Here is a 70917-nt window from a genome sequence, read left to right as displayed (position 1 = left end):
ATCTATTGTAATGCTTTAGAAGAGGGGAAATGAGTGTTTGCAGCTTTTCTAAGCACTGTAAATCTAATCTGTGATTTATTTTCCCTTGTAGTTGATGGGGGCTGGGGACCGTGGTCTCCTTGGGCAACTTGTTCTGCAACATGTGGAGGAGGAATCAAAAGTCGTTCCCGTGAGTGCAACAGTCCTCATCCTCAGTATGGCGGCAAGAAGTGCATTGGAGAGGCTACCGACAGCGACAGCTGCAACAAGGAAGACTGCCCTGTCGGTGAGTTCAACGTAGCATTTTTTTCAATTACCATAACAGGTTTCAGGTTTGCAAACAACAGAAAATTTCTTCAGATCATAACTTTGGTTTAAGCAAAACTGTCTCACTTTGCTGGAGATATGGCATTTGATTTATTAGAACTATGTGGTGACTAGAAATTCAGGTGGTGTCACAAAGATACTACCAAACTGCCAGGAATTATTAACAAAGTCTGTTATGACTACTACAAAAAAGACAAAAGACATATGTTTGGAGATTTATTTTCAAAATGTCACATTGTGCTGCGTTTGTTTCCACCCATCTCTTTTCCCTGACAGATGGATGCCTGTCCAACCCTTGCTTTGGAGGGGTTGACTGCAGCAGCTCAGCAGACGGCTCCTGGGAATGCGGCCCCTGTCCTGCTGGTTTTCGTGGAAATGGTACTCATTGCGAAGACATTAATGAGGTAAAACCCACAGACCCTCTTTAGTACTCAATGGGTTTCTATAATTCCTTTATTTGAGTTCTTTTTTTCATTTTGCCAATGTATTTTTTACCTTTCTAGTGTGACATGGTGTCTGATGTTTGTTACAAAGTGGGTGGAACACAGCGCTGCATCAACACTGACCCGGGTTTCCACTGTCTGCCCTGCCCAAAGCGCTACAAAGGCACACAGCCCTTTGGAATGGGTGTTGAGGCAGCCAGGAAAAACAAACAAGTGAGTTTTTGTTGCACTCAGTCAGTGTCTTTAACTGATCTCTGTTAGGACAATAGATAGCCTCAAAGAAGTGAAACAAGAGAAGGAATGGATTTCCAGAAGCAGATCCCTGGTATTTTGGTGTTGGATCCAAATATAATTACCAGAGAAGGGTCATTTGACATTTCTACCATTGGAGCCCAGAGGAGGTCGAAATCCCTGGTAATGCTAGTGATGACTAAAGCAGCAATTATACATGAATATGACTTAACTTTCCAAAAATAAATAAATAAATCAGCACCAGTAGAATATTGAGGATAGAGGAGAAGATGAAGTAGATTGGAGTAACTCCTAACAATAAGCATATGTCATACCTCTCTTGTTCTGGTAAGATCAGAAACAGACTGACCCAGTTCTTATAATTGTTTTTGAGTTTGATATTATAAAAACAAAGTCACAGCTGTTACATTTTATCTCTAGAATAGGTATTGGGACATTCCATATATAACACACTCCACTGGGACACTGCTGGTTTTGCTGTTTTGACCCCAAAATTTATGGGAAACTAAGAAATAAAAAATAAAAATTAAGATCCTCTTAACATCAGTCATGTTTTATTTCCCATTGTAATGTTCTTTATGCTCAGCAGATGCTTGTCTGATTTCACATTGACTTATTTCCAAATGAACTCATTTTGAAAGCCGTCTTATCATTGGGAATAAAAATGTTTCATTGCCCATATGTGTTTAAAACCTGGATCATGCTGTTAGTTTGGCCTCGGTACACTCACTGTGTGAAATCTAAAATGGATGAAAGTTCATAACCTGGTAATGTGGTGTACCTGTGTGCTGTATTAGGCAACAGTACTTGCTAACATGAGATGCAATCCAAAAGGATCTCATAAAATCAATTGTACCTAGAAGCGAACCCTGCTTCGGGTTGTTGCTTATGAACAACAGTGATTACAGAAATTTAATCTGATTAATTTAGTTGAATCCTTTCAGTGCAGGCCACTCAAGAAACTGTTGTCAAGAAACTTGAACATCTGTATTCATGAAACTGCTCCACTTCTTGTTTGTTTGTGTTTTTTTAGGTATGTGAGCCAGAAAACCCATGTAAAGAAAAGACCCACAACTGTCACAAATATGCTGAATGTATATACATCAGCCACTTCAGTGACCCGATGTACAAATGTGAGTGTCGCACTGGCTACGCTGGAGATGGCTTTCTATGTGGAGAGGACTCAGACCTAGATGGATGGCCCAATCAAAACCTGGTCTGCAGTGCCAATAGTACATATCACTGCAAAAAGGTATTTTGAGTGACTGGTTTGGAAGTTGCCCTCCATGCTGTGACACAAAACTCAGCTGATGAATATTGTGAACTTCTTGTAACCATTTCAGGATAACTGCCCTAACCTACCAAACTCTGGACAAGAAGACTTTGACAAGGATGGACAAGGAGACGCTTGCGACAAGGATGATGACAATGATGGAATTATGGACGAACGAGTATGAGAATTTTCTAAACTTTTACTATTTCTAACAATTATTATCACAAAAAACTTCAGAGGACTCATGATAATTTGGATTATAATTGGCAGAACCCAGTAGTTTATTTTTGTCAAACAGCAACCTCACATTTCTGCTCAGGTGAGCAACGATCGAAATGAAATGTGAAAGAAAGGGAAACTTCACTTAACTTAAAATTAACCACAGTGCATTGTGATGTGGATGGTATCTAGTTTCAATAAAATGCAAGACATTTCTGTGGTTCTGAAGAACTTGAGAGCGTAAGACTTCAAACAGATAATGAATTAATGTATTTGGATAATCAATAGATTATTAAAATAAAATAAGCATAAATGATACTGCTCTCCGACAAATCAATGTAATGTTACCTTTGAAATCAGAAACAGCTCTTGTGAGGGTTGTTCTTTTATCTTACATTCTATGTTCTGTGTCTGAATAAGCATTAATATATATTAAGAGCTAAAAGATTTACAAAAAAAAAAGATATTAACAAACATGCTCTTCCCTGCACAGGACAACTGTCCCCTCCTTTACAATCCCCGCCAATTTGACTTTGACAAGGACGAAGTAGGTGACCGCTGTGACAACTGTCCCTATGAACACAACCCTGCACAAATAGACACTGACCATAACGGTGAAGGCGATGCCTGTGCTGTGGACATTGATGGAGATGGTAAACTGACCATGCTTGTTTTTGAACTGAAGCACAACTGACTATTAAATCCATGCACTAAAATAAAATTGCTTGTTCTAATAGCAAATTTTTCTCACAGAAATTCAGAATGAAAATGATAACTGCCCCTATGTGTACAACACTGACCAGAAGGATACAGACATGGATGGGGTTGGTGACCAATGTGACAATTGCCCATTGCTTCATAATCCTGACCAGGTAGTATATCCTACACTGCAAAGAATGAAACCACACAGTAGGTATATGAAGTATCAATGACTATATTTGTATCTGCTGAACAGAATGATGTGGATAATGACCTGGTTGGAGACCAGTGTGATAATAATCAGGACATTGATGAAGATGGCCACCAGAACAATTTGGACAACTGTCCTTATGTGGCCAATGCCAACCAGGCAGACCATGACAAGGATGGAAAAGGAGACGCCTGTGACTATGATGATGACAATGATGGCATAGCTGATGACAAGGACAACTGCAGACTGACACCTAACCCAGACCAAGAGGATGCTGATGGTGAGGATGTGGCCTTTAAATTATTTAACATTCCAGATGAAGCATGTTCCAGATGTGTGAAGGCTACATTCATTCAGCAGGTCACTCCTGGAAATTCTTGTTTCTTTTGATTGCATCTGTAATCGCACTACTCCCACTATTCAGTTCCATTGAAAATTTCAGTAGATACAATAGATATGGACTGAGAAATCAACTGGTGATTATATTTTCATCTTTATCTGATCAGTTAGAAACTTATAAAAATATATGTTATAATAAAAAGTGGTTGCATTAAAAGCAACATCCTTTGAGGTTGAGGATATTACTCAGGGAGTACCAGCAGTTCATTCAGGCTGTGGAAGAGTGAGAGAGAGCAAGACTTCTAGCAGATAGCAGGAAGGCTTACGAGGAGGGAAAACCTTACATATTTGGCTATCAAATACTCCAAAAAAGTCTCCTCACCATAACTCTATTTTCAGGAAAAATAGAAACTGTTTTTTTTTAAATAGTTCTAACAATGCTAACCTAATTTGCTTCTTTAGAAAATAAATTTGGCTGAAATCTGGATCATCAGGTCAAAGGTTTACAAAAACATGTCAGTGATCAACCTCATGATTCAGATTTGTTCATCTCAATCTAAAAAAATCTGAAGAATATTTTTTTATAATATTTTATTGTTAATTTATGATCTCTACAATATCTTTGTGGGTTGTTTTTGTATTTTTTTAACAATCCAGAGAAATATATTTCGTCTTTCGTTTTTAAATCACATGAATTCAAGGGAAGTAAATGTATTTTGGAGTATATGTTTAATTATGTTGACATACGGCAAAGCAGGACAAAGTTGAGTTTTGCAGAACTGAAGCATCCAAAGAAAGATCCATCCTGGTTTTCACACAACTGGTCTGTTTCCTGTGCAAACTCTAACTAAAACATACATTTGGTCAGTGTTATTACTATAATTTTTTGCATGATGGATGGCTCCTCTAAACACTACATTGTTTTTCTTCTATTTATAATCTGGTTGTACACCCTATAGCTAAACATGCATGCTCCAGTATTTTCTAGTCCTGCTCTTCCAAACTCCACGTAGTCACTATCTGTTCTCACTACTCAGTGAGGTTTTGAGTTCTCCCTGATGCTCAGCAATTAGTTTCCCTGCAGCAGGTGTGAAGTACAGCGGCTGTGGAAAAAGTTGACAACTTAGTCGGCACGAGTGATGTCATTCTGCATGGCTTAGCAGGCCAGAGGGGTACATGCCAGGTTGTGAAGTTTTTATTTCCTTTCAGTTTTTCTCGTGATTAATCCAAAGAGCCCCATTTAAAGCAGGGTTACCTGGAGTTTGTACAGCTGTCTGTAAATGGAAACAGACCACAGAGTAGGAAAGCTCTGGAGAGGATGTCTTCACACTCTGTAAAGCTTGTCAGATAGTGTTAATTTGATAGAACCATTTTAATTCATTAGGACAGTAACAAAGATGCTGATAAAAGGAAGCTAGTTACTTCCTTATAGTGGTCCTTTTCTAACTACTGGCTTATTTTCATCCCCGCTTTCCCGGCACACAGTCCAACTCCAACATTCATCAGACTGCACGTTAGTAATACTTGTGGAAATTGTCACAACAAGAAAAAAAGGATTTGCTTTAGTACACTTGGCCTGGGTTTGAAAGCCCCCTTTTCTGGGAGGAATTATTTTTCCATCAATTTTTCATTTTAACTTGCAAATGTTCCTCAGTAGTGGGAGTGTTGGGATACTTACATCAGCGTACAGCTGTTTTTCAAACCTATTCAAAAGTAGGTCACCCTTGTTGATGTTATTTTAAATATTGCTTCATTCAAAACAGGTGATGGAAGAGGGGACGCGTGCAAAGACGACTTTGACAATGACAGCATCCCGGATATCCTCGACGTGTGTCCAGAGAACAATGCCATTAGCATTACAGACTTCAGGAAGTTCCAGATGGTCCACTTGGATCCAAAGGGAACAACTCAAATCGATCCCAACTGGGTGGTCAGGCATCAGGGCAAAGAACTGGTTCAGACTGCAAACTCTGATCCAGGCATCGCAGTTGGTGAGCAGCAGACATGCAAAATGTTTACCGTCAGACAAGCCTTTCATGCTGACGCCCTGCTTTCTAAAAGAAACCCTTTTGACTCTGTAGACTCCCAAGAATGTATTGTATCTGTTTTCTTCCTGCAGGTTTTGATGAGTTCAATGCTGTGGACTTCAGTGGAACCATGTATGTGAACACAGACAGAGATGATGACTATGCTGGCTTTGTCTTCGGCTATCAGTCAAGCGGGCGCTTTTACGTAGTGATGTGGAAGCAGATCACACAGACATACTGGGAGGACAAGCCATCCAAAGCCTTTGGCATCTCCGGCGTTTCACTTAAAGTTGTCAACTCAACCACAGGAACTGGGGAAAACCTCAGGAACGCTCTGTGGCATACGGGGAACACTGCCGGACAGGTAGGATCTTGTCCAAATGCTGTAATGACTTACAAATGTAGTCACAGCTCTTGGTTCTTTTCTATATTTTGCTTGGTCATAGGCCCAAATTGTAATGTATTTTTTGATAAACCAACAAAAAGTGAAATTTGTTTCTAAAGTTGAACATTTTACATAGGTGCGCACTCTGTGGCATGACCCCAAAAACATTGGTTGGAAGGATTACACAGCTTACCGGTGGCATCTCATCCATAGACCCAAGACTGGCTTTATAAGGTAGGTCAACCTATTTACCTGCCTGTATTCTTTTAATATCATATTAATGTATTAATGTCATTTGCTTGTTGTTCTCTTTAGGGTTGTGGTATATGAAGGGAAACAGATCATGGCTGACTCAGGACCAGTTTATGATAAAACATTTGCCGGAGGCAGGTTAGGCCTCTTTGTCTTCTCCCAAGAGTTGGTTTTCTTCTCCGACCTCAAATATGAGTGCAGAGGTAAGTTGGAACCATAACCATGTTTGTCAAACAAAACATTTTGCGAGCTTTGAAATATCTGGGTCTCAAATCTTAATTACAAACAAAGGCTGTCAATTTATGGACTTTTAGTTATTTAATTTATTAGATTGCTAGTTTGCAACTTGACATTAATTAACCATAGAGAGATACAGTCAAACATAACGCAATGTTTTTCTATTAATAATTAGGAATATTAGGTATGATAAAATTCAATAAAATTTACAACAATTTTACTGTATCAGGATATTTACACACATTTAAAATAGAAATGTCGAACATGGTCTCACTGCTTTTATTTAAATATAAAAAAATCCCATTTATTCTGACTGTTGCTAAGTTCATCACAGCAATTCAAAAAAAATATTTTTTATTCTGATACGCAAACTTAAGTGCAAAAAAAAGAGAAAGAAAACTCCTCAATTTAGCTGTCACTTTGGAAAACCTGGTGTATGAAATATGATCCAAATTTGCCTTGGTGCTCTCTACAGAATAACACAAGTACAACAGACCTCTATAATTGGTTAATTATGTGGTCTGTTTACTTGGCTGGAGACGCCAGTCTCAGATGAGATATGATGCCCTTAGCTTTTTAGCTGCAGTTTTGAACAGCATTATAAAAATGATGGATGATTTTCCTTTAGTTTCCACACCATCATTGTTTTTCTTTTATTTGTTTGTTTGGGTTTTTTTTTAAATTGGATATAAAGCAGGCTGAATTAGCTTTCTTGTGTTTGGGAGAAAAAGAGGCGCACTAGCATTCAATAAGCCAGTAGCAACATGTACAGTTGGAGAACATTTCAACCATTTTTCCAGCATCTCATTAGAAGAACTTTAAACTGATGGAATGTTGTAAGGGAGTAAACAGTTGTGAAATTTTGAAGCTATTAAACTTTTGTATCCCTTGAGCCTGTTAATCAGCCAATGCTTAATTAGGACACTAAGAACTTGCCTGTGGGAACGTTAACCTTTTCTGACATGAGTCAGAAAGTTGTTAATTATTCTTTATTTTGAAAAGTGAGAGAAGTAAACACTGAGAAACAGTCGTGTGAAAGCATTGAGGTCTGTATAGCTGGACATGTGGATATTTAAAATCACTTTCAACAATATTGAGGGATTAAAGTAAGTGAGACAATACATGTCAACGTTAGCTATAAAATCTAATAAAAACATGCAACTTCTGATGCTAAATAAGTCTGGACAACTCAGCGTATCTCATCCGATGAACATTAGAAAATGGTTACTCTTCATTTTGAAGAAGCTTTTCCACATTTGATACTTGGTTCTGTGTGACGGTTAAATTGAGAGTCAAACTCAAAAGAGCTTCCTGATGTCTTTAGAGGGAAGCCTCCAAAAATGCAAAAGTTTGACATGAACACTAAGACTTAGAAATAATGTAAAGATGAGTCTAAGCCTTAATTATTTGGACATGTTTTGAAACAACCAAATGACACATTCCAGGATAAAGAGGTCATACCTACTGTGAAGAACAGAGCTGGAAGTATCATTGTTTGGAGATGCTTTACTGGAGTAGGACCTGACTAACTCACAGCTATAAACTCTACATTGGGTCAGAGGGTGTTTGAGGAAAAAATGTGTGAGCCCATTTGTAAAAACAAAAACTGTGCCGAAGCAGAACTTGACTCTGCATTGTGATAATGACTCAAAACAAACCAGTAAATCCACCAATGGCTGGCTGAGAGTTAATAAATGGCATGGGTATAAAAGAAACTCTTCAATCATCAGCTGAAATGAGGATTAGAGTAAACTTTCCTTTAATGGCTACAAGAATCAGCTCATCCAATTTCTTTTTTCTTGTGTAATGAGCAAAACCAGTCAAATATTTTTGTTGCCAAACCACTTTCATTTTTAAAGATGGACAACAAAAGAGTAGGACTCTTTTTTTTTTTTTCACAGAGTCTAAATTCCTAATTGTTTCTCATCTCTGTGTGAACTGTTATTGTTTCATGCATGCAAAGAAAATTTTGTAAACAATCAACATGTTTTCCAAACTTCAGATAAACCGGAGTTTCCAACAGTGTTCATCAGGTAATGGGGAAAGGGTTTGTGTGTCAAGTGTGGTTGTTGCAAGAAAAAAAAAACTGCTGTTTCTGCTTGTCAGCTTGCCCATGCACAATGCCCCAGCTGCATTGTGAAAGGCCTTGTGCGTCAGTCCAAGGATCTTATGCTGAGTGCCAAGCGCTAAATTGTGGAAAATGAGCCTGCGGCACTTATTCACAATCACAGCCACATTGCTGAAGACACGCTTCCTAATGCCCACAGCGCACATGTTGTTTCTGCATTCTGCCGCTTTTCACCATGGAGGTTTTACCGTGAACTCAATACTAACTATAGTTGTCTCTCAAATCTTCTTGCAGATAATTGAGTTGCATGATATACAGAAGATGGACGAAGGCAAGAAGCTTTCCAATTGAACCCTGTCATCAGTGAATCCATCTGGACATAAATAAGACTTTGCATACAGCCATCCTTTGCCTTAATACATTGACAGGAAATGACATCATGGCAGATTTCAGTTTCCCTTAAAAGTCCTATGTTACGTTTCCCTTCATGGGAAGAAACTGAACATAGTAAACATGCTTAAAAAGCCTCTGCAAAATATCAAAAAAAAAAGTACCTATTCTACATTTTTATCTTTATTGTGTGACCACTTGATGGAGAATCACTTACAAGGGAATCAATTATTTGTGATTCCCTGCATTTACCTTCTCGCTTTGACATGTAAGTGATTTCTATTGACAGATATTCTTTTGTTTTTACTCAGCTGTTGGTCAGTAATCTGTCAGAGCTCTGTCTGAAAAAACATAAACCAACCAGCTAATTAAAACCAATAATCAACACTATTTCTCCTCATTCTTCTTATGATGAATGTAATTTAAAATGGGAAACTACAGTGATTGATTTCAACAATGCGAAAGATGTTTATACTAAGTCTGTACTATAATTTCTTTTGTAAATTATTTAGGCTCAGCCTGTTTTTTTCTTTTTGCCTTTGTGCTAGTTTGTAAATAGTTTTATTTATTTGTTTACACTGATATATAGTTCAATATCACAAACAAGATGGCATACCATAAATATCTGAAGATTTTTAAGTGTCTGTCAGTTCTGTCGGAGATATTGTTTTTGAAAGTTGCTTAGAAATGATCATTTTCATACCTTGGTGACAAGGTATATTAATTGTGATTGTTCAGTTTAAGACATCAAAGTGATATGTATGTTTATCTCTGTCTATATGAGTTTAATTATCAAAACTGGCTGCTACAGTTTTTTTTCTAAAGTTCCTGTTCCCCGGTAAGTCTGGTGTTGCCTAACAAATCACTTATATGCACCTGACAATCTGAGGGCCATTGCATTTTGTGCTTAAGTCTTAAAAATGAAAGATTGTAGAGACATTTTGTTGCAAGCAGTTTTACACTCCTATGTTGTTTTTTAGCATCATCATTGGATATGTGGACCTTTACAGTGTTGACTGAAATGATTCCAGTGTGGCTTGGGATCATGATAGTGTCTCAGTTGATTGGCATTATTCTGTATATTGCTTATGTTCTTCCCTGCTTGCTTTCCGTCTTCTTCCTTTACTTGAGATTTGCAATGCGCAAAGTGTAAATGTTTTTTTTTATTATTATTATTATTTCTGTGTTGTTACATGGACATTTTTACAAATTTGGATTGTTCTGTTTACAAATAAACCATTTTATACCATTTTGTTAGACATATGACTTAAAATTGAAATTGGCTGATGAATAATTTTACAAACAAGAAGTGTTTCACTTTCCTAAAACACTACTTTCTTCAAATATCCAGATTATGTCTGTTTAGCTCATATAATGAATGAGAGGTGTGCTTAAAAAAGTGTTGAGATTTTGCTCCTGGTTTATTTAGACCCAATAAGTCATATTGGGCTGGCAGCACAAAAACATTAAACAAAACTTAGTGCCGCAAATGGGCAATATGGATAATTTGGCAAAACCTGTGTCTATTTATAAGTGAGAATGGGTTGCAAATTTGTCTAAAATAGATTTGACTGTTTGACCGGACGCAATAAAGTATTGTGCATTAAGATCAGGTCAGATGCTTCCTCTGAGCTTAAACTGCTTTGCAGTTTTTTCAGACTGCTTAAAACATCCTTAGAGATGATCCTGTTTTCTCCTTTTCCTACGAGTTTCTTCCAAAAGACGCAACAGATATGTTACAAATAGCAGACCAATAAGCCCAACAATTTTCCAAAACATCTGGTTGGTTGTATCATACAAAAGGGATAAATTTACTTATTTGTATGATAGCTAATTACTATTTTACAATTCTTTGTTTTAGTACTGACTATTTTAATTTTGAAACCTGTACAGCTAATCTTTTCCCAAACACTTGTCTCTTTAAAAAAGGTACCAACTATTGCAGTCCTCATCAGAAATTAAACAAGAGTTAATTTAATCAGTGTTGGTGCCGTTGTTCTTTACTTTTCTGTTACTTCAGGTCCTGAAACAAATTTTAATATCAAACAAAGTCCGCTTTAGTAAATACCAAAAGCAGTTGTTTTTTGTTTTTTTTAACTAACTTTATTTAAAAGTCAATTCCGATTAACCTGGCCGTAGGATGTTAAATCAGAAATTAATTGTGATTAACCATCATTGTTTAAAGGTTGTCCAATTTCACTGGACAGAAATAACCGATACCTTAAACAGAACCTGTTTGATAACATGGTATTAAGAAATCTCACATATTATGGTATGATCTCAAGAAATTACAGAACAGAAGAACAGCAAAGTCTATTAAATGTCTATTAAAGCGTCATACTAACAGTCAGACATGGTAATGGCAGTGTGATGGCTGCCATTACCCAGGACTTGAACAACTTGTAAATGATGGGAACATAAATTTTCATTCAGGGCCAGAAAATCCTGAAGGAGTGTGAACAATCAGTTTGTGTCCTTTATCTCAAACACTTTAAGTGACTTAACATTTACTCACTATTTAACATGGAGGATTCATGAGCACAGTTTGCAGACTGCCTCATGTCATACAGAGCTGCAGCAGCCATTGCAGTTTTTCTTCCACCATATAAAGAATGCAAAACCCCCAGATTCATTAGATCAACAAATTAATGAACAGTCTGTAATTCAGGTTCTGCATCCACACCAAAATAGGTAATGTTTGTGGGGGTTTTTCAACCAGTCGTATAAAACTCAGGTCCATAGTTGTCTGGCTAACACTGTAGGTCCTGCTGGCATAAAATCCCTGTCAGTGCATCAACAGGAACCAGAAGTTGAGTTTAGTCTGAGAGTCTGAGGGAAGCAGGAATGGACTGAGGAGAAAAAGTGGCCCAGGAGTCCCTGATAACTTTATGAAAAGTATAAGCCTTTAGAGGATATATGAAATGAAATGACATCAGACTTATATAGTGCTTTATTAGGACACTAAAAGACACTTTACAATGAAATCAGTAATTCTCATTCACACACTTTTCCACACTGATAATGGCAAGTTACTGGAGTGTAGATACACCTCCAGCCGTGTGCTGTGATCTGACTGGGAAAGAGAATTAATTTGATCTGGTATTATAGTTTGAGGCATCATGGCACCGCAGAACAACAATGTGCTGTGTGACTGCGGGACGAGCACAACAGCTCCTCCATGGGCTAAACCACCAACCCACCAGGGAAATCCTCGGTAGACCCCATTTTCCAGTCCGACCCTGGAACCCAGTAATTAAAAATGGCTTGACTGGAGCCCCTAAGCAATATTTGAGATTAGAGTGCTATATCCCGAAAAGTGTTCATTTCGTTGGGATTTTCTGACAAATGGCGATGAAAAGATGACCTTTTCAATTGAAAAAGTTTATCATAAAGTAGACGTTGCCCTGATTTAGACTTCATGTATAACTGAGCTTACATTGTTCCTTTAATAATTTGTTTGTGTGATTTTCCCTCGTTGTGCCTCACAAAGAGTAAAAGGGTTAAGAACATGCTTGTAAGTACAGGGGAAAAAGTTATTAAGGAAGAAAACGTAAGTCAAATTTTGTTCTTGTAGCTGTGTCAGAGACATTTAAGTTGAGGTTCTTGGAAACATCAACATGGCACAAATCGAAGACTCGGTGTATGGCCCTGGCAGGGGCAGCTGGTTTCAAGCCCAGAGCACGTTCCTTGGTGGTTTATAAAGCACTGCCAGAGGATGTCAATGCATAACACAGCAAACCACCATTTTCTGCTGAGATGAGGATTTAGCTAGCAGGGAGCATTATAAAACAACGTAAAACCTCCTGCAAACTGGTTGGGGTAAGTCTGAAAGTGCGTCAGAGAAAGATGCAGAATATAAGGCAAGTAAGTGGATTCCGTTGACAGAGACCTCAGCGAAGTTGAAAAATTAAAGCTTGCCCAGTTTTTTGTTCATGTGTATTAGTCACAGACAATAATAAGTAAGAGAGAAAAAGACCACATAAAAAATGCTATAGTTTCAAAACGTTTCTTTTTTTCTTTTTTCTTTTTTTCAAAAAAGAAAACTTACATTGTTCCTGAACAAAGGATCTTAGGTCCTGCTGGAGGCGAGTGTGCTGGGAAATAAGTAAGTCTGTCAGTTGAAATAACGAAAGCCATTTATTCCTAGGCAGGAGTTTCTCTCGTCATTTGGAAAGTATCTATGCTTCTTTGCTTTGCCAGGCTTTGGAGCCACACTCATATCCCAAAAGCCAGAGGTGTTGGGCTGCGAGTTGATGTCCTGCAGCACAGGAGAATTGTGTGACATTAAATCAGGTTGTGAAGCCTTTGCCTGGCAGTAACGTTGTTAAGAATAAAACCAGACGATCCAGATTGCTGCCTAAGGATATTTGAACTCAGATGTATCTGATTCACAAAATCAAATACAGAGCTCATATTTTGGAGAATAAATATAATTCGAATTTCCTCGACCTCCTTTCTTGCTGTGAGATTATTCCGTTTTTGTATTTGATGTTACCATTTTTTGATCTTGTCCACACAACGGCTTAATGTGAGAATCTGTGCTACATGTGCAGTCTGCTTATTTAAAGCATGATAAGTCACTGACCTGTTTGGTAACGTGGTGTGTACCACGCTGGACATGAATCACAGGAAGCAAAGGAGATGAGAAAGAAAATTACAGACAAGGATGTTGAAAGTAGAGGCTATAAGATCATCATTAGGCTGCTTGGTGCTCCTGTGACTACAGTTGCACCTATTATGCAGAGGTTTAAGGTCCACATGATTGTAGCCAACCTCCCAGGTCAATGGGAGTCAACCAAGAAGGAAAGCAAAGCAAAGAAAAGGGAGACTGAAATTTGCCACAATGCATTTCGACAAGCCACAAAGCTTCTTGGAGACTGGCTAGGTTATGTTCTGGATCTGCTTTGCTGCATCTTTCTCAAATCTTGAATCTGTGCAGGGTATGATGAAATTTCAAGACTAACACGACATTCTGGAGAGAAGGCTTGATGTCAGTAAGCTTGATCTAAGTTCCAGGTAATGAGTGTTTTATCAGGTTAATGGCTCAAAGCAAAGCTAAAAACACTCAAAAATTGCTAAAAGCACAACACTGGACTATTCTGAGTTGCCCTTTGTTGGCAGTTACAGAAATTGTTCGATTTCAGTGATTATCTCAAAAAGTTGGAAAACAAAATATTAAGTTACAGGCACTGTCATTTTTGTCCAGGCCTGTTTCATTTGCTAATTTTTTAAACGATTCGGTTAAAACCCAATTCAAAAGCATGGGTTAATTTTCTGTAATATTTCATTTATTGCCGTTTTCAATTTCAAGTTATTTCAGTGACTCTTGCGGGTACCAACAATTTTGCTCATGTGTGCAAAATCCAATAGTGTGACAGGACTTCTGAAATTCAACTGCAGATTTGACCTGGATTTTTTTCTGCACAATGATGGCTGCCGAAATGTGCTGTGTCCTACAGGCTTATGGAAGCGTGTCACAGGGCTGGACAAATGTAAACACTTCGGCAAGAGGCCAGACACTGCGTTACGCACAACCTGCACCTGAAATAACAGAGAGGTCAAAGCAGTCCATGAGGATTAGTCACAATGCATTTTAGCTATTGAAGCTTTAATGAGTTAATGACCAGAAATTAGACCACATTGATGCTGATTAATAAATAATTTAATATTAAAAACATTTTGAGATCAATTATAGATTTTAATTTCAATGTTGGTAGAATTGGTAGAAGTTTAAATGTTTTTTTATTTATTTTTATTTTAATTAATCATTTTAATTCTACGTATAATTAAAACAAAATTCCTAAAATAAAATTTGTCACTTTTTTCTAGCACAGGGTTGGACCCCAATAAGGCTTCAGAACTGCCTTAAAGCTTTGTGTCGCAATTCTTAGAGTCTGAAACATTCCTTTGAGATTCAACTCTGAGAAGTTAAAGCATCACAGAGCTGACACAGATTTGTTGGCTACACTTCCTCTAATCCGCCATATCCAAAAGTGTCTATTGGTGGCCGTAGAAACCACCAGGGTTCGATGAACCCGTCGCCTTGTTCAAGAAACCAGCTTTGCTTCATGGTGTGTTATTCAGCAGGAAGTAACCATCAGAAGAAGGGCACACTGTGATAATAAAGGGATGGGTATGATCCACAACAATAGGGCAGATAGCATGAGGTGTTTAAGTATTACTCAGTTACACTAAAAGGCCCAAAGTGTGTGTGGAAGTATCCCACACTAACATCAATAAAAGGCTAAATTAATCCTTTCTTTCATGTTAATAAACACCATCTGGATGTTGTTGTGGTGGTTTTGCATAAAAATCCCAGTAGGTTTTGTCCAGCACCAACAAACATGCCATGTTCAACATCCTTTAAACCTCCTTTTGTCCCAGACCTGATATGTTTTAGAAACGAAAATGTTTCAAAACTGCAAAAGGTTACAGTGAGCAGCATATTTTAGTTAAAGATCAACTATTGAACACTGCAACTTTTTAATATTTTAAGCGCATTTTCATCTTTGACATATGAAGGTAATGTGTTCACTATGTGATATGCTCACTCGTTTAAAACTGTAGAGGAAGGATGCAGCCTGTTCCTAAACTGCTCCTCATGAGGGGGACTACGACTGCAAACTCCCCTTCATTCAGCAGCAGTGGAAACAAGTGATCATCCCATATCCTTTTACATCTCTGATGAGTTTTTCAGCCTTGTTGTGTGCTGCTGTAATGGAACATCCCCTCATGAAAATGCTAATGGCAAGCTGTGTGAAGATGGCTATTTCTGCTAAGTTTTCTCTTGTCATGCTTACATTTGGCCCATATGACAACTCCAGTAAAATATATACTTTGAAATAATTCAAATTTAAACAGTTATATTTCATTTTAATTTAACAATATAAGAAATTGTTTTATCCTGTACTCTGATCTGAATCAAATAAACTGCTTAAATTTAGGGCTGTTTTAACAGTGCAATATATGTTGACATTTTTTATATTTTTGCACCGTACATGTTGGGCAGAGCACACAGAGATTATTCCATCTTTTTCTTCCCATGTGAGAAATAAGACTCGTTTGGGTGGAAGAGCAGGTTTCTGTTCCGTCCAGAGGCTTGAGGAAATATCACACATGGTTATCTGTGAAAAATGAACATTTTCAACACAAAGAATTTTGTGTTCAAATATCTATGGTTGTTTGTGCTTAAGCAAAAATCCTGTTTTTAAAGTCAGGACTTTGTAATGTAACATTTGAATTATTTTGCCTCTTTGTAGTACTCAGATATTTAAAAAAGGAAACAAAATGAGTTGTACCATCCAAACTGTCTCCATAATGTAAGTAATTGTTCTACTAATGTTTATGCAGAAAACAAGCTGCAGGAGCAACGTGTGCTTGTTTAGCTGCATTTGGCCACAAGAGGCAGCACAACAAGCTAAACATGCATTCAATGCGTTGTGTGTCTCAGAGCAATCCTTCCCACATTCCTCTTCTCCAGGTAGCAGATTTAAATTGGACAGTGTATTGCAAGAAACTTCATAGTTCATACTGGTCCAGCCTTTCTACATCCACAGACTCCAGTGTATTTATAGGGATTTAAGGGGCTGGAAAAAGTGCTGTTGAGAGGAAGGAAAATGATACATGGATTACAGATTATTTCTTTTTTCTTTTTTTAGTAAAATATGACAGGTGCATTTACATTCAGACACCTTCTCTCTGATCCCCTAAATAAAACATAGGGCAAACAAATGACTTTAGAGGTTGCCAAGTTGAAAACTCTGTGCAATTTTATCCCAGTATAAATGTAGCTGTTCTGTGAAGACTGCCAATGTTTCTTTTGTTAGTGAACAAATGCATCAGAAAGCTCAAGTGATACAGCAGATCAACCCGGGATAAGTTTTGGAAAAATTAAAAGAAGTGAAACACTGACCCAAAATGTGGATAAATTCAAGAGGTATGAATTCGAGTCCCTGTAGGTTTAGTGTTCAGAGTTCAGTTTGTCAGTTCATGTTAAATCCCTTCTGATTTGTCAGGCGTTTCAATTCCAAATCTCACATCTGTCGCATGAAGCTGGACTGAAAGTTTGGAAATAGGTCATATTATTGCATAACTGTTTAGTGTTTGAGTTTCATTCACCCCTGTGATGGCGTTACATCAAATAACTTCACATTGGCCGATAGTTTTTGGCCTTCGCACTGGGTCCTATGCATGGGCCCCTGAGAGCTGTTGAACAGGTGTCTCCAGAAAACCTCCCAGCATTTTACGGACTGTCAGATGTTTCTTTGGGGCCCATGGTCACTTTCATGGTCTGTGCTACTAGGTCCAGTATCTGAGGAAACAAGCATTGGGATCTCATTACTGCTTCAGTACATACACCGAGTCAAATAAAGTTTAGGGCCTGATCTATGGTGTCACTTTTTCTTATTTGCACTTTTTTCCTATATGTCCAAATGCTCAAGAGAACACGATTAGAAAATCTGAGTGCATTATCTCATTTTATGGCATTCCAACATGTAGTCATCCAGCAGTACTTGATCAAATGCAGCAGCCTTCTTGCAATTAGATCTCGGCGTTTTTATGATGTATTAGGAAGACATGCAGCTGGTTGTATCATTTAACCAAATAAAATCTTTAACTTTTCACTCAAATGTATTTTGAGTTCATTGTTCTACTTCCACATTTCCACTTTTTTTTTTCAGCTTCGCAACTGTTGTGAGGCAGCGCAACTTACCAAATCAGATATGTTCACATCATTACGATAATGAGGAGCATAAAAAATATCTTTCTCCTGAGGGACCAACGGCATCTGAGTGGATGTCGAAAAACATCTGCTAATGGAACCATTACCTTAAAGAGTAGTGGAGAGGGCTGAAGGCATATTAATTTGTCAGAGCCTGTCACAGTCAAATGACGCAGAATGGCTTATAAATCACACTCAGGCTGCAGTTTCAGTTAATCCTTGGCACATCTTTTGAATAGTGTCTTCGTCTAGATCAGCCTTGTGTTGCGAGGCCAAAAGCGTAGCCCGTCCTGGCTTTAAAATGTTTGCTTTGGCCAGTTGTGTCACCCTCATGACTGAAAAAATGTCATCTGCAGCCAGTGATTTGTTTTAAAGACTAAATAATGCTTCCCACTAAAGTAATAAGAAATACGCAAATAAGCTACTCCAGTGTTGTTCTGTTGCTATAGAAGTAGCTGCACAGAGATTTATTAAACTGAAGTGGATATTTTACTGTTCTGGTTTACAGTCCAGCCTTATTGCATTTCTCCTTGGGTTTGATAAAAAAAAAAGGAAACTTTAAAATTAATGTCCACGCATTCTTTATTTGATTTAACACTGGTGAATAACTAAGAAGAGAGGGGTAAGGATTCATTCAACTTTGCTCTTAAAGTTATGACTTGACGCTTATATGTAATCTAGTAGCGTGCTGAACCAAGAGGAGGCCCACAAAGGGCAGATTTAACTGTGAAACATTACTCATTCGATGGAAAATGACTGTTCCTGGAAAAGAGAAACATCTTGTAGAGATGTGTCTCCACTTCACATCTTTAGGTTCTGTTACCCGGGATCAAATGACTTTTTCTCACTGAAAAAGGCAAGGAAAACTCAGGCTGTCCCTCGCTTTCTCTGCCTCAGTAAAAAGACATGTTTTCACTTAAGTGTTTTTTTTTTTTGTGCGTGTGGGCGTGTGTGTGTGACATGGTGAACAGTTTGTGCTTTTGCCACCTTCAATCTAAATGATTGAATATGCTGATTTTGAAGTAATTTCCAAACTTACAGAATGCAGAAATGTAAAGTGGAAAGCTCAGCTTTTTGTGAGGGTATAAAATTCATACAAAGATCTTTACAGTATTCTATAAACGTAAATGCACAACCATACATACTTTGCAGCAAACCTTTACTTTCAAAAACTCTTGACTCAAAAACCTTACCATAATCCAAGCAAAAAAAAAAAAAGATTGACAAGAGACAAACGATGATTGCTTAACGTGTGAGAGCATCTTCACAGCTGCACCTCTTGTGAGGTGATTCCAGTCTGCAGTGGTCTGTGCTGTCAAAAGTGGTCTGAAGACAGTGTAAAATTTAATTCCTTTATTGTCACTGCACACTGCACAGTGTAGTGTAATGAAGTTAAGACACAATAATAATAGAATTCAAATAATAACCTCATAGCTCAGCACTAAAGTGCAACGTTGCTCTGTGTGAATTTTTCTACTCTTGGAAAGAAGGTCACTGGTTTATACAGATAGATGTCAGAATACCCAGCGCACTGCAGTTTGTTCCATATGGGGTTAGAAAGCTGCAGACCAGTCAGGGCATCCATGCTGAAAGAACTAACAATGAGTGTGTGAGGATCAGAACTGGACCATGGAGAAATGGAAGAAGGTGGTTTGGTTTGATGAATCACATTTCCCTACACATTAAGAGAGTGGCTGTGTCCTTCAAACCTGTGCGATATAAAACAACAGACTAGGTTGTTTTATATCGCTTCTTAAAATGTATATTTTATTCACTGGCATTCAGTTGAGGTTTGATACTGAACTTTTGTGATGTGATGTTTTAGTTTTATTTTGTTTTCGTCACTTTATTCAGTGATTTTACAGTTGTTATTTTTGTCTTTGTACAGCAGTGCGATGGAGTTGCGATCTGTTTTTAAAAGTGCTATATAAATAAATTTGGTATTGACATAACACACGACACTAAGGTGCACTATGGGACACAGGCGGGGTAGTGTGATGATGTGGGCAATGCTGTGCTGGGACAACTTGGGCCCAACTACAGACGTGAACAATACTTGGACATTTACCGCCTATATAATCATTATTGTTCACCATTTCATGGAAAATTTGTTTCCTGCTAGGTGATCATCCACACTGCCACAAGGTGAAATGTTTCAGAAATGGTTTAGAAACAGCCTTGAGCTTGGGTTGCTAAATCTGTCCACACGTCAATCCATTCCACCGTCTTTGGGATGTGTTGAACAAACCAGTCTGGTCCATAAAGGCCCCACATTACATCTTACAAGACTCCTGTTAACATCTTGGTGCCAGATATCACAACACACACCTTCAGGGCCAGAAAGAAGGCAATGCTTTAATGGTTAGGGAATTTGTTTGACTGTAAGTAATTACCACCACAAGGCAGGTGGTCGTAATATTTTTTCTGACTGATATATTCTCAATGATTCCCCCTGCAACAGCACTCCACGTCATGATGCCTGCAATAAATGGCTACAACATTTTGTTAAAATTTTGTTCCAGCTCAGTGGGAGGTATTTTTGTAACAAAAATGTGTTTGTCCGCATGCAATTTTTATTTCTTTTTGTAAAAAAAAAAAAAAAAAAAAAAAAAAAAAAAAACTTGGAAGAAAAGGATTTGGCCATTTTACTGTATGTTTAAAAACTATTTCCTCCAGAATCCTCAACTGACTCATTTCTGGTGTTCTGGAATTACTTTGCACTTTGCGTCCAGGAAATAGAACGTCCCTTCCATTTCCCAAGGTGTCCACACTTGCGTGCTGCTGTTTGTACCAGTGACTGCGGTCCCACCAGAAGGTTTAGAAATGGATTCGAGGGATAAACTGAACTTGTAGTCACACAGCTCTTTTTAAATATTTTGTTGAGGTCTTTGGTATTTGTTTTGATTCTCCCATGATGTGAGACAAACAGACACGGATTTTTTAGAATCCACTTCAATAAGACACAAATCATGTCAGTGTGGAAACTTCTCAAATTGTGACCTCATTTTCTTGGATTTTCCAGAAATATTTAAATGTGATATGTAAACTTAAGGCCCAACACAAGCACTATAGTTTAGAATTAGAGATCTCTCCATAAACTATTGAAATAAAAAGTCTGTTGTGAGTAATTGTAAAAAAGGGTGTTTACTGTCATAGAAGTCAGTCGTTAATGTTGTCTTTGGCCAAATAATGAAGTAAAAGGAATTTCAGATAACTGAGGCAGTTTTTAATTATGTTCGTCAGTTGACACAGTGTAAAATTGCTGCACTCGATCACTCCAGTCACAAAAAGTTTCGCATTGCTTAAACATTATTCCTTTGAGCCCCTTCATGCTTTGGGTTTGCTGTTTGAACACAGAGAGTTTCCTGAACCACTTCACGGTACGTTCGGACCACTGCAGTCATTATTTGGCAATGTGGGATCTTTAAAAAGAGAGTTTAGAAATACTTCCCAGTGAGCCTCCCCTCAAAATGAAATACAAGACCCATTACAATCCATTCGGGCGAGTTCGCGTTACAAAGAAAACCTACAAAATATTGTTTGATTTGGAATGACGATAACATCCAAATGAGTCATATTTTTTGCAGACAAAATTTTAATGTGCGTGCGTTAGTGGAAATGTGTTTAATGCATCTTTATTTCCCCCTAGTGTCTGAAAGTAGAAAATACATAAGATGATTTTAATTTTAGTTATTAAGATGCATCAGACAGCCTTTCTTTTCTGTGAATGATGAGTATGTAATTGACTTTTCATTTGATAAATTTTTAATTATTTTATTTTACTTTATTTATTTATTTTTTTTACAAAATCTTCAGTTTGTAAACTTTACGTAAAATTTAGCAAAGTTATGTTCATAACTATTTAAAGCAATTTAAATACTTCAGCAGGGGTTTACTGATCATAATTTTCTTAACACTTTCGTTCAATAATAATCAAAACTCAAGGAAAGAAAGGGGAAAAACAGCGCATATCCTGCACTTCGACTCGTGCCTTTCCTGTGACCAAATAGAGTCAAAGCAAAGAAGAAGAAAATTTACAGAAGTCTCACTCTGTTCTTTTATTCCGGACAAATAAACATACATCAGCAATGGAAAACATTGCGAACTTTGCATAAAAACATGGAACTATAATGTCAATCAAATGCTTAACACTACAAATTACCTAAAAATATAGTAATTAAAATCAGTTGGTGGGTCAAATGTAAAAACAGGGGTTATTTTTGTTTTCTTTACAATAGTTGTTATTATGGCGACTGCGGATTTCCGGAGTAAATACGCTTCAGTTACAGAAATAGACAATCTTTGTTTGATCCAAGAGATCTGGAACGTCGTTATATTTTCAATTCAGGCGTGGCTTTTCAATGGGTGTGGCGGCACATGTGGGGAAGTGTTAGCAGTCACCAGTCAGTGGGGTGATGAACCCACATCACGGTGAAGTAATCATGACATAAATCTGAAGAGGAAAAGTTGAAAAATCCCGGTGGCATGGATCTTCAATGATTCTTTTGTATTGTTTCTGGGAGTGGAAGGTCTCCGAGGCAGGATTACTGGAGGATAGAGGGGCATTTGTTTGTTTCACCTGAAGGTGAGATTCATTCAGGACAATTTCTAAAAAAAGTTTTTTCTTCCCAGACTGAGATATTGAATATTGAAATGATCGTATAAACAGAAGTTGTTTATACCATATCCGAAATCAATGTTAAACTTGGGTCTCTGCAATAATAACAGCAAGTGTTTAAACAACTTTCCCTTAAGGAAATTGCAAAACCACACAAAAGCTGTTAGTTGAGTTCACGGTTACAATTTCTCATTCCATTCCAAGTCATGTGTTCTCTTCCGAGCAAATGTTTGATCTGTAATTGGTTGTTGGGTCACGGCTCAGTTCAAATGCTTCATTCATTAAACAACGCTCAAATAAACTTTTTATGAAGTAAAATGGCAGACAGCGCTTTGCAATCGTGTTCATACTTATTGAACTTGTTCGCGTTTTGTCACATAGCACCTATAAACTTCAGTGCATTTTATTGTGGTAGACCAACACAGAGTAGTGTACTGCTAAAGTAGAGGGGGAAAGATACATGACTTTTCATAGTATTTCTTTAATGCAACTTTTATAAATGTGTCGTCATTAAATGAGTCAGTGCGTTATAAAACAATCTTTCTCTGCAGTTGCAATTGCAAGGTCACAAATAGCTCAAGCTCTGTCAAATTAGTTGCAGAAGTCCAATTGGATTTAGGTCCAGAGTTTGACTGGGTGATTTTAACCCACAAATGGGCTTTGATCTAAACTATTCTATTGTTGCTGTATGTCGTGGGTCATTATCCTGCTGGAAGCTGAAGCTCTGCACCAGCCTCAAGTCTTTTGCAGCATCTAACAAGTTTTATTCCTGGATAGCCCTTTATTTGTTCCATCCGTCTTCCTATCTGGTCAGATATGTTTCTCCATAATGAAGAACATCCTTACAACATAATGCTGCCACCGCCATGTCTAAGGATGGTGATGACATTGGTCATTCTGGTGTGCAATGTTAGTTTTCCACCACACAGCATTCCGCAAGTATCCAAAATGTTAACTTTTGGTCTCATCTTATGGCTTTTGTTTAACAAAGGCTTTGTCTTATTGCTTCTTCTTCTAAAAAGGTCAGACACATTGAATGCACAACTAAAGATTATCTGATCATGATCAGATTCTCCCATTTGAGCTTCAAGAGCTTTGCAGCTTATCCGCGGTTCCACAAATCTATTGGCTGCTGCTTTGATTTACATAGATTTAGCTTTGAATATTGCTTTGACAATTTCTGAAAGCAGTTATTTTCACTGTATTATTTTATGAGGTAAATAAAATAAATTGTAAGGAAATTAATAAAAAGAAAAAAGTATTTTCACCTCAGAAGAATGAATTATCTTGAGTTTGTCACATAACATTGAAATGAAATACATTGAAATCTGTGGTTCGGATACTTTTGCAAAGCATTGTGTGCAGTGATGGCCTGCAGAGTTTCCCAACCCTGGTCCTCAAGGCACACTGCCCTGCATATTGTAGGTATTTCCTTGATTTCAATTGATGACTAATTAACAGGCGTTTTGTTGAACTGCAATCAGTTGACTCAGGCACATTAAAGCAGGGAAACCTCTAAAACATGTAGGACAGTGTGCCTTGAGGACCAGGGTTGGGAAACACCACAACCAGCTGATAGTCTTGTGTGCTTTTAAAAAAAAAAAAAAAAAGGAAATATGTTAGTAAATAATTATTTTTGTTTTAAACTTTTTCTCTTTAGCAGAAGGATGGGGCTGTTGCAGTTTTTAAAATCCCAATTTTTGTGCCACCTGATCATGTGCTATGTGTTCCTGGTGAGCGGACTTATTGTCAATCTGATACAGATCTGCACCTTACCTCTGTGGCTGGTCAGTAAGCAGCTGGCCCGAAAGATAAACATCAGACTGGCCTACTGCATCGCAAGTCGTAAGTACTGACCTCCCTGCAACAAAGATGATACTGTAATGTGTTTTCTGTTGTTTCTTTGTTTGCTTTGCTTCTGGAGGAAGAAACTGATGGTGGAACAAGGGAGGTAAAAATGCAAACAATGTTGCACAAACATTACTGTAAAAGTTTAAGGTAGCTTTAAGAAGCAAGTACACTGACAAGACAATGTTGGAATTTAATCAATAAAGTTATAACAATGTACATAAATCCTGTCCAGGAAGATTCGCATAAATATTTCTGTGCAGAACGTTATTGTGAAAAGACATTTAAATGAAATGCAAGATGCACAAGATGAATGAAAGTAGCCAACAGATAACTAAATCAGCTTCCTCAGTTAAAGTCTCATCAAAATGTTTCTGTAGAATGCATAATTAAACATCACATTTAATTAAAATGATAAATTTTTAACTCCCTCCATCATTTCCTGTTCATTTGCACATTTAGCCTGTTTGTGTGACAGTGTCCCTATAATCTTTAGAGATGGTAGCTGCCCTGGAGTGGTGGTCTGGGACAGAATGCACGCTCTACACTGATCCAAAGAGCTACCCACTCTATGGAAAAGAGAATGCTATTGTGGTCCTCAACCACACTTTTGAGATAGACTTTCTGTGTGGCTGGACCTTCTGTGAGAGATTTGGAGTTCTTGGGGTAAGACGAAATTCTGCTGAGAACGCCAAAGTTTGTTTAAAGTTCTTTGTTCAATCCTACAAAAAATATTGTGCTTTAAACTTCCAGAGTTCAAAAGTTTTGGCCAAAAGGGAACTGGCCTATGTTCCAATCATTGGCTGGATGTGGTATTTCCTCGAGATAGTTTTCTGCAAAAGGAAATGGGAGGAGGACCGGACAACTGTGGCTCAGAGCCTTCAGAAACTGCGGGATTACCCTGAAAACTACTGGGTGGGTTTGAGCCTGGGGGGATGTTTTTTCGAGATCAAGATGACACATTAATATCTTTCAATCAGGAAATGTTTGGGAAATGCCTCAAAGCATTTTTTCTTTCTCCCACAAGTTCCTGCTTTACTGTGAAGGAACACGCTTTACCCCAAAGAAACACCAAGTCAGCATGCAAGTAGCTGAAAGCAAAAGTTTACCTAAACTCAAGTACCATCTTCTTCCCAGAACCAAAGGATTTTATGTAACTGTCCAAAACCTCAGGGGAACTGGTGAGTATCTGGTAGCAATTTTCTTTTTTTTTTTTTGCATGGCGTCAGAAATGTCCATACTGCAAGCCTTGTTTGAATGTGGGAAAAGTCAGATAAATGTGCAAATGAGTCACCTCGTCCAGTGAACTGCTGCTTTGTGCTTCCCTGGTGCAGCTGCAGCTATTTACGATTCAACACTAAACTTCAGGAACAATGAAGTACCAACTCTACTTGGGATTCTTAATGGAAAGAAATATCATGCAGATTTATATGTCAGGTAGGTCAAAATGTTGTATGCCTGTGCAGGGCAAGATTATAGTTTTTTGATTCCTGTTTTGGTGATTGGTGGCCTGTCTCCGTCCTTATGTAGGAGAATTCCTTTGGAGTCCGTTCCAGAAGATGAGGCAGAGTGTGCCGCCTGGCTACACAAACTTTACCAAGAAAAGGTGAGTGCTGGGGATTAAAAAGAAGGCATAAAGGTTAAAGGTCAGCCTGTCCTGTTTAGTGCTTTTATGCTGTTGTCATTATTGTTTTTGATCCTAAACAAAGGCTTGACTCAAAGTATGTCATTGAATCAGAATATTATTGATCAAATTACCATCAAAGTAGCAATTTCTTTTCTTTATTCAATTGGAATATTTTACTTCAATTAAGACATAAATGCACCTAAGTTTTCCAGAATGCTAGTTTTTTTTTGGGGGGGGGGGGGGGGGAATCCCTGCACATGTTGTAAATGATGCGTCCATCGCATAAGATTCCAGTAAACAATAATACGATATTAAGTACTGATATCAATATTTAAACAAATATGGGACGAGGTTGTAACATTTCGGTTCATATAAGCGTAAACTACAGTAAATGTAAACTACGGTAAATCTTGCTTTGAAGACTGTAAGGTCATGCAGTGAATTTAGTCATCTTTTTCTCATTCAGGTTGTCACACAGAAATATTAATCAAGGATCCTTATGATTACACCATTTCTGGAGAACAAATGTTCTATGTTTTTTACATCTATGGAGAATCTGTAGGTTGACAATAGAAGTCATGACTCAGCTATAAACACTGGTAGTCTCTATACCTTTATTTACTTACCTCAGTGAGCTAAACATGGTGAAACTGATGTTCTTCAGTGTGTCGGGGTGGGCAGGGTTTGTACTAAGACAAACCCATGAACATGCAACGTGGATGTAAAAACAAGCTATGTATTCTACCAAGACGGCTCATGTCGAACTGTGTCTCTGTGTGAACAGGATGGCTTTCAGGAGCAGTACGCTCAGATGGGGCGTTTCCCTGGCTCCATTGTGAGCACTCCACGTCGGCCGTGGTCCCTGATCAACTGGCTCTTCTGGTCCTGCGTGGTCCTTTACCCGCTAGGTCTCCTAATTGCCCAACTGCTCAGCTCTGGATCAATGCTCACCATCGCCGCAGCTGTGGTTGTGTGCTCTGCAGGTTGGTTTCAGACCTTTACAGGTATAAAGTTGTAGACGTTTTCAGAATTTTGTTGTAGTAAACCATCTCTCAAATTAACCAGCTCTTTTCTGTCCAAACATTTTGCTAGCAGCAGATTTGACATCCCCCAATGCAAGTTCCATTTTTATTTATTTTTTTTGTAAATATTGATGTCTCTGTATGCAGAGCATGTTCTTAACGACATTGAGGCATGTGTTTATTTCACAAAGTTAGCCATCCATCTGAATAAGGAGTAAACCAAAAAATATTTCTGGAACACCATGAGCTCATGAGAAGCATGTTGCTTCCCAACATTTTTACAATAAAGGAAATGCTCCTCCCAATGTTATTGAAACTAAAATAACAAATGTTCAAATGTCAACTCCATATTAAACATTTGATGATGTGACTTGTTAAAACAAAAATGTCAGTTTTAACACAAGTGACAACTAATTTAAGGCTTCATAGGAACAAATTAAGCCATCTAAATCTCATGTCAAGGATGAGTTTTGGAAATATTTATTAAAAATGCATTTTCTGTGGAAATAAAAATATTCTTTACAAAATCTATTGACACAGACCTGATGCAGTAGCATTATAAATGAGCTCTTTTCTCTTACAGTGTCGATGGGAATGCGCTGGATGATTGGCCAGACTGAGATTGACAAAAGCTCAAACTATGGGATTAAGGCTGCTCCTCTAAACAACAATTAAGGATTGCTGCTGTCTTCCAGGCTGCTTTGTGGAGATTCACAGACTTGGAAGCTGCCAGACGCAAAAATACTAGGTGAACAGCGGCTTGACTGGTATAACAAGTACTGGCCTGTTTCATGGCACAATACAGCCGGGCTTAAAGCTTTAGGAGAAGCTAAAATGGAAGTTGCAGAAACAGGAACATGGTGTGGGTTAATTTATCTTAATGGACACATTTTAACAGTACCAAGGAGACGTCGTCACTGAAATTTGAAACTGCAATAAGTCAAATGTAGACTACCTCTTCGACAGAAGTGTACATCAAATGGCGTTTGTACTTTGAGATAGTGATGCAATTTTACATGTTAAATGTTTGTTGTGGGGGTTTTGTTCAGTATCAGTAGGCCTTTTTCTCTTCATTTTTTTTGTTCTTACTCCAGTAAAATCAGCCAACAGCAACAATACTCCCCAAAGGCTTTGAGCAAATGGAGTAGATGCTCTTATAGCTTTTTCAGCTCGACCTTATTTTAAGACATATTGAATTTCAAAAATATTAATAAAGACTTAATTTTTGTTGAAGCTACAATTTGTGCATTTTATAAAATTTTATGCAGCAGACCGCACACTAAAAGAACAGGCAACATGCAAAATTTAAATGAAAAATGGTTTATATATATATATATATATATATATATATATATATATATATATACATAAACATCAAAGCCATACTTCTGATTCTGAATGGAATATGCTTTGACATGTTATTATTCTTGGTAAAATTGTAACTAAAATACATGTATTGGCAGATCAAATGTATTTAATTCTTGAACTGTGTTCGGGGGCCATGAAATCTCTCTTGAGCTGCGCTTTTGACTTCCCTGATCAAAACTAGTTTATTACTGGTCTGGCTGCATGTTTGGAGTTGCCATCCTGCCAGAAAGTGAACCACTGCCTCACAACTGTTGTGTGATGTCTAACAGGTTTTCTCGTATGATTGGCTTGATTCAGCTGTCACTTGGTTTTCATTAACTGCAGCGTTTTTACTGATAATAAATAACCATCCACGTTTACTCAGTAATGTGATTGTTGAATGCAGTTGTTTCACGCTAAAATAAGCCTCACATTAGCATTGGCTTGTTTATGGTTAAAACACTGGACAGTTTGCTTAGAGCTTACAAAAGGATTGCACAAGAGTCGAGTTGAGTCAGATGCAGTCGGTGGTTTAGGGAGAGTAAGGTTTTGTTCTATTGCTGAACCTTACTCCAAAGTGCAAGGGCAGTGGCATGTCTGAAGCTCGCTACAGCTTGACAACAGTCATCATCACCAGTTTTTATTTCTGAAACACTGTTATTAAGTCCTGGTGGGAAGAGCTGATGACATGCCTTAGAAAAACACTAAGCAGGAACTGAGAGGTTGGTGTGGGAGTGAATTCTGGTGTCACTTCTCTTAGTCAGCAGTTCGTTATAAGGAAGTGGCTGTCTTACAGGTTTTTACAACATGAAAGCCCTCCGGCAACTGGTGAGATCTCAGTTCAAGTGCTTCCTACTTCAGTAGTGGAAAAGTGTTTTCCTGTAACTCAGATGATGCTTGTGGGTGAGAGGTGTGGATATCTGTATTACTGACTGTTAATATTTAACTACAGGTCCCAAAATAGGAATCACTCATTTGTCCTCTTGAAGCTGGAGTTGGTCAAATATCCCTAAATTCCGCTGGACTTGCTATAGAGTGGTGGTTCGGATCTTTAATTGAATCACTATATTCAACAGCTAAGAGTCAGACAGGCTTGAAAATATCAGATTGTGATGATAGTGTTATTGCTTTTCATCAAAGTGTCCTAAAAATCTAAGAAAAATTGAAAGTGAGGTTGAATATTCACTACAGTCCAACTAACACAGGACCATTTCTTGTTGACTTTGCTGCAAAATTGCAGCAGACTCTGCATTACTACTAATGCAGAGTTTATTCAACCTTTGATCAGGAAGTGCAAAGTTGTTGTTTTTTTTCTTTTTCTGATGAGTTATTCTTTCAATTCTTAGGAGCATCTGCGAAAGTCATTTGCCTGAAGTATAAAAAGTTGGTTTGACCTCAAAGCCTGTTGTGCCAAATGTGAGGTACCCTGATAGAATCTATCCGATGAACACGTTCACAAAAAAAAAAACAAAAAAAAAAAAACTTCCTTAAATAGCAACTTCTTCAAACAATTCAGGCACACTAAGGTGATCTGGGACATAAGGCACTGTTTTATGAGAGGAAAAGCAATAATAAAGGAGTTCAAAGACCATAGAGCAGTAAAATTTTGCAACATTGCCTCCTGGAATTGATCAGATCCTAACATCACTGAGACATGCAATTCATAATCACTTTTTATATAAATAACTATTAAAAAAAACTGAGCTAAAATGTAAGGCGAGGTTCAAATAACTGATTCCATTGTTACTATTTCGTAGTAACCAAAACACTAAGAAGCAGTCACATATACTTGAGATCTATTTGATCAGATCCAAGGCTCTGTCACTGTCAGTTAAGATGTTAAAGTTCCGATAAAGACAACATGTACAACATGTATTGTTTTTCTGGATGAGTTGCTAGGAGATAGTCTTTATGCTCCAAACAGAGTATAGCAGCACAGCTTAGTTGCAAAGCTGCATAAACTGAATAAACCACAATGCATTTGAAACGAATGTGTTCAGCTATTTGGTCATAATACACAGAGCTAAACTAAAATGTATCAATACTAACATTTCAGGAAGAGGTGTGGGGGATGATTTAGGCTTGTTTTGGAGTCATTGCACTATGCTGGCTAGCAGTTGTCAAAACAATCACAAGGGAGGTTTTTTGTTTTACACTAAAATTTTCCATCGTCATATGAAAGGCCATCTGTCCATCAGGTGAAGCCTTTTAGAAAGTAAGGGCAGACAGAAAACAGTGACCCCAAGCACAAGACTAGAATTACATGACTGGAAAAGAAAAAGAACCGAGATGTAATGCAAGGATGTCTCCAAAGAAGAGACAGGGGCAATAGACATCACTTTTATGCTAGATCAATTCAGCACACCATGATTCTGCTAATGCCATATCTCATGGTACAAATATTGTATTGAAGGTGGTGTGCAGTATTAGTTTTCAGTCACACATCTTGCACTTAGAGTAGAAAGTTACATTTTGGTCTCATCTAACAAACAAAAAAAAAAAAGATTTTCCATGTGATGGAGTTTTTGGCAAACTGTAAATAGTACTTCTAATGGATTATTTTGTTCCTAGTCTATTAATTCCAGATTTATAATCAATCGTTCCGACTACAAAATCTCTGAAATGTGTTACCATGAGCCTCCTTTCCGATTAATCCTGTTCTTGCCAAAGCCTGTAGGATCAGGCGTTTGTCATTGCAGGTCTGCAGTTGTGCCAGCTCTTCTCATTTTCACATGTAGATTGAACAGTGCTCTGTAAGGTTTTCAAAGCATTGGATATTACTTTACAACCCAACAATGACTTAAACCTTTTCACAATGTTGGTCCCTAACCTGCAGGAGTTTGTTTGTTCACTAATGTTTTCTATCAAACCACTGAGGTCCTTAAAGGACAAATGAATTTATAGTTTAGTAACCGGCTGACTTCCAAGGAAAGTTAATTTGACTTGACAACAGTCTACAAATTAATTTCCAAGAACTTGTTTCACACAGGAATATAATCAGTGGCACACTCCCTCTAGCATTCATTTGTCATGTAAATAACTATACATTTTATTATAAAGCACTGCTTGAGGCAAACAGTACAAAAGTTTAAAGCATGCTTAAGTGATGTTTGCACAACTAAGAGTGTTTTTCAGGATTTGAGTTTGCTGGTAGATTCACTCAACAGTCAAGAAAATGTAAGTTTGGTGGAGAAGTTTAACTTTGGACTTTAGAACAACCATATACAATAATAGTTTCTAGTAATAATGACTTCAATTCTGAGAGATGAAACATTACTGAAAACAAAAACAATAATAGGTTTATTAATATTGTTTTTACATAGCAAACACTGTAGGAGCAGCAGAGGACCACAAGTTCTGGAGTATGTAAGTGTGTGTGTATGTATGCGTGTGTGTGTTGTGTTCAGCAGCAGGGAGGAATAGCCGGTCCTGTTTTCTCCTTTGAGTTGGCTACGCCACAGTCACACGGGCAGCTCATCACCAGTGACCAGTAGACTTGAACATTGCTCCAACTTGACAATTTCTCCTCAGCAAAAGGCAAAGAAAACACACTAAACAATCCTTCTTATTGCCCAAACGTTCAGAATAAGAAATAAAAATATTTAAATATTTGGATGGCATTCATTTAATAAAGGGAAACTATTGCCTTCTTTCATCCACAGAGGGTAGCCACATTTTTACTTTATAGTGACTCACTCAGGATCCCTCCTTTTCTACTTAGCTTTCCCCTTGGATAAACAGTTTAAAAGTGCTATAGATGCGCCCCGTCCTCCGTCCAATTAAAAAAAAAAATAAAAGTATTCCTCATTGCCTTTTTATAGGTGTCTTCGCCAGTGAAATATATGTGGCAATTACTTTAACTTTACAACATTTTATACATGAATTAAGGCCAATCCTATTCTTACAGTATGTACAGTACCACCACAAACCATGGCTACATAAAGACACAATTATTTAATTCATAGATCCAGTTGTCTTCTGAAATTATAATGTTAGTTCCTCAGTTTAACTCGATGTGCCTTGAGCCATAACTCCCTCTTGTGTCCACAGTTTGTTTTTCTTTTGCCAACAGCATGTACAGTAGTGATTTAGTTTGTAAACGTGAAAAGCCAAAGAGAAGGTGCCGTTCACTCCTCATCTGTGCAAACCTGAAAAGGATAAACAGAAGATCTTGTGAGGGCTGGCTGAAGACGGATGAGTCTTTTTATTAGCTTTTCAAACAAATAAAATCTTACACATCTATTACACACAGAGATTTTTTCAAAGTGGTTATTTTTCTTAATTTTGATGATTAAGGCTAGCAGCGAATTAAATCATAAAAGTTCTCTTCGAATGTCAGGTAAGGAATATTTTAAAAAGTATACATTAATACATGAATTTTATGGCCATATTATAAAAAGTAAACGAAAATTTCAGCCTTGCTTACATTTAATTAAGTTAGCATAGGTATTTATCAGATACGTTCGAACACTTTCTGTGTCTCTGCAGACAAACGTTCTGCCAGAAATACATACCGGATTCATGACCCTGTACTACTGCTTTGTTCGGTAATGGTATAAACCACATGGAGAATTTATGGAGTATCGACAAGAGCAAGATGACAGACAAGAGAACGTATCAGAAAACTTGGACATTATAACATCTCCGCAGACTCCCAAGGTTGATCAAGTCGTCATGAATACAGTATTTTAGGAAAAACAAGGCCAGACCGAGTACTGAGACTTTATTTTTAACAGTACATGAAAATACTTTTCAATAGACTGTCATTTCTGGATTATTGGTGTGATGTAATATTTCATCTTAAACTGAAATTTGGATTTTCGTGAGCTATAAGCCAATGCCATCAGAAATAAACACTTGAAATAGATAATACTTTCTGTAATTACTCTTTATATTATGAGTTTTATGTATTTTTTTTTTTTTATAAAACTCGAAGGTCATAAAGGGATCTTTGAAATTGAAAGGTAATCTACTTTACCTTGACAAACGGGTGGTCAAGAAGCATGCTGGCTGTCCAGCGGCATTTAGGTTCGCTCTCTAAGCAGTGACCCAGGAAGTCCTTCCCCTCCATGCTGAGCTTCTCAGGGATTGGCGGTTTGTGGCCCATGCCCACTTTGTACATGATCTGAAAGTTGTGCTCGTACTCATGCCAGGGCCTCTGCAGATGCAGATAAACATCACAAAGTAAGTCATTTCTGTGTGGTATTTTTTATTTTTTTAAGTTTTGCTTTGTTGTTCAGGTGAACTTACTCTGGTGGGAAGAAAAGAGGAAGTAAAAACACAACACGTTTAGGCCTACAACTGAAAATAACTTATTTTTTTGGACAGTTTCCATTATGTTAAAAGCAGCTTTAACCACAGTCAGTTTTCACTGAAAGTTTTGCAGAGTGCCTCACTGGTAGTGCGACAAAAGGAAACTTGTGGAACCTTTTTAAAACATTGAAAAATTTACCTTTACTAATTTATTACAAAAAAGTATAGTGGGCTACAAAAGAGTATGAGAACTGCATCAGATCTATGGTTAGTCTTGTTTTAAAAAAAACAAACAATGCTATGATACTTCATGTGTAATGAAATGGAAATATCTTTTACATCCTTGCTTACCTTTCCAGTCACCATCTCAATCAGGACGCAGCCCAGGCTCCAGATATCTGCTGCTCGCCCATGACCTTCCCCCTTTGCTCTTGTGATAACTTCAGGTGCCATATATGCTGGAAAATTTGAACACACAAAATTATAATATAAACTAAGATTGTATTAATGCAATAATGTTGGATAATTTGGTACAAATAGCAGCTTACTATTATTGTTAAATAGATACATACAGCACAGTGTTACAATCTAGAGGCAGCATTTAACTTTGGTATTTTGGCTTCCAGATAATGATTTTATCTTTTAATCTTCAATTGCTCTTGATACTTTATCTTTCAAAAGGTCTTCAAGATTTTTTTCATTTGTGTGCTTCAAATTTTTAAAAAAAGTTGTATACAGAGTAATGTGTAAAGTTTAACAGCTTAGACACGATACAAATGAAGAAGTAATCCTTGACACTTATTGGCAAGTTGTAGTAAAACAATGTTTTTTAGTTTTTATCAAAACGGAGACCGTTTCTACAAATCTCAGGTTTTCAAGGAGCTTCTTACAGAGCTGAGGAGCACAGAAACTAACAGTGTTTCTATCCTGGGAACACTGAGTGATCAGCACTTCTGACATGTATTTCGGCCCAAAGGCTAAATACATGGAAATAATAGAGAATAGCTCTCTATTGCTATTCATAGCAGTAGAGACCAATACGGATATTTGAAATCTTTTTTAGAAATGGTGGATCCAGGGCAATGATATGTTCTATGGTCATCTGCAGCTGACTTCTCCATTTTATAAAAACCATCACAATAATCCAACCTACTGAAAAGAAATGCATATATCAGTTCTTCTGTGTCCTGTTTTGGCAGGAACCCTGTCATTATGACAGAGCTTTTAAGATGGCAGTAGTCATAGACTTAAGGTGGATGTTAACATTTATCATCATGATGACATCAAGGTTTCTTGCACGCTCTGTGGTTTTTAAGCCTCGCCGAGTCTAGATGGTTACCCTTGCATTGTTCAAAAAATAATGACTGCGTTAGGCTGGGAGAAATTCTGACCTGTCTGAATATTATAAATAACAATTTCAAGTGACAAATTAAATATCATGAATAAAGTTGTCTGCCTTCAGCATATATAGCTCTGGAAAAAAAATAAGAGACCACTGCAAAATGATCAGTTCTCTGATTTTACTCTTTATAAGTCTATGTTTGAATAAGATGAACATCATTTTTTTATTCTATGAACATGTCTCCAAAATTCCAAGCAAAAATGTTGTTTTTATTTGCAGAAAATGAGAAATAGTCAAAATAACAAAAAAGATGCAGTGCTTTCAGACCCAAAACAATGCAAAGAAAAAAATTCATATTCATTTAGAAACAACAATAGTAATGTTTTAACTCTGGAAGAGTTCAGAAATCAATATTTGGTCAAATAACAATGAAGTTTCAGTTCAGAGGTCTCTTAATTTTTTTCCGGAGCTGTATATGCTACAAAAGCCTGTAGTGCTATATAATTTGTGCTAGCGGACATCTACAGATATAGGAAAAAAAAAGTGGTTCTAGGATGGAGGCTTGTGGAAACTCAGTTGTGATATTTGTTTGATAACTTCTAAAAAGCTACTGTTGGTCTGCCAAATAATACCTGGACCAATTCAACAGGGATGCAACTCTGAGGCGAGATGCCATTTCTTACCGGCTGTTCCCAGTGTGCTGTTCACCTCCCCTGGCATGGTGTGAGTGTTGTTCCTTAACTTGACTGAGCAGCCGAAGTCGCCCAGTTTAATCAAGCCTGACGATGTGAGGAAGATATTTGCTCCTGTCACAAACAAAAAAAAAAAAACAAAACCCAAATTAATAATATGGTGACTGGTGAGAAAATGCTCCACTTTTTCTTTGAAACATGTCACATGCAGAATAAGTATTTCCATAAATCCAAAGCTGACCTTTGATATCACGGTGAACAATGCCGTGCTCATGGAGAACATTTATGGCTGTAGTGATCTGTTTACTGTAAAGCCTGATCACGTGTTCCTGAAGCCCCAGTCTGGAAACTTCCTCCAGAGTTCCTTCATCGCAGTACTCCATGAAGATGTACATCTCCTCCTACAGGAAAACAAACGCGCGTTCACACCAACACGCTTCAGTCTGCGACACACACTGCCTTGAGCATGTGGAAGGCTCTTACTCGATGGAGCTCCACTCCAAAGTATCGCACAAGGTTTGGGTGTTTGATGCCTTCAAATATTTTCAGCTCATCAGCAGTCTCTTTGATGGTTTTGTGATCATTTGGCTGGAACCGTATCTATATGAAAATAAAATAAACACTTTATCTGTAGCTCTGTTTGTGTGTTCTTTAACATACTGAAGATTTTCTGTGCTACATACCTCCTTCATAGCCATTAGCTCTCCAGTGTCCACATTGATGCAGGTGTACACTTTTCCATACTGACCTTCACCTGATGTTGCATACAAAATTACGAAATTATTGTCTGCAGATGTACTATATCATAACCAGAACAGCAGTCAAACACAGCCATACCTATCTTGTTGCCTCTCTGCCACTTGAAAGTCACCTTCCTGAGGCCAACATGCATGCCGTCAGACTTTGGTGTGTGACACACTTGACCAATTATGTTCCGCTGCTTCATCACCGCATAGCGCTTCTCTTCGAATCTTCGAATGGAGCGACGGACGGCCTCCATTGGGCCCTGCCGGGCTGTCGAGTCTGCCACCACAAAAGGAGAGTCAGCAAAATGGCCATTATGTCTGAGCTAACGAATCAAACTGCTCTGAATGAAGCAAGCTCACCTTTGGATTGGCTGATGAGGGTGCGGAGCTCCCAGCTTCTGCGTGCAGAGCTGTTTGGATCAGCCTTTGGATATGAAGGTTCTGAAACAATCGAAATATTTTTTTTGAAAAGTTGCATACATTTAGGCGAGCAGGTGAATATCTGTCCTGCAGATCAGTGTGAGCTCCCACCTTCCTTGTCCTCAGTGGGGCTCGAGTGGCGGCTCAGTGATTTGAAATGTAATTCTGCTGCAACTGTTGAAAGACGATCATTCTCATGGAAACTGGATACCCTGAGAACAATGAAGGAAAAGTTAGCAACATTTCTCTCCAAACACACACTACTGCCCAGAACAGCAAATTTCAGTGGAAGGGTTTCTCACAAAAAAATAAAAATAAAAATAATGACTTTATAATTAGTAACAATATAATGCACTAGGGGGCTTCTTTGAATTCAATAACTGTGAAAATCTGCACCTTATGAAAACCTGCAAAACCCATTCATCTTTTAAAATAGGCTATCTAACATTTTAAAGTCATGGTAGACTTGACAAAGATGGTATTTGATCCTTTGTCATAATTTCTCATGCATAATGTCAGGAAAACATGTAGTTGTGAAACAATTACTAGAAATTTCAATTACATCAATTATGATTAATCCATGTTTTACGTATTAAGCAGAATTTTTCTTTTATAAGCTTTGGAATTTTTCATTTTTAGATAAATGACAAACAGAAAAACAAAACCCACAAGCAGCTGAGCATGCATTAGAGACAGTCACAAGGTTAGACAGATATTATCCCACTCACCAATAAGCCATAACCAAATGGAAGCAGAAGTCACTATAAAGCAGAATATTATCTTACTTGCTGCAGTAAGATATTATTCATTTTCATTCCATGCACAACAACCAGTCTTCATATGACCAGTGATCAGGATTAGTCTAATTAATGTTTGGGGGATTTGCAAAGCTTTGGATAAACTTTAATGGCTGAAAAAGGTGAAAAGACGTTATATTCTTAGATTTTATGAAATTATTATAGAACTTTAAGTTCCCTGCATGTGTGTCTTCCAGCACATAAATATAAAACCGAACCATGCTATAGTCGTAAAATCAGTGACAAAACCAAAAAAGAAAATGCCTCAGCGTTAATAACTTTTAAAACCTAGAAATCAAAATGCTTGACGTTACTTTTAAATAAAAAAAGGAAATAAAAAATTCGAACATCTGCCACTTCAGATTGATTTAGCAAAGATAATTAATAGAAGTTTGTCAATGAAAGCTAATAATCAACCAATTAAAATATACGAGTACATGGAAGAGATGCAGTTGAGGTCTGGTGACTCTATTTGACCGATTTTTAGCTCTGCTGCCAATGATGAGTAAACAGCTGTCAAACCACTCCAAAACATGATCCGTTTCCTCAATAGTTGAACGCATCATAAGAAAACATGAGCAGGTTGCAAATGCACTCTAGTATCAGGAAGGTTTAAAGAGGAAAACTAAATTATGCGGCGACGTCTGTGGTTCATCTGAGAGAGGTTGAGACTTTCAGCAGATAAAAGGACGGCTGAACACATTACAGCAGAGCATCTCTGTTCAACCTCAGTCATTGCGGAACATGCTGGACTCAAAGTGGTCACAGTCTTTTGGGAATCTTAGGTAGGCAACATTTCCTTAGGCAACACAGATAGACAGCCATTTTCTGGTAATGCTTTCTATGAAAACTGCTAATTTATAGCGGATGCTAAAGACAAATTAAAAGCATGTTTTGTTTTTCAATATTAATGAAACCTGTTTAGCAGAGAATGCCTTGCAGAGAAGCAGCATCAAGTCGCTTCTGCTCCTGGAATATATTAAATATTATTTCTAAAGTCATTTATTTATTTTTTTCTTTTGTTAATTTGAGGTCAAGGCTGTACAAATATTGGATATTGGCCACAAAATCTGTGTGAAGTAGTAGCCTTTTTTATCCAAAAAAAAGAAAAAAAGTGCCATGGGTCCATCATTAGAATCAAAATCAAAACATGAGACAGTTCCTCCATCAGTGTGGAGAACCTGCACAACGGTTTCGGTTTGACACTGCAACGCTCACAGTGTTATTCAGGGGGCAAGGCTACCTGACATCGCTGGGGCTGCTGCTGGGTCTCATGGGGCTGTGCTCCCCTGAGCCCTGAGGGATGGGCCGAGGGCCGTTGGGAACCAGCTGGTTCCGCAGATCACAGGGAAGGCTTCGAGAGCTGTGTGGCGAAAAACACAAACTGAGGAGCGCTGGCTTGAGAGGGGTACGCAGTTTGTTTTAGGATGTTTGCCGATGTACATGTGTGTGACTGGTTGTGGAACAGACACACTCACTCGCTCACACTTTAAATGTATGGAAAAATGAAAGAAAAAGCAGACAGTGTCTAGAAAATGCAAAGAGCTGCTCAGCTATAGCAGCAGAACTCAAGAAGCAGAGCATGCACACCAAAAACCAAATTATAACAACCTAAACTGTGGTGACCTACTTGAAATTTTCAGCACTGGGGATAAACAAGTTGGGGTTTGGTGGGTCGCTGTGGCAGCGAACTGGAGCAGGAACCTTTACAGGCCGAGGACTATTCCTGGGTGCTGGGGAGTGGGGGGAAATAATATTAAAAATCACATCTCCTACAAAAAGAAAATCTTGAACTCTTTACAGATTCAGTAACAATGCTTATAAGCTAGAATTAGCCTTCCTTCCTTTTTATCCAGGGATGAGCTTGGTCGCGTTTTCAGCATCAAGTTGTTCCTACATTATGTCTGAAACCTTTATGTGACACTTCACATGTACTATAATAAAAATTTAACAGATTTGATCAATGGCATCTGTGGGATTTAACTTAAAGATGCAGCCAAAGATTTACCAAAAAACAGTGGGATGTGACGAAAACCAGCAAGGACAAAAGAAACCAAAAAAAAAAACCTTAGAAAAACATGTTACAATGTCACATTTTTATGAGTCCAGAGTTATTCATAGGACTGCTTTCTTCATCTAAACTTAGCCAACACTAGCAGAATACAGTGTTATGCTGTTGGCACCTTTGTAGCCAACAGCATAAATGCTACATATGCAATCAAATTGTTAGCTGACTGGAAGAAAAAAAAACAATAACAAATAAAAAACAACCAAATGACAAACATGATGTTTTAAATAGCTAAAGTATGTTTACTCAATCGTGCAACATAGAGCAGAGCAGGTTACTGAATGTAAAGACAAAGTTTAAACTTAAGGACCTAAATATCTTTTGAAAATTGATCATTTTTTTTTTTATATATACAGAAATATTAATACTAAAGGTATTTTTCATCTCCCTTGTTTAAAAACAATTATACTATTACTGTTCTTGGTTGCTATTATTATTCAGTCGGTTATTTTACTTTGGAACAGAAATGACATAAAAATATGACAATGATGATGATTCTGACTTTGCAAACCTCAAAAGCAAAAATGGCATGTCAGCATCTACTGCAGAGTGTTGACAGAAACTATGAAGTCATCCAAAATTCATAAAACAAGTGCCTGCACAATTCAGATTGTAACCGTGTCTGGAAAGAGAGCCAATGTGGGACACCAATGAGATGCTGAGCCGAGGAAACAGTCAGCTTAAAATAACAGGAAAGGTTAGAAAACTCACTCACAGTAAAGTAGCCTAGAGGGCAGAAAACACGATGTTGTTATATAGTTTAGTTACAATTACTGTAACTAAACAAACAAAACTTCTGTTATTTATCTTCCTATGACAACAAACTTGCAGTATAAAAGAAACTAAAAATCTATCTTAAACCAACATCTTACATCACAAGGGAGCATCTTACCAAAGTACAGGCCAGTAACGGGGCTGTGAGGTTTTCCAATCACGTGTCCAATACATTCATTCATCAAAGCTTGCAAGCTCTGCAGAAAGATCTTTTAATTAATACAACTGTCCAATCTAAGCACAACTTCAGCACAGATATAAGATAAAACACAAAGGCGAAGAAGATAATCGGGTAATCTCACCAGGAAGTCATCCTCTGGTAATGCCGATATGAAAGCAGGTTCAATTGCCTGAAGAAAGTCAAAACCCTGAGTCGCCCACCTGTAGAAGAAAGAACATGTTTGAAGATTTGCAATAACGCTTTTTCTTGTTTAATCTGTAGGTGAACAATTGCTCTATTAATTATGTCACAAATGTATGAGATGATTGATGTGGGTTCCGCATGTTTTTAATTGTAGGCAAAGCTAGGAAATATAAAATAAATCCACCTGAAGTAGGAAATAAAACCTATTTAAGGGGACGAACTAAAAAGCAGTTCTTTGATATTTTTTTTTGGTAGGAGGTTGCAGTAATATTAGCAGGTTTAACTTCGTAATGTCACATTATTTCCATGAGTATCCCTTCAAGATGCCCTAATATTGGCAGATTGATTCATTATTGTTTTCAACAAAAACAGCATTAATAAGCTGCAGTGCTGGAAGCCCAATCGAAACCAACTGAGGTCTGTTCGTTACCAGTAGCAACAGAAAACAGGCAGTGCATGAAGTGTTCAAAGGAGGACTTATTAATAATATCTGACATTATTAAAAATTGTTTTAGCAGGAATAGTCTTCATTGTTGCTAATTAACACTGTGAATGTAAGTGTACAGTGCACAGACTAACAAGTGACAAGTAATATCAAAATAAACAGTAAGTTTGTGTTATCCCAGAGCATTTAATTTTTTTATATTAAAGGTAAAGCTCTGTGTTTTTAATAGCGTTCATATCAAAATGAGTAAACAAAACACGAGCCAGAACTCAGCTCCTACCAAAAGCACCTGGATCCTCTCTTGGTTAGCAGGGGACCCAGCTTGGAGGAAAAATAAATAAACTAAAACACAAAAACAAAACAAATGCAGCACACTCTGAACTCTTATAAAGTTTAACTCATGAGTGTTTTTGATCCTGAAGTAATTTTAAGGAGAAGAAGAGAAAGATGTATTATTTTGCTCCTTGAGAGTGATTTTCTAGATGCAGAGAAAGTACTTTGATTCCTATGAACATCCGAATCCTGCTCGTGAATAATTAAGTTCAACATATCTGGGTCACTATCATAGAGTCTCACCTGGGCTTGGTGCCTCTCCCACTCTCACATTTGGTCAGGACATAGTTCATCCATTTGCGTGCAAAAGCTATGTATTGCTCCCCAATCCTCTGTCGGAACTCTCCTGACATCAGACGGACCACCTCCTTGTGGTACTGTTTTTAAAAAATGTAAATGAATAATAATAATAAAAAAAAATAAAAAACACAGTAAAAGGTTAGACGTTTTCTAAGCATGTTGACTGACAGAGTGGTCTTTGTTCTCACCTCAAAGGCAAAATTGTAGCCCTGTATCATTGCTTCCCTGTAGTACTGATGCAGAGTGGCTGACTCGGATTCCTCCACCTCGGCCTCAATCTCTGTGGTGAACATGTACTCCACTCGGTCGATGGCTGTGCTTATTTTGATGCACAGCTGCAGGGCTTTGTTCTGCAAGGAGGGTTTAAGATGAAGATCACTTCTTCATTGTTTTAATCACACAAGCATTCAAAACAACTGAAGACTTTGAAATGGATTGATTATAACATCCTGGGTTATAATCAACCACATATAATCACACTGACTGCTGCAGCTGTGAGTGGAGGCAATACCTCTATAACTAAGCCTGGGTGAGACTGGTACTCATAGTCTCATTCTATATAGCTGCATTATAGCAATATAGAATATAGCAAGAAAGAGATGTGAAAGTAGGACATTGATACACAGCTGTCTCTGCAACTACACAGAGGATATGCAATACCTTGAGATCTTCCAGAGCGCTGGCAATGAGAGGCTGGCTGGATGTTTGCTCCCGGCTAAGGGTTAGCACATCCTCCATGGATAGCTGGAAAGCCTTCCGCTGGGCCACCAGGTGAGCTGACTGCATCACAATCAAGAGCAAGTTCTCAACCTGAAAACACAGTAAAAACAGGAGGAAATCATGTAAACACCAAACGTGCAAACACTTACACAGATATCTAATCAGAATTTCTTCAATACCTTCATAGCTCTTAGAGTGTCAATGGCTTCCATTTGTGGGACCAGTTTGAGGAGCTTGCCATCCCACAGCGCCCACGCAGGATCTGTAGTGGCGCCCCCTGCTCCGTGTTTGCTCATGAGCAGGTAGGCATCATCCTCAGCCATCTCGTCGGGCTCTTTGGAACAGTCCTTGCCAGCGGCGGCATTGAGAAGCTGCAGGATGAGAGGCCGCTGATCCTTCAAGCCACAAGGCACGAAAACCTGGAGCTCTTCCAAGCCTGGAATCTGAATCTGAGATGGAAACAAAGAGATAAGAGTTGAAGACGAAGGGAATAAACTGATAGGTGAAAAATGAGCAAAAGCCAGAAAGATCAAGCCCACCTTGACATAGTTTTTCTTTTTTAGTGCCTCGAGAAGACAAGGCACCCCACTGGTGATGCTAAAATCTGCAGCAACTTCCAAATCCTGTACAGTATGGGGCAAAAAAAAGTATTCAAGTTCTTTAGTCAAATACAGACAATAAGCAAGCACACACAAACTAAAAAGCTAGATTTACGTAAAAGATTTTATTTCTGGTGATTCTCACCTTGCGGAGCATTTTGGCAAAACCCAGGGCCTTGGACGCCCGTTCCCTGGCCTCATGGAACAATTCTTTTAAAGAACGGCTGGTTTCAATAACTGAACGCCTGCCAAAAAAAAGAAGCAAAGGGAGAAAAATAAACTAAAGAAAATGTCATTTTTCAAAAATACTTTTAAATATGAATGGGATCCCCCTCAACCTGATCTCATCCGAGGCCGTGCTGTCATCTGCACTTTCCCAGAATTCATTGCCACTTTTCTGCAAACCAGCATCAAGAAACTCTCCAGTAGACTCCAGCAGCATCCCAGCAATGTTGCTGCAAAGACAATAACAGTCCTATTATTATATGGGTTGATGGGCTCCTCCAAACAACTCTTTATTTGATGTCAATTATGTTTTCTGATATACTTGTATTCCTGCCCTCCCAATTTTTCCATACAGTTTTTTTACTGCCACAAATAATGTATTTTATTTTCCAATAAAATGCATAATTGAGAAAAGGGGAAAAAATTATACCTTTTTTTTCCATTTTATTTTTAGGCACTCTAGTATCTAAAAGTATTTTTGCTGCATTTGCAGTAGATGTTTCCCTACATCTGTGCAGAAGATGTTGGGGAAGATGTTCAGGGTGAAGCATTACATTGTGTTGGTGTTTCAGCTAAAATCCTAACAAAATACAGTAACGATTGCATTTGGAAACTGTCAAAAACATGGAAAAAGTTAGCGCACAAATGAAACTGCTGCGACTAAAACAAGAAGTTGATCGTTTTTAATTTAAAAGGTTTATACTTATTTTTAATTTCAAATTGCCAGTCTTTTAAAGACTCAAATATTGTGATTTTGTTTGTTTTCAGAGCCATTTTCTAAAGGAAGAATTAATATCGGTTTTCCTCATCAATATGAAGCACACAAAAAACAACTACAAACTGAGCTAAAAAAGTGCTGAAAAAACTTAAAGTGAAATGGAAGAAACATTCTCCTTAATGACCAGCAGGGGTGTCAATAAAAAAAGGAGTGATTTATCTAAGAAAACGATCTTCAATTATTTCTAATTTCGAACACATTTAATCACTAGTTTGACAATAATGAATATGGGCTACTACTTCTCTGTTGACTTGATGCTATCAAACACAACATTTTTTATTTATTCATTTGTATCCTATTCTGCTGCTTCTGATTTCATTTGAAGAAACCAGTAGACAGAAAACCTCTCAAATGAAAATACTGCATGAAAACCCTCGTGAGGGACAGCAAAGCTGGTTCTCATTACTGTCGCTGTTTGAATAAAATATTGCAAAGCAACTGGATATACTCTTGTTTCCAATAGTAAGCAAATGGAATCTGTATTAATGTTGATGCATATTCTGGTGCTGTAGAATGACTGATTGCGCTGAAATCTGAACACATTTAACCTGAACTCACCAGAAAAGTTCTCCGGACTGCGCCTCGCCTCCTCGGATGTAAGGAGTGATGACCTTTGTGAATTGCCATTCCTCCTCTAACAGGTTCTTTAAGCTGTGAGAGGCCTGAGGCAGCTGCTGCAGCATCCTGATCCAACTGCGCATATATTCAAAATAAACCTGCAGAAACAAGAGATGGCACACAGCCACATGGTTCTTACTTATGCACAACTACCGACTGAAGAGTTTTCAATGTTTTTTTTTTGTTTTTTTTTTACAAGAATTCCACATTTAAGGTAAATCCCCCACTAAACCTTAAAACAAGGGAAGAAAAAATTTGAAGAAATACATACAACCAACATCTTGTGGAGATCTTCTTCAAAGTCGTCTATATTGGCATTCGTTTGCAGGCCTTGACCATCGTTTACAACGCCGCGCAGCATAAACTGATAATACTGTTTCATCAGCAGGCCTCCTTTCAGAACCTCCTTGCACTCTCGCACCAGCTGCTTGATGCTGAGCAGTGAGGGGTCTCCAGCGGGCCTCTGTTCCAGTCGCAGTTTAAGGCATTCGTGAATAACATTGAGGAGGACTCTGCACAGCACGAGGAACGCCGGTCGGAAGGATGGGAGATCCATGTCCCGCAGGTCCTCCCAGGACACCTGGTCAGCTCCGTGCTCCGGATCAGTCTGACTGGACCAGGACATGTGGCGGGAAAGCTCCGGCAGGTAATCGCTGTACAGCATGGGGTCTGGGAGGTCTGCAAACTGCATGTAGAAGGCACACAGAAAAAAAACCTATTAAACACCTCATCTCCACAACATGTTTATACAATATGGCTCTTCCGTCTGATAAACGTCATTCAGAACTGTGTTCTTGCGGCTAAACATTCAAAGGAAACAATGGACACGTCTCCTGCTCCCTCACATCTTAACCTTCAGCTTTCAGATAAGGTGATACTTCACTCTAATTAAGATCATAACTCATGTTTTGTTCCCCTTCCCTCTATTTGTGCTCATCTCATTAAAGCACTGTGTGTTGTAAACCCTGAGCTGAGACCACTTTTACTCTTCTCATTGGTGGGAACTTCTCTAATTTATGTTTCACTAAACTGCTAACATGATAACAATATAAAGTAGCTCTAGGGCTGCTTTTAGTCCTCAACAACTTCAGACTGCAAACGCAATTTCTAAAATATTTGTGGAGAACACTGATAAACAAAATAGATAATCTACGTTTCTCTTGGCAGTTGAGCATGTCCGTTACTTTGCTGATCCACTTATTTGCAGAAAAAACTGCATGTAGCTGAAGAGGCTAATTCAGATTGTATCATTTCCAAAAGTGAACACAAAAGGTTCATCAGCTTTCCTAGAAGTGCAGTTTGTGAAAATGTTTTATTTTTAACCAAGATAATAATTAATCTGGCACAATGTTATGGATATTGTTTAGAGCTGAGAAAGATATCAAATTGCAATTGTCACTGCAATCACAGCTGCAAAGAACAGCTTAAATGTGATATTTGGACGGCTATAAAATGCATGAAAGCTCTGCTATCCAATAATAAATTTAACACAGAGATGAATTTTTCCTGTCCTGTATGATTAAAACTAGTTTTGATAGAGGAGCACTGATCGATTGGTCAGGTGATCAATGGGACCCAATGTCCTTAATTTTGGGTGATCAGCCTATACATACGTATGAAACGGATCTTGTTTACGGTACTTGTGGAAAGGTCTGACAATCATATTGTGAATTAATCTATGTATGTTTGTATTGTTTTATGGGTATTGCTCAATGTTTTTCAAAAGAATAAGATTGAAACATCATAGATGTATGTGACCTTAACACCTAACAGAGTCAGTTTAACATAATTTAAAAAACGAGACATTGGTGATCATCCAGAAAACTGCAAGCCGTGCAACTCTAAATATCTTAGTAACCAAGATCAGAAAGCTCAAACAGAATGGTAGAAAAGTGGATTAATTGCAATCAAAATCCCCAATGCAATATTTAACAACAATATTGCAAAGTCTTTCTAAAATTGTGCAGCCTCAATAGGAAATTTGATGCTTGATTCTAAAATGTTTATGCAAGTTTACTAACTTACAAACTAAATGACCAGTCTCTATTTTCAATGAGTTTTGTTTAGGTGTAGAGAGAACATCAAACAAAACACTAAACACTGATTTACATCTAAATGAATGAATTTAGTGTTTTATCCTCCTCAAAGTCAGACGAGCTCACAAAATCAAGAAATAAACTTGTTACAAATACTTATGATCTCAGCTTGGTAAACTTTTAAAGCAGACCAGTCCTGACAATTAATTTCTCCACCACTAAGGACAAGATCAAAAGGCTGCCAAAGGAAGTAGAGGATAACAGATCTGCACCAGTTAGTGTATTTTGTGTGGTTAGATTGAGAAGAACAATAAAATAACCATCTGTCATCAGTTTAACAGTGGCATTGAGTGGCCAGCAGCTCCTAAGCATCTGTCTTTAGGATCATCTACTAATGAAAATATTTTACTGGCTTTGAATGTGATTAAGAAAAATGCAGGTCTTTACACTCACAGAAAAATATGTAGTAATTTGGAAAGCAAGACAAATTCTAATCAGCCACATGTTGGTAGCTAGAGTTTGATCAAATACTGCTGTCCTGGGCAACAGACAAAGTAAAAAGAAGTGTTTCACGGATATTAAGAAAAAAAAAATGCACCATTTGATCCTTTCTCACCACTTAATCTTCTTGGGTACAAGTGCACACAGAGATTTAGTGCAGTGGGATTTTTTTTGTTTTGTTTTTCTTATATTTTATTACTTATGTTTATTTTGAATTGTACAGGTTATATTTAACAATAAAAGTGGACAATGTTTTTCACACAACAAAATCCTGGCCTCCGTTTTCTTGTTTTGTTTCTTAGATTTCTCCGTCGTCAGAAAATTAATGGGTTGGATGTAGAAATGTAAATAGCTATACAACAGTTCTGTGAAGTGAAAGACGTTTGACGGTCTTACCTCCAGTGCAGGAGTGTGTCGAAGCAGCGCCGCTCTTGCCCTCTGGAGAGAGCGGTCCATCAGTTTGTGCAGCCGAAGTATCAGTTTACGCAGTCCCATCTGTTTCAGAGCTTTATCCACAAATGGCCTGTAAATAGCTGTGGGGCAAAACACATCACCTCCAGCAGCCGCTTCTGCACTTCCAGAAATGGCAGCCGGGAGGAACTCCTCCTCTGACAAGAGGCGGGAAAATTTAGGCGTCAAGATGGGAGACAGTTCTTCATCTGCAAGATTTCCAACTTCCACGTCATGTTCTCCATCCTCAGCGTCACTTTCGGGAGTAAAAGTGGCCGTTGAGTCGTTCTCCTCATCTTCCTCGTTCTCTTCTTCATTTCCACGGGAGCAGCGAGGTGAGGGTATCTCGAAGACTGGCCACCCGATACGCGACAGATCATGGAGCCCCAACACCGTGGCCATAACTCGCAGCTTCTGGTTGAGGTCCTGGGTGATGTTGAGCCAGAGACAGAGCGCCTGCACTCTGCCTTGGAAATCTCGAGCTGCGTATTTTTCATAGTCCTTCTGAAGAGCCTGCAACGAGGGGTACAAAGCTTCAACAGACTCCAAGAGTTCCATAACCTTCTTGACCTGCTCAAAGGCCAGCCGCTGGCGTTGAAGGTGCTCCCTGCAGTCGACACCAGAGCCTAGAGGCTCAGCGGCGTTCATTGTGGACGAGGGGAGAGCACTGAACCCCCAGGTGTCTACTCCACAGTGGTTGGTCTCCGCTACAGCAAATGATTTCTCCTCAGTCGAACAGAATTCCTGCATTGTTTGCGACTCCAAACACTGAGCTCCTTTCAGGCTGTCATAGTTGACCTTAAAGTGCAGCACTTTATTGATGATATCTGGGATAGCTTTGCGTTCAGTGAAGAGAAAAAGATCCTGATCACTGGTGGAACGCCTTTCATGCCATGCCTGCAGCTCCAACCAAATGACCTCATTGTTGTGCCCCATGAAAGCCATGTTCTCCAAACCCCTTTGCTCCTTCTCCTTCCTCTTAGAGGACATAGATGTGAGCTTGAGCAGCAGGCGCAGAGTTTCAAAAAACTTGAGGCGGTCAGCAGGACAGTCAGTCCTGGATGTTTGCCGGTGGGTCCGTATATGAGGCATAGTAACAGGCAGCTTACAACTGCTGCAGCCCAGGCTCAAGTAATGTTTTCGTGGATCCATGCTGAAATGGCCAGACTTTCCGAGTGGATCTAGCATGAAAGAATCTTCAAATGTCTTCTTGTGGTCTCTCTCTGTAGAGCGAAGTGTGGCCCTCTGCTTTTTGCCCTGCTTATAGCTGACCTCCTCAGTAGTCTCGACTGGCTTGGAACTCTCAATCTGGACAGATGGGCTAAGATCTACTGGATTTCAAAGCAAACACCGAAGTCAGGACAGTGGAGGAATTTTCTATAACCTCTGACGATATCAGCTTATAAACTTACGTTTGTTTGGAGATCGTCCAGCACCTCTAGACTGGCCACTCCTTTGTTTGGCAAACATGCGTTTCATCTGACGTTGGGTATAAGGAGGAGATGTGCCATAAAGGCTTTCGTCTTCCTCACTATGAAAGTCAGAGGAGTCATCAAGCTCAGAGTTCTGTTGGGACACATCTTCTGTCGGCTTGGCCTGCCTGTGAGGAACATATGAAAGAGTGAAATACAAATTATCTGGGCGTGAATTGGAGTTTTATATTTACAGAATCAAAACTAAATTGGAAGAGATGCTAAAGTAAGTGTTCACAAGTCAAATCGAAAGCAAAACCTTAGGGATCAAAAAGAGCAAACTGTCTTCAGTAGGTTGCACCTCCTCTAAAGTAAACCTCCTCTAAGTCAAGCCAGACATTTTGGCTCAATAATAACGACACTGGATCTCTGCAGCAACCAAAAGTAGAGTCTGGCGACTTCCTAAATGTATAGCAGTCTAAAGATGTTCAGATAGGATAATAACCTATGGTGAAAATGACAGCTCAAGCAGCTGAGTATTATCATCATCATTAACTCTGCCTGCTATGTCAGCAAGTTTTCCAACGATTTTCAGTCAATTCTGGGAACAACACTTTTTAAAAAATGTATAAACTTGAAATGGTGAATTGATATATATATATATATATATCTCAAGTATATCATGTGTGTTTATTGTTGTTAGTGTCAAACAAAGACCAAGTAACAGGGGAGATTACAATTTGGGCTTTTTGCTTCCGAAGCATGAAGAAGCACAACAATCCCCATAGCTTAACAGTAGGACAGCTCTGGTGTCAGAGTTCTAGTTCAGCTGACTGTTCAGGTTCAAAGTTTCATAACAAACTTTCACAACATGGTGACAGTTTTAACAAATATGGAAAAAAACATTTTTTTATTTTTTTTATTTAAGTTATATACTCCAGCTTGAACAAAATGCAACTACATAGGATTTTTGAGAAGTCTGGATTACTTCATGCATATTTTGCAAGTTGGCTATGACTGTTACTGGTGGGGAGAGACATTTCAGTAACCTAAAACTAATAGTAATAAAAAAAAGTAAGCAACCTATTTGCATACAGTATGCAGACTGCTGCATTTAAAATTCACTAGCAGTAAATATTGTGCTAGTATCAGTATTGGACCAAAGAAAGCAAGGCGGTTGCAAGCCTTTAAAATTGTTACGATTTTGACTCAAGACATTTTAACAGCAGCTGCAAAGGGGGGCCCAATTTCATTTTTTGTCAAGGGGCTCAAGATTCCTGGCAACGCCCCTGCCTCTGATCCCAGTATAATCAATGACTTCTCACAACAGGAAGGTTAGGAAAAACTTTTTCAGTTCTCCAGGTTTATCAACTTTCTATTTTAATGATGTTTTACTCTTCACAAGTCAAAATTGAAAAAAATTGATAAACCAATCACAAATATTGAGATGGGTGTGACTCTACTCAAAATGAAATATACAGCTTTATGAAATATGAAAAGCTGACTGCAGAAATAAGTCAAGAAACATGGTTTGTAAGGCTTCCCTTTGGGAGCCAAGAACAAAGGGCACACTTTCCCAGATTACAATGTCAAGAGCTTTGTCCCCCAATGTTTTTCTTAAGCGTTTTTAATAGGATTAGAAAGAAAGGCCGGGGAGCTTGACCATTCCCCCTCCCAAAAAGAAATATAAGAAAGACACAGATGAAGAGTTGAATGAAAATGGGTTACATCTATGCCAATCCCCATGACTCTCATCATTAATCATCTAACGGAGAAGCATTCCCCAACACGTGCCTGTTAACATCTGTGTAGTGAAAACATAAAGGGTAAAGGCTGGATCCCTTTCCCCGGGGAGAGAGGTGGTTAAAAGGAGGCGAGGGGGGTAATCCGGATATCAGTCGCTGAAGCTTTTTGAGGAGGCAAAGAGAGAACATCCAGATTCTATTGCCCATCTGCCCCAAAACAGAATATGTCAGACAAACACACAATGAGTCTGCAGGCAGCTGTAGACGGACATGTAGGGTAGACGGACACCTGCTGCCAAATCTCTATGTGCAAGTCTAGAAGTACCAACTAATTTAGAGGCGATGAAGAGATTAAACGCAGATGGAAAATTTTGAAGATTTTAAAAGTAATATAGTGATTTTAGAGGTTTTGTCCTTTTTTGTTGAAAGTGTTTGTATTTGTGCAAACATGGAATACATTCTGGACCCAGGACTGAGAGCTGTCCAGTCACAGCCCATAAAGCGGAAAAGAAATCATAATGTCATAGAATTTTTTTTTTCTTACAATAAAATCACATTTTTCTCATGATTTGCCTAGTTCCAAGCCGTTATGCCAAACTAAACATATTTTAAAATTTTGAATAAGAAATGCCAATGAACAGGAACAAAACACAAGCATAATATTTTTTGCCATGTTAATATAATATGTTTATTTTATAATTGGTTTTCCGCAGTTATCTAGTATTAAATGATGTATGGTAATATATAGATACAAATAGTGCAACAGATATAAAATTTAACCATTTCCAGATCAAATCAGTAACCTTCATATCATAAACAATCCTAAATACAAATCATAGATCATGGATGGATGAATAGTGTATGCACAATCCATACACTAGTATATGGATAGTGAATACACTATTCATAAATATACATACCTAAATAATTTTTTTGTCATCCATATGATAGTCATCAAGTTTGTACTTGCTGTAACTGCATATATCTTCTCCAAAATCTGAGATGCATATGGTGTCTTGATTTGAAATAGGGATATATACATATGATCTTCAAGTTGCCTATGAAAAAATAAATAAAAAATCTCACACTCTGGTTTCATGTGCAACACAAGGTGTCCTTTTTTCCACTTGAACATCTGCCTCCCGAAATGTCTGCGCCATAAGGAAAGACACAAGTGGGCCAAGTAATCCATCTTGTGTCAGAAGAAATCCCACTTAAAGCAGCAAAATCACCTTAGACAAAAAAAAAACTGTCGCCCTGTAATACTGCAACTACGTATTTTACAAACCTGTTGAGCAAGTAAACATTTGCTGTGTCTGTCACAATAATGATTAGGCAATGTAAACATTGAATCGATATGCAACACCACTCAGAGTCTGAAGATAAAAATAGCCCATGAATACGAGAGAGAATTAAACTAAGTTTTAAAAAGAGATGCTTGTCGTAGAAGAGCATGACTAAATCGTTCAGGAATGAAATAAGAACCAGTGACGCCATCACGGCTGGTTGTTTGTTAGGTTACCATGGGACATTTCAAGCACACAGTGTACAGAAACATCAAAAGATGAGAAAAGATTTTTCAGATATTTTTTGAAAGAAATATTTCTCTAAACCCACGCACAAACTGCACAGAGAAAGTTCCAGGGCCTTTGTGTCCTGCAGTTCACCACAACCACACTATGGTCCTCAAGCTGCTCCCTGCTGGCTGCCACTAGTGAATTATCACTGCAGATGGTGTCTGGCTGCTCTCAATGGCTCATCTGATGCCTCATTGGGAGTCCAATAAAGGCCAGAGGAATGCTCGTGCCCCCGAGCAGTAGTACTAAGTGAATAATAAACAGCACCAAATCGAAAGTCTTTTCTGAATAGCGACAGAAGTGCCGATACCGAAGGCTGCCAGAGTCAGGGGGGGCAAGGGGGGCTGACCTTTGACACCAACCATCCACCCTATTGTACAAGCAGGGGGACTCTATTGTGTTGATGTGACACGTGGCCCGAGAGGCCCACAGCTGAATGCCACACAGCTGGTTAGTGAGCACACTTGCTTACAATGACCAAACTAAAGGGGATTTTTGTTATATTTTTTTTTTTCAGGGAGAGGAAGAGAAGGAAAAGGTGGCTGGAGTTTTGTAAGAGCACACGTTGCTCTAATTAGGTCAAGCAGGCATAGCTGAAGCTCTGCAGGCTGAGCACATACTTTGATTACCCCCCACTGCAAAAAAAGCATGCGTCCACTAGCTACTGCTTTCAGCCCCAGTTAACTGCTGGTGTTGTGCCAAAAAATAATAAGGAAGAAAAAGTGTGTGCACTCGTAATCTCTTCCATATGGAGGCGTACCTCATGCATTCTGCAGCATGAATCACTGATCCCGTTTGTACATACTGTGATTAGAGGGCAGAGAGAAGCACGGATCAGTCCTCGGATCAGAGTTCGTCAGAATTCACAAACAATGAGCACAACGTACTTGACCACACCCATTTGCTGGAACAGAGCGACACTGCCAGGATTGGACCTCCCAGCCTCTCCAACATGCAACTGTGCAAAGTATGCTGTTTACATGCAACAGCAGAGATCTTTTTTTTTTCTGCACCATATCATGTCTAATGCATAGCTAAATTACAGAGCAACTAAAGTAGAAAATAAACTGTTGTAAGGCCACAGTGGAAGCCAAGACTAATAACTCCACGTCCCATGGCATAAATAAGGAGACTTTTTGCAAACTGTTGTTAACTGAATAAGTCAGTGATTTCTATCCATCTTCTGCAACTTGCATCCTCCAATGCAGACCATGCAGCTGTCTCCTCTACCTTTTAAACTCATTAGGAGACTGTGCCATCATGAGCAGCATGTACAGCTTTCACTTTCATTTGCAGGCATGTGCATTGCAAAGAAAAATAAAAAAAATCAAGAAGACAAATCCAAGATGTGTCTATGATTTGCATCTCTGCATCAGCTGACCAAGTTTTTAAACACAGAGATACTATTGTCACAAAGGAAATGACAGATTATAGAGACAGAAGGTGAGAAAATTAGGTTTTTTTCTCAAAAAAAAGCAGGTGTGGGCAAAGATAAGATGCAGCTAGGAAGCATTGGAGGAGCATCCATCTACGTTCTGCAGCCTGTACCAACAGCAAATGTAGACATTGAGTTCTACCCAAATAGAGAGGCTCTGAGGCTCTAGGCAGCAAACTGCAGCACACAGTGCACCACATCCTGAAATCTCTGGAATGCCTGTGAGCCACAATGTCTTCAGACTTACTGAGGATGAGGCATTATTGACAAAGGACCTCTGTACTTGCAGAGATAGAGATAGCCTTCAATTGCAAAGGGAGCACATAACTCATCATAACTCATCTAGCTGTGAGTTTGAACTGAGCTACCACGCTCGACAAGTGGCGCAAAATAAAATTTTGCTTTGCGTGAATGCGTGCAGGGAAACAATTTCAGCCTTAAAATGCAGTTTATTTGCAGAACTCTGCACTTCGTGAAAAAGAATAGGAGTGTTGGTTCATTGCATAGACTGTGCATCTACACTTTCCAATAAAAGTGGAAGACAAACATGCACCAATCGATTGTCCAGGGGTTCTGAATCAGCCAATTTTTGTCTAATTGTCAGGCCAAATGCTAAAAACACTGATATATATATATATATATATATTTATATATATATATATATATATATATATATATATATATATATATATATATATATATATATATATATATATATACATATGCACTGATTAGCTTTCTCTGTGTAGATGCCAATCTTCTGATTTGGTATTCTAAGGACTAACATGTGAGCAATAAAATGCAAGTCATTTTTATAAGAGTGGTAGTTTTGAAAAAGGCTTAAAACGAAAGGATTACAACATTGTTCCCAGTTATGAATTGAAGAAAACATGTTTAATGTTTATCTATGGAGTTTATGACCAAAAATAGTGGGAGCTGTTTTTAATAATCATTTGAGCATTTAAAAAACATGAATATATATATATATATATATATAACTGTTCAATATAGGATGTCCCAACCACTAATCTGAATTAATCAAGGGAAAATAGTCGTTTTCAATCTCTGGTTGGTGGATAGGAGCATCTCTACTGTTTGTTTCAATTTCAAAGTAATTAGAAAAGAGACAATGCAGAGTTGCAGTTGCAGGAAAGCAATGTTGGCTCCCACGGATTTACTTTGACTGCAGAGACTAGCAAATAAACCATTTTAAACGTGAAATGGCTGCTTCTTTTCTTCCCACTGATATGTGCATCTCTTTTTTTGTTGTGCTGTTAAGACTTTAATGAAAAATAACATATTTAAGGATATGTCCTTCTGCGCATGAATGGAAATGCATTTTGTTTTTCATTAGAAAACATTCATTTATTTTAGTTTAAGTAAAACATGCTCACGCTATCAAAGCACATAGCACAATAGCAAAAAGGGGAGCGTGTCAGATCTCAAAAACTGAAGTTGGAGTCATAAATCCTGATCTCTATTGGTAACGGGGTATCAAATGGTGCACAAAATAAACCTGATTTTGAAGTAAAAGCAAATGCATTGAGAGTGGGTCACACTTATAGCTATTATTTTTCATGCAATTGTACTGGACAGCAAAAACATCAACATGGCCAGCATTGCACAATCACTGAAGCTGTTTATGTATTCACTTCGACTAAGTGGCCGCAGGTGGCAATAACAACTGACCTATGCTCAATCATTAGTGAAATAAACCACTAAAAATGCTCTATTTGTTTACTCAAAATTGAGATTGTGGCAAATGACAAGACTTGATTCTCTATGAAAAATATCCTCAAAGTTGCTTTCAGTGCAAACAAGCGACTGCTTGTAAGGAGAAGGGAGGAGAGGGGAAGACATAACAGCGGATTCCTGAGTATCTGTCGGGGAAAACACGCAGCAGCATTTCCTTAAGGAGAATTGCATCCATGGCAAACGTTTAAAAACAACTGAATTTGTTCACCTGCGAGCATGCAGAAATGTTGACCGGAATCATGCAGGGTGATAAAAATAAAACAAAAAACAACCATTTGTATCTGCAAATATCAATAACAAATGCATAAACTATGCGAATATATGTGACAGCCAAAAAGGGTATAAATGCACAAACCGTGCAGGAAAGGTGCGAAAAGTCTGGATTAACAACAACAGTGAGAGCAACATGCTAGCTGAAGTCAGCAAAGTTTGTGGGTCGCGGTTATGATGAATTACAAAGTCTGGAAAGCTAGAGTAACAACTAAAGCGCCTCAAAATCCACATTATGAACACATTTTAACCAAATCTTACAACCTGAGTTCTGTCTATGTGTGCAGACCAACTCGCTGGTGAACAATAAACTGTCAGGCTACATGAAGATGTTAGCTAGCTGCTCCCTAACATGTCGCTTCACAATTCTTCCCGGTGTTACCTTTATCGCTCGCAGAGCATCCCCCTCTTCGCTGTGGACACAAATAATCCGCAGAGGTTCGGATATCCGCATAAATGTAGCAAGCCCCCACCCCCTTAAAAAGTTTACAACTCCACTGTTGCAAATGCAATAACTTGCACACTATTTGACAGGAAGTCGATTTTGATGGTGTACGCGAGCGTTCCCATAGAGCTTAAACGCGGCTCCCTATTTGGCAAGGCGAGCTACTGCTGGTGAAGAGTCTGTTCAACAAATCCAACATACCTGCTCGGTTTGTTGCGATCCGGAGGCTCCATAGCAAACAAGTGGCTTCTTGCTCCTACCCGTGCATGGACCACACCATCTCTGATTGGTATCTGACACACTTTGCACCGATCGATCTTTGCACTGGAGGTGGATTTTAGTCTCTTTAAATCACTTTCTGTCCGCCGGCACTGTAGACTCTCGCTTGTGCGTATGCTGTCGCCATCTTTCCAACGTTCATTGAGGAGGAGCGCCACAGCCTTTCATGACTACGGCAACACGGATAGGTCATTTCTGCTGTCATATCAACTGAGAAAGGGGAACTTGTTATTATCGTCAGAGTAGAGTCACTATGAATCAATTGTCAAAGATGAGTAGTCATACTTGGGATGATTTGTTGAGTATTTCCTAATTTCTCTACATGAATTGGAGCTGAGATTTTTAGTGAATTGGCGGAACACAAATAAACGAAATTGAAATGCTCTTGAACTTTTCACATTTTGAAAAATAACAAAAACAAATTAACGCATAATTCGAAGGAACATTATATACTACTTACACGTTTTCAAAAAAAATAAAAATCAGACAAATGCCATGCGGATGCCTTGATAAAAATTGGTAATTGGTAATCCGCCAGTGAAATTTTAATCTCAATATCAACGAATGTGTTCCGTGCAGAGCTCAGATGTTTGTTAGAGAACTTTTCTGAACAACAAGCATTATGAAGAACAAAGGACATTATTGAAATTCCTCTCCAATAGTCAGGTGAGATAATATCCTAACAAAACAATAACTGTGCCCTTACAAAACGTGGGAGAATTGTTGACAGAAAAACTAAAAAAAATCCCCTCTGCAGTTTACTGCAAGACATGTAGGGGGCACAATAAACAAATCTAAGTTGTTCTGGTCAGTGGGGACAAATATTGAAACCTTTGGCCTAAATGCAAAATGCTAGTTGCCTAAAAACAAACATGCTGAATATATAATCCTCATTACATAACGTGTTGTGTCAGCATGATGCTGTGGAGATGTTCTTTTGGTGTTGGACAAATAGTTGATGACAAAATAATGACACTAAATGCAGATCAATCCTGGAAGACAACTAGTTAGAGAGCACAAGAAGCTTGAGACTGGAACATAGGTTCAACTTCCAACAGAATTGTTACCATAAATATACAGCTAAGACCTACAATAGAGTCTTTAGGTCAAAGATGAAATTCAAACCTTGCTTAATTACTCAGAATGTCTTACATTTTAACCTTTCAGATTATTCAATTTTAGTGACTCACATCTCATATGGTGAATTGTGTTCAACTTTGCTTAAAAATACAATCTGGCCAAAGTTCATTTCCTCACTTCAAGGAAATGCTTGGGAAAAAATTAAAGTATCAAGGATAAGTTATAAACAAGTTATAACAAGTTCAGTTAAGACACTGAACATGCTAAACAAAAAAAATAAAAATAAAAGTATATATTTATTTATTTAAACCCTATTAAGAAATAGAAGCAGTTAGACAAAACTCTAAACTGCAATCTAATCTCTTGTTCTTGTAGCACTGCACATATTCCTCTGGAGAATGATGATACACAGTAATGCAAATATGAAGCTTCATAACATGACATTTGTGAGTTATTTTTGAAGAACAATAAGAACTAAACTCACCCATTTTGGTATAAAAACAGCTATTTGTGGCAAGTCCTGTACTTTTAATGCAGCCTGCCAGATACATGTGAAATGTTCAAAAACAAAAATGTTGCATTTTTATGGTTTCTGAGGCTACCTCGTGTAAAATAAAGGACAGTTTTTAATTTGCAAAACTTTACATAAACTTAATTGTTAATAATCTGCAACTCATCACTTTAGATGCGACAGAGATAGTGTTTAGATGGTGCTCTTACCAGCATTACATTAGTATCTCAAAAAGCCATTTGCCTGACCTCTCTACCTTTTTCAAACTATCTGCTATCTATTATAATAAACTAATTTACACCTTAATACGCTGCAGATTATTAGACTTTAGCAAGTTCAGGTGCATAATGGTACAGATGAATGAAAGACGGGGTGAGATTGTTCTATATTATAACGAAGTTGTCTTTCACTGCTAAAGGGAGAATAGATACTTAAGGTTTCTCACTTAGTCCAGCACCCTTGCAAGCAGGACTGACAGGTTTTGTGGAAGTAGGCATAATTCTTGCAACAACAACAAAAAAAAAAAAATCCAGACTTTCTGCATTGTTTTGCAATATGGTACAGGCTTAAAGCATGCAGAGTTTGAGCAGGTTACCTCCCTCAAAAATATTGAAGTTCAGCCAGGGTTAACAGACTTTGTGAGTCGGCAAAAGTAGTCAGTAACTGTTTACTGCATGTGCAGAAGTATATGTTTAATGTGGTGTCAGGAAGAAACACAATCAACCATGTTCACGCTCCAAAAACATGCATGTTAGGTTGATTAGACACTCTTAGTTGCTCTTAGTTGTGAGTGTGCTCATGATTGCAGGTGTCTGATACAGACTATGTTAAACAATGCTCCTCACCTGTTCACTGCTGGACACAGGCACCAGGCCACCAAGACCAGGTATTGTTTAACCAGAACAGCAAATAAATAAGCTGACAATTCCTCAACAAGTATTAGGAGATCAAACACTGCTCAGATGACAAAGAAGACAGAGAAGACAGAGTAAAAGATGAAAATAGTAAAAGGTGATGCTCTGACTGACATGCCAGCATTTGATTGAAAGCACATCCAGACGATGCCTCCAAATTCAAATGACTGACTGATGGCATTTTTTTAAAATTAATATCAGAAAAACAAATGGCAGGAAATGTTAGTGTGGAGTCAGACAATGCTTTCTAAAACGGCTTACTTTAGGGATATTACGATAGAATGTGTCATGGTATGTCGGCAGGAGAAAGAAACTGTCTCTGGTTCTGATTTGGATTGCACAAGATTTGTTCAACTGGTTTAATTGATAAAATTCTAAAGGATTTGCAAATTAAGCTTAGAAGAGTATAAATGTAGTTTGTTATTATCCTTACCACTGTTAAATCAGCTCCAGAAGATGTTGCTAAAATAGCCCATTATTCAGAAATAGCACAAATGCAAAGACTTATTGAAGATGAAAAGTAGCTAACATACCCACCTCTGGTCACTTATTAGTGGTACTCTGTCACCACTGACCTGTATCCTCATTACATTGAAATGTGAAGTGTTATGCAATGCTAGGAATTTACCTAAAAGGGATCTTAGTCAGTGAAAGTACAATGGAAGCCTGAGGAACACACTGCAGCAGAAGCAAGTCAGAAGTAAAAATAACAAGGTGACAGTAGTCTTAATAGCAGTGTTTATGACAGAAAATCTATTTAAAAAAACTCAATCAAATCAATGACTGTATTTCATTTAAACTCAGTTACTATTATTAGAATGTCTTAGATGAGGATGAAAAATATGGACGAAACAAGAAAACAATCAAGACAGCATCAAAACTGTCTTTGTTTTTATGCTGTCTTAAAAACAGCATAAAAAGCATAAGGAGAAAAATCTACGTTTGTAAAATAGATTACTAATGATAAAACTAATATGATTTAATAGACAATAAATGGAATAAAGAACAATTTGCTATGTGGTGACTTGTTAACTGCAGTCATTTTGTGTGCTGGGACTTGATTGTGTTAAACTGGGTAGCTCTACAAATTCCCAGCTAAGGGCTGAAATATCTTTGGAGCCTTTTAGCATTCTTTACTTTGTTGAATACACTCTGACTCAACAGGTTTATGAAGAACTGGCTTTGTATCTGCTCAAACCGCTTGAAGTCAGCATGGTAATATAGATTTTGACTTGTCACAAGACATCTATTGTCTTCCCTTTAATAAACTGGAATAGAAATACAAGATGAAAGCAATATGTTCTCATGCAGTTAGCAATAAATAAATTCTGGTTGAGGCCAGGGCAAAATATCCTACTATCAGGGTTAATTGAAATAAACTGTTTCACCAATCCCCCCTACTGCAAGATGCCCCTAGAACATGATCGCTGTTCTTCAGGCTTGCAAACGTCTTTCCCTTTTGTCTAAATGAAACTGTTACAATTACACTTCAGTTTATGTTTTATAAGATCAGAACATGTATCTAGAAAAGTCTTGTTTTGTGAGTGTAATTGCAAACTATTTTGCTATTGGAGTAAAGACTTCTTTCAAACTAAGTAAATTGCACTGGGTGCAGACAATAGAGGGAACATAGTGCAACTATATGTTGGATAATTGGTTTTAATAAATGGGAGGCATGCTAAATTGAAGTAGGTGCCAACAATAGATAAGTCTTAAATTCAAATGAGTCCTGTGGAGAAACCTGAAGATTAGGGTGTTATGTGAATCACTAAAATTTTCAACACCCTCCATTTCCTTCTCCCCCTCACTCTTATAATCTTTATCTATTTTTAATGGTTGTATGTTCTCTCTAATGTCTGCAACCAGTGCGATTTTGCATGCTTTCTATTGCTGTAAACAAATTTTGGCAACCGGAAGTACTTACAACAAAATAGAAAAATGTTTCCCCCTGCTGTTCAAATGTAGACTATTTATTTCCCTATGTAATATACCTACAGGCCATAATAATAATAGACACACAACTAGGCCATAAGACTGTTCCAAAGTATTTTACTGTGTTCTAAACTGTATATCCATATTCCCAGTTTCCTTTTCCCCCACGTGTATTTTTATTCTGCGAACCCTCGTTTGGTCATTATCTTTAATTCTACAATGACATTTATAGTAACTGGCGTGGCTTTTGACGTTTGTTTCTTTTCTTAAGAAGACGAGAAAGGAGGAAGAAAAGCGCGGACGTCACAAAGGGTCTCAGACGTGTTGCTGCCTTCACGGCCAAATTGAAGCTCGGAAATATGACAAACTATTGACATTGGCGTATTTAACAACACACCTTTAAAAGTTGCGAAATGCCAACATCAATTTTGGAGACAAACTAGCGATTGGCGTTATAACTTTTCTCCATGTGCTACATATACATGAGAATTGGCGCTGGTGACGACAGAGACGTATGAGATTTACGATAGTACATAAAAGTATCAACAGCCAAAGCAGGTTCCGTGAAGGGGAGGAGAGGATATTCATTTGAGCTTTGTCTCCTAACAACATCACTGTCTGTACAGTAGGGTAGAATTACTTTGCTATAATAAATTATTACCGAGGTGATTTAGCAACCGGGTAAAAAATGCTCCAGTCTCTAGCGAGCAATTCTTGTGTGCGTTTGATACAGAATCATAAATCGACGTGGTATTTCGTATCTTTAATATTGGGCTATCTCCTTTATCTTATATTCGGCGCCGTCGTCTTCTCGTCGGTCGAACTACCGTACGAAGACCAACTGCGTCAGGAGCTGAGGGCCGTCAAAAAGCAGTTCCTCTTGGAAAATGAGTGTCTGTCCGAGGAGCGACTGGAGCGGTTTTTAAAGAAAGCCCTAGATGCCAGTAATTATGGGGTTTCGATTCTCAATAATGCCTCGGCTAACTGGAACTGGGACTTCACCTCTTCGCTGTTTTTCGCCAGCACGGTGCTGTCCACCACAGGTAGGTCACTGCTGTATGATGCTTTCTGTAGTCGCTGTCCTCCAGGTTTGCAGCAGAATCTACGGAGTCATCCTCATGTAATATGTCTTTTTGACTTTAAGTACATCATACAAAAGAACCCCTAACTGTTTCCATGTTAGTTATAATAGTAAGAATTCATAAATAGGCCCCATAGTAAAATACATTCAATGTCAATTAATTATTAATCTTCAGTCATCTTTTGCATCTGTCACAAAACAGAACGCAAATATAAGACAGAATTTGGCCTATATTACAATTTTAAGACTTGTTTTTGTCATCTTCTTTACCAAACACTTGGCAATTGCATTTTAAATGTAGATTAATAACCATTTTAAAGACGTGTCCTCCAATTTAGAACAGGAAAGGTACCCTGTCATACTCTTAAGTGACAAAACATTTCAGGAACTGTGCTAGAACCACATGGCTGCAGCAATTACTTAAGGTTGCAACATACCATCCCAATGATATCTCCAGTGGTAATAGTTATCTGGGTTCATAACATTGTGATTTTATAGATATATGTGTAATGCAGAACTCGGTCTAAACTCTTCCATTTTTATATTGATAAATTATTTTGACCTTTTGTTACTGAAAATCAGACACATTGCTGCTGTTTGGCATGTAATGTGTGCACCACAGTTTTATTACAAAATCACTTCAATAAGTTTGGATATTTTAAAAGCTACACCTCAGAAAAGCAATGTCGTACTTTTGCACCCACATTACAACATGGCTTCAAATTTGATCTCAAAAGAACATCAACCTAATCCTGTCTAAACCTCAACTTCATTCTGCAACTACTTATTTTCTCAAATAACAGTGTGACTTAAGCTTGTCACTGCTCATGTATTTTTGGTATTTTTTAGTTGACCTTTGCTGGTATAAGATCTTCACAGCAAAACCTTGAGCAAAACTATCACATTTTAACAGTCAGATGGTATTTACACACACATTTATAACAAAACATATGTAATACTCCAACTGCTTTTATTTAAAACAAAGAAACAAAAAAACAGCAATAAGCCTTACCACTACTACAGTAACATATTAGTTGATTGCTTCTGGCAGGCAGAATAAAAACTGTTCACTTTCCCTTGATAGTTTCATTCCAATGTTGTGGCTGAAACTTCCTATTCGACCTGCCTGTGGTGAAATATTTCTGTTGAGAATTAGAAAAAGGGTCAGAAAAAAGGTTTGTGAATCTCACAGAGTCACACCCATGGATACCTGAGGTGCCCATTGCCCACTGAATACATATGTAAATAATATGCGTTATCTACTACCTGTTTTTGGTTGACTCATGAACGTTCAAGAGCACAAGGGAAAGAGGGTACATTTTGGTATAGTAGAAATATTTATAAGCAGAAGTTTTACCTTTCATTTAGAATCAGAGCAGAAAAAACCCAGTTGATAGACAGTTCACAGCAACATGAGGGAGAGGGGCTGATTTTGCATTACAACTATTTCTTCTGGCAGCAAAAATAAAATCCTTCCACTTTCTCAGTCGTAATAGTAGTACTTTGTAATTCTTATGATAACAAATTGGACCAAGTTAAATGAATATCCAAATAAAATTGTTAAAAGTGAGTTGCACACAAAGAGGAAAAAACTGACTTAAATATATATAGAAATATATACTTAACAAGTGAAAAGTAAAATCCAGTGTTAAAGTAGGAAGTCACAATGTAGTACAAATTATAAGGGTGCCATTAAATGTGTCCTAACAGGCTCAATATCTCTCTGTGAAGTATAGCAGTTATGACTACCTGGTAACTTCCTGGTTCTGGTTCCTTTATGGATATGGTTTAATCTTACAGAAGAATAAACATTGGTGCAGCTGTGCGCCAGTCTGACCTTTGAAACCAGAAAAGTAAGTGGAAGTAATTCTTCTCTTAAAGGAAGACGATAACCCACGGGGAGATTTTCAAAAAATACCCAAATCACTCTCAGGGTTCTAAAAAAAGACTTGATTCGGTTTAGTACACGAGTTTCCTTCTCACATGTGGAATCCTATTAATACTATCCTTACAGGTAAAAAAATGTAGGTAAACAGATGTTCTATGAAAGGGCCTTAAGTTTAAATAAGATGGTGGAGAGTGCAGCCTTTTCCAGAGCTCTCAGAAACACAGACTACCAGAGCAAAGGTTAATATTTTTTACAAGGCAGGAATTCATATAGTTCGACTTAGAAAATAAGTACTGTGAAAAGCAAGTAAAGAAGAAGCCAAACCTGAAGTTAATTGTTTCTAAGGGAATGGAAATTTTCTGTGGTTCTTCATTCCAACCCTGCTGCTGAAACTTTCCATCCCACCTATCTGAGGTTCGATGCTTTTTTGAGAATTAGAGAACTGGTCATAGAAAGGGTTTGTGAAACTTGCAGACTCACACCTGTAAAAACCTGAGGTGTTGCACTTCTGATTTTATTAAGTCCTCATTGAATACATATGTAAATGTATTATCTCCCTCCCTTCTTTATATTGCTTCTAGAAATCTTGAAGGAACTGAATACTTTTTTGCCAAAACTATGTATCAGCACACAATTACTGGACACTGAAAATAAATGGTGCTCTCTTGCGTTAAACTTGCAGAAGCAAACTTTTATGCTGATAAATTTTCTTTGTTTTTTCAACAGGTTACGGTCACACAGCACCTCTATCAGATGGCGGCAAGGCCTTCTGCATTATTTACTCCATGATTGGCATCCCGTTTACCCTCCTCTTCCTCACTGCCGTTGTGCAAAGGATCATGGTCTTCAGCACTCGGAGGCCTGTGACGTACATCCACACACGATGGGGTCTGTCCAAGCAGCTTGTGGCCATCGTTCACGCCACTCTACTGGGCTTGTTGGCCGTCTCGTGCTTCTTCCTCATCCCGGCGGCCATCTTCTCTGCTCTGGAGGAGAACTGGAACTTCCTGGAGTCCTTTTATTTCTGCTTTATTTCACTCAGCACCATTGGCCTCGGAGACTATGTACCCGGAGAAGCAGCCAATCAGAAGTTCAGGGAGCTGTATAAAGTGGGCATCACTGGTGAGTGCTGATGAGATGCTAGCATTTGAGGGTGGTGGTAGAAACTCTTAGTCCTTTATATTTGTATCAGTGGTAAAATGTAGTCATGATGCTACCTTGATTATTATGTTAATCTGACTGATAACTAGTTTTTTTACTATTACCTTCAGTTTTATTCAGGTTTATATTTTTAAACCACATAAATACTTTGACATACCTCTAAGGCTTTTTGTAGAAGAGAAGATGCACTATACAAGCCAAGATAAATTGATCTTAATGGTAAATTGTGGAAAGGTAAATATTAATAAATGCAAAGTCTGGTTATGCTATAAATGCATCCCAGAATCCTTAAAACCCATAATATTAAACCTATTACCTCTAGTGATTTACTGATTGCTCCTTTGCTTGCATTGGGTGAATATAAAACCACTAAAAGCCCATTGAAATTGAGTCATTTTACGTAAAATATCTGGATTGAAGTACTTTCATTTTCTCAGATTAGGCATGCATGATGAAAAGTTCTGATCTATTCTTTGACATCTAGATTTTATGATGGCGAGCTTCGACCTGCATACGTGGAAAACAATCAACTAGGTCAAACCTTTTGACCTGTGTGTGAAAGCCGCTTTAATGATGTTCTTTCTCTGTCTTATCACCATAAACATGCAGCAAGTACAAAAAAACAGCTGGGGAAACAAGTTGTCGAAAAAAACGATCAAATCAGAGAAAACAAAAAGTACATTTCATATTTAATACAGGACCAAATTCTCACTACTAACGCGTGAATATAGGAGAGAGGTACCAGACTGACTTTTTATTAGTCTTGACCTGTAACCTACAAAGTGTGTTTTCTGTTGGTGAAATAGGTAATCCCTGAAATGATTATTCGTTCGATGTCAGTCCTACAACGTTTTTCAGATGGCATTAAGAAGACTGATACAATTAAACATAAAAAAGTACTTAAAAGCAATTATTATAACAACTAAATAATGTTGATAAGTACAGCTGTCACAGTCTCATGCAAGCCATGTGTTACTGATATTGAGATATACAAATGTTCTAAGAAGTTACTTTCGCAAGATGCATAGATTAGTGATCAGAAATATTTCTGGTACTTGAAAACACAGTCATGGAAACCAGCTCTTAGTGTAACACTGTTTTAAATACTATGCTTGGCAGTATTTTAAACACCATCCAAAAACCTGATAAATTAATCACTTAACATCAACTTCTTACTCTGTAAAGAAAACAGTAAGCTAAAGCTTACTGGCATCCTACATCAAAATGATCTTAATGACATACCATGTCTCTATAATATTTCTATTTTTTGCAGCTGTAGGAATAATTGCTACTTCTTGTTTCAAATAAGAGCAGTTAGATATTTTAAATATTTGCATAAAGATCATAATACCCTGCAATTGAGCAAAACTAAATTTAAGTGCTACTGCACATCTTTGTTGCATGTTTGCTTGTTGCACCTTTTACTAATTAGGGGTTGAAGAAAAAACACAGTTTAATTTACATTAAGAATTTAGGTGCAGTAGCTGGAATGTGTGGTTATTCTCACATTTTTCCATGACAGCTGATGAAAACTCCTGCTGGAACCCACACAACTGCAGATTTCTAAACAAAATACAGTACATAGCTCATTAAAAGTGGCGAGCAGCTGCTGAGAAAGCAGCATCTGACATTTCCCTGTGTGTTTCAAACCATAACAAGATGGTGCTGCGCTCAAACTGAGCCACGGCCTACTGGAGGCATCGAGGCATGGACTGCATTTTCCAGGTGACTTGCACAGCTTGCAGTCAGCGGCCCTGTTAGGGGCTAATAGTGTCTTGAATAAAACTCAGTTTCAGAGTAGAGTCTTGACAAGCTGTGGTTGTCCAAGAAAGCCAAGAGCTGCTGTAGTGAACAGTCTCCGACATTTGTGACGTGGGTGTGTGGCGCGCAGCAGCCAGAGAGGTGACGTCAGTCAGCAGGAACAATGTGTCGCTCTGTAGGAGGAGGAAAAGTCTCCAACAGAACGCACTTGTTTGCAAAAAATAACATCAGCTGTACAACTTCCTTTATGCAAAACGAGTGTAGGAAGTGACATCACCTGTATCTGCAGAAGCATTATGCAACCCTGGATTAAAATGGTTTTGTTTCGTTACTGCCTGTGCTGACAAGCAGTCAGTGCCTTCTCAATGAGATACAGAGATCAGCCCAACAAGAAACTCTCACAAGAATATAATTGATTGTTGATGAAACATCAGATTTTTCAAACTTTACGTTTTAGTAATGTTAATACAGATGTATTCAATGTCTAAACACACCTGAAAATAGACATAGAGCATAGTGTCAAGAGAGGCACACCCTTGCTTTCTAATGTCATGGATAGCTAACTACTGCCCTCTTGTGGTAGTGTAAAAAGTAACAGATTTTGTGAATGTTGAAACATGCAGATCTTGCTTTGATGCTTCTTACTCTAATTGCTTGTAATTATTTCTTGTGTTTCTCTCCCCAGTCTACCTCATTCTGGGTCTGATTGTCATGCTGGTGGTTTTGGAGACCTTCTGTGAGCTGCAGCAGCTGAAGCAGCTCAGGAAGATGTTCTACCTGAAGAAGGAGAAGCCCCAGGACCGCCTCGCCATTTTGGAGCACGACCATCTCTCCTTCACCACCGTGTCTGACAACACAGGCGGCAAGAACGAGGACAAAGCCAAGACGTTTCTCAGCGTCCCGACTCTGGTCTCTCCCAATGACGATCCAATGATCCAGTAAAAAAAAATTTACCACAAAGGATAACGGAGAGGAATGAAAAATAAGGGATTAACTCATAGTAGAAGACAGCATGAGTAAAAACCAATCACGGCTCTAGGCAAATTGTAGTCAAAGCTAAAATCAGTTAGGTCTGCACAAATCAAGCAAACAATACCAACTACTAAACCACAAAACTGACAGTAGAGATAGTGTTATGCAGCAGAGAGTTTATCTACATAATAAAAGGGAAATTAATATTTTAACAGCGGCTATAAATACAAAGTCAGTGATAACAGGAAAGTGCTCTGCTGTATTTATGACACACAAAAGCTAAGCGCCTTTAAAAGCTACATTATTTATGGCACACTTAGGAATATTTAATGAAGTAATTTGTCTCTTACGACTAGCTTGAAGACGGAAAACCTTCCGCCACAAATTAGGACATAAGTATGTATGTATCTTTTAAATAGAGTTTTTAGACAGGTCTTTGTACATAATCGGGAGAATGTTTCAAATGTAGGGTATGAAGTTAAAGCAGAACTTTACCTGATATAAAAAAAAAAAAATTGCTGATGCTGTATCGTGGCCTGTTTTGGTTCTTTTTGATTTTGGGGCCTTTTTTTATTTCTCTGATTGTACGCTGCTAGAAAAGAGAGCTTTACACACCCTTTACTGACGTCAGTATTAATTTAATTGTTGATTTTTAAAACAAAAATGTAGGTCGCACCATTGATTCATAGAGTTACATAAGGACTGGCTTATCAGTTTTATTTACCATAAATTTCCTATTGATCAAAAGGTAGTGGAATATGTTTAGAAATGTAACTTAGGGAGCTGCTATGTAAGAATATTGTTCATATTTCGAGGCATTTCTGGGTCTTCCTTACAGTGGTGTTAAGTGTTTTGGTTGCATTACACATATCATTGTGAGGGGAAAAAAACTTGCTTACATTTGTGCGACCTCATTGGAGCGCTGTTCTCAAAGTTGTTCATGTGTAAAGCGGTGCAAGGCATTGATCCATCTGAACACTTTAATGCGTGCTTGACTGTGAGTAAGAAAGGAAACCGAGGTTTGTCGAGCTTGCTGAGGGAGTTGCTTTTTTATTCTGAAGGGAGTTAGGTTTGCACATGAGCAACATTCAGACAGAATTCACACAATTTGGAAGTTTCTGTTTAATAAAAGGGATTTGAACTGTAGATTTTACTGTATTTGTATTTGTATTTGAATGTAGAAATGCCTGCTTTTTGTTATGACTTGAGAAACGTTTACAAATTGCTTTGAATGGCAGAAATACTGTACCAGAAATGGCACCTTTGAAAACTTGAAATCCGTCGCGGGCAGCAGCTCTAATTACTCGCCTCAGCAGTTTACTTCAATGCTTCACATAACAAAGGCCTTTGTTTGACTCAAAAACAATTCTGGCACCTTGTCATCCATCCTCAGATTTTTAGCTTGTTGACAGAGTTATCTCTTCATGTACCTGTCCTGACATTAGCAGAAAAAAATGCATTTACAGAGTTTCAATGCTATTTTTGCCCTAGTGAGGAGTTTTGTTTCATCTCACATCACTCCCTGGTTTTAAGCTCTTGAATGTAGTGTATTTATCTTTTTTTTTTTTCTCTTATGTGAAGAATTGTCGGTTCAGTTTTCTTGATGGAAATGGAATTTATTTTTAGATGTTTTCTAAATTTAATCTTCAAATGTTATTATTTGAGTTTCTGTCTGAGTTTTGACTGCGGTGTTTAAAGGTATAGTATTGCCTTTATGACTGTAATTGCTATCCGGATTAGTTACTGTTTCTCACAGATTGCATCATCGGGAATCAACATTCTCATTATGATGTAATGCTGTATCGGCGCTTGCTGTCAGGTGTGCAACAAATGGAGTTATTTTCTCGCTTGAGGCAGAGTGATGAACTTTTTGCATTGCTTTTTCGGGTAAAGAAGAAACAACCTGAGGGACTCTGGTAACCTTTCTGCCGTAAATCATATTAAGGTTGAAAATATTCCCATCAAGTTTCAGTTGTCTTTGCAATAACTACTTTTTGAGTCAGTATGTTTCGTTTTCTGGTAGTTTAAAAATGTGCCTGGCTTTTTCTGAACTCCATTCATTCCATTTAATGTTTTTCTGATGTAGGTTTAATTTTTTTTTTCTTACCATTCTGGGCCTTTGTGAACTACTGTGAAAAGATTGATTGTCTGCTGAGTAGAAAAAACTTACATTTTGTAACTCTAGTCTCTTTTACTGTATAATGTCTGTAGCTACATTTCTAGCTCAATGTTTGTTAATGTCTTTGATCTTGCAAAGTTGTTGTTGGCATATACTTTGACTAGAAGGCAAGAAGGGATGGGAATTTAAGTTTCTATCAGGGATTAAACATCATGTGAATGATTCCAGACGGAAACACTGAGTTTTTATTTATGCTGACAAAACTGACATGTTTGGAACATTTGCAACCATGAGCTTTTGTACATATCTTTTCAGTCGATGTCAGTGATACTGTATATTCAAATGCACAGTTAAGTATTTTACTGTTACAATATTAATCATTCAAAACAAGACTGTCACTGGGTACCAGAGAATCATTTCAGCATAGGAAAATACACTGTAAAATGTAAAAAAAAAATTGTTCGTGTGTCTGAAATAAAATGTTGGATTAAAATAACCAGAGTATTTCTTGAATCTGTAAATCTCGATAAATTTGAATGTCCTTTAAAAATGTAATTAAATCTAAAAAGTGCAAGACATATAAAGACTCATTATACAGGATAATACTTCCAAGTGCTTCGGTGAATTTTAGTGGTTATCACTTACAGTTAATATAACCAAATGTTCAGTTTCTGAGAAATTAGAAATTACAACTTTACATATGACAAATCATGTTTTTGATGATGTTGTGATCTGCACAATCACAAAGAACACTATAGACATCCACAACAAATTATTACACAAAAAAATTACTAAAATATAAGCTGGATGATCACTGAATTCTGTCTGCTTGCA

General features: G+C 38.0%; 4 protein-coding genes across 10 annotated transcripts in view; 3 read left to right on the top strand and 1 right to left on the bottom strand.

Moving 5' to 3' along the window:
- Positions 1-10352, top strand: part of thbs2a (thrombospondin 2a) — a 20266-nt gene extending 9914 nt beyond the window's left edge. Inside the window, exons 10-23 of one of the 2 annotated variants that reach the window (XM_044136410.1) lie at positions 92-265; positions 583-710; positions 810-962; positions 2035-2253; positions 2345-2452; positions 2987-3146; positions 3247-3365; positions 3449-3683; positions 5506-5733; positions 5862-6133; positions 6291-6388; positions 6470-6609; positions 8646-8676; positions 9006-10352. In XM_044136410.1, the coding sequence (XP_043992345.1) occupies positions 92-265; positions 583-710; positions 810-962; positions 2035-2253; positions 2345-2452; positions 2987-3146; positions 3247-3365; positions 3449-3683; positions 5506-5733; positions 5862-6133; positions 6291-6388; positions 6470-6609; positions 8646-8676; positions 9006-9009 (2069 nt within the window). In that variant the 3' untranslated portion in view covers positions 9010-10352. The remainder of the gene's footprint in view (positions 1-91; positions 266-582; positions 711-809; positions 963-2034; positions 2254-2344; positions 2453-2986; positions 3147-3246; positions 3366-3448; positions 3684-5505; positions 5734-5861; positions 6134-6290; positions 6389-6469; positions 6610-8645; positions 8677-9005) is intronic. The other variant, XM_044136411.1, reaches the window with a different exon arrangement.
- An 11831-nt stretch (positions 10353-22183) lies between these two features.
- agpat4 (1-acylglycerol-3-phosphate O-acyltransferase 4 (lysophosphatidic acid acyltransferase, delta)) lies at positions 22184-28178 on the top strand. Of its 3 annotated transcripts, none has more exons than XM_044135819.1 (9): positions 22184-22408; positions 24205-24286; positions 24786-24955; positions 25043-25204; positions 25317-25470; positions 25624-25726; positions 25820-25895; positions 26701-26899; positions 27522-28178. In XM_044135819.1, the coding sequence occupies exons 3-9, from the start codon at positions 24788-24790 to the stop codon at positions 27611-27613; spliced, it is 954 nt and encodes a 317-aa protein (XP_043991754.1). In that variant the 5' UTR covers positions 22184-22408; positions 24205-24286; positions 24786-24787; the 3' UTR covers positions 27614-28178. The 3 variants fall into 3 exon arrangements, with proteins under 3 accessions (XP_043991754.1, XP_043991753.1, XP_043991752.1); XM_044135818.1 differs by having other exon boundaries at positions 24105-24286; XM_044135817.1 differs by having other exon boundaries at positions 24102-24286.
- Positions 28179-31562: 3384 nt separating this feature from the next.
- map3k4 (mitogen-activated protein kinase kinase kinase 4) lies at positions 31563-57025 on the bottom strand. 4 transcript variants are annotated; one of them, XM_044135813.1, is made up of 27 exons: positions 56950-57025; positions 56587-56874; positions 49159-49346; positions 47693-49077; positions 45031-45444; positions 44700-44857; positions 43477-43593; positions 43284-43383; positions 43079-43162; positions 42719-42988; positions 42480-42629; positions 42008-42169; positions 41763-41896; positions 40680-40758; positions 40496-40574; positions 39166-39268; positions 38779-38898; positions 36850-36950; positions 36679-36759; positions 36410-36595; positions 36256-36326; positions 36056-36172; positions 35814-35973; positions 35564-35686; positions 33890-33996; positions 33264-33443; positions 31563-32433 (listed from the first exon to the last, which is right to left on the bottom strand). In XM_044135813.1, the coding sequence occupies exons 2-27, from the start codon at positions 56616-56618 to the stop codon at positions 32413-32415; spliced, it is 4722 nt and encodes a 1573-aa protein (XP_043991748.1). In that variant the 5' UTR covers positions 56619-56874; positions 56950-57025; the 3' UTR covers positions 31563-32412. The 4 variants fall into 4 exon arrangements, with proteins under 4 accessions (XP_043991748.1, XP_043991747.1, XP_043991750.1 ...); XM_044135812.1 differs by having other exon boundaries at positions 56587-56986; XM_044135815.1 differs by lacking the exons at positions 56587-56874; positions 56950-57025 and adding an exon at positions 56323-56441.
- A 4609-nt stretch (positions 57026-61634) lies between these two features.
- kcnk1b (potassium channel, subfamily K, member 1b) lies at positions 61635-70580 on the top strand. The gene is made up of 3 exons (XM_044136234.1): positions 61635-62144; positions 64797-65192; positions 67678-70580. The coding sequence occupies exons 1-3, from the start codon at positions 61790-61792 to the stop codon at positions 67932-67934; spliced, it is 1008 nt and encodes a 335-aa protein (XP_043992169.1). The 5' UTR covers positions 61635-61789; the 3' UTR covers positions 67935-70580.
- Positions 70581-70917: the final 337 nt, after the last annotated feature.

This window comes from Gambusia affinis, linkage group LG13 (genome assembly GCF_019740435.1).
Source record: "Gambusia affinis linkage group LG13, SWU_Gaff_1.0, whole genome shotgun sequence".
Taxonomy (NCBI): Eukaryota; Metazoa; Chordata; class Actinopteri; order Cyprinodontiformes; family Poeciliidae; genus Gambusia; species Gambusia affinis.
This window is presented reverse-complemented; position numbering and strand designations above follow the sequence as displayed.

What these genes read in the sequence shown, in the direction of transcription:
- agpat4 (XM_044135818.1), top strand. Translation starts at nt 24,109, where the DNA reads ATGGGGCTGTTGCAGTTTTTAAAATCCCAATTTTTGTGCCACCTGATC. An exon ending in CATGCAGATTTATATGTCAG is followed by an intron (nt 25,727 to 25,819) that starts GTAGGTCAAAAT and finishes GTCCTTATGTAG; the next exon opens with GAGAATTCCTTTGGAGTCCG. An exon ending in ACAAACTTTACCAAGAAAAG is followed by an intron (nt 25,896 to 26,700) that starts GTGAGTGCTGGG and finishes CTGTGTGAACAG; the next exon opens with GATGGCTTTCAGGAGCAGTA.
- map3k4 (XM_044135813.1), bottom strand. Translation starts at nt 56,618, where the DNA reads ATGGAGCCTCCGGATCGCAACAAACCGAGCAG. An exon ending in ACGGCCTCGGATGAGATCAG is followed by an intron (nt 43,384 to 43,476) that starts GTTGAGGGGGAT and finishes TTTTTTTGGCAG; the next exon opens with GCGTTCAGTTATTGAAACCA. An exon ending in TACCAGAGGATGACTTCCTG is followed by an intron (nt 40,575 to 40,679) that starts GTGAGATTACCC and finishes ATCTTTCTGCAG; the next exon opens with AGCTTGCAAGCTTTGATGAA.
- kcnk1b (XM_044136234.1), top strand. Translation starts at nt 61,790, where the DNA reads ATGCTCCAGTCTCTAGCGAGCAATTCTTGTGTGCGTTTGATACAGAAT. An exon ending in CACGGTGCTGTCCACCACAG is followed by an intron (nt 62,145 to 64,796) that starts GTAGGTCACTGC and finishes TTTTTTCAACAG; the next exon opens with GTTACGGTCACACAGCACCT. An exon ending in GTATAAAGTGGGCATCACTG is followed by an intron (nt 65,193 to 67,677) that starts GTGAGTGCTGAT and finishes TTCTCTCCCCAG; the next exon opens with TCTACCTCATTCTGGGTCTG.